We start from the raw sequence: 72089 nt of genomic DNA, 5'->3' as shown, positions 1-72089 counted from the left end.
CATTACTCACCGCTGCTGCAGACAGACTCAAATTAGCTGCTGTTAGCTGCCAGTGGCACGAATGTCTTCTGGTGACCGACCAGCCAGAGGTTACACAAACCACTTAAAAACTCAGGCCTGTGTTTTTCCATCCTCCGCCATTTAGGTGATGATGGTTTATCACAACAGCTTTGCACTTTTTGTGGTTTATGCAAATATTTTTCTCTCGGAACCTTAACCTGTCGTCTTGAAAAATTGGCCTACAGTGAGACCAGCGAGTGAGAGTGAAAAGGTCATGGAAGTATTTTGCACACTAGTAAGTGTTTATATCAAAGACAGTGAAACTATGTAGCCTCAACCGTCACCTCAAAACTGCACCAGACATTTAAATGTTCTTCACCCTCCTTCTGTTGTTCTGTCTTCTATTGATACAATATTTGATGTCTCAATGGCTTAAAGAATAGCATGTGTATTCATTATATAATCACTCAATATTTACAATCCAGCAGAGAAAATTAAAGTAGAACTCCGAGCTGGAGCATTGGCTGTTTTCTTTCTTGTAACAATGTATGTTTACACGTGTTGAAGCCTGCCAGAGACCAGCATGTATACTCCGTGAATAACTGATGCATGCATAGCTCATTCACGGTGATTTGTTGTGTGTAAACAGCAGGATCTACAGTATACACAACCAACAAAGGCTCAAGAAAGACGATATAATCGTCAGTGTGGAGTGAAAGCGACAGAGAGCAGTAAATGTACTTTCTTTATTTTCAAAAAGTTTTTCCTTTAGTGCTGGGCAACAATAACATTTTTTAATCGCGATTAATTGCATTGTTATGCACAAAATCAGCAGCATGAATCATTGGAATAGAGACTCGCTGTTTGAGTTTCCAGAATCCATTACTGTTTACTAAATAGGACATTAACAGGAGGGAGTTCACGGCAGCGCATCCCAGCGAAACTAGATGAAGGCCTATCAGGTAAAATTATGTATGCTTTTAATTTTAACTTAAGTTAAATAGGCTACAGCTGTGTAGCGCACAGAAGAAGTTGCCATGGTTACAATCCATAGAGCGCCTGCCGTTTACTCGCGGAGCGCCGTCTCCTCCCACACGCTACATCCAGCATAGTCTGCCGAAGCCTCCCTCAACTGCTTTAATGTGCGATAAAACAATTGTTAGCGTTAATTAATTAATGCGTTAATGTGCGATAACGCGTTAACTTGCCCAGCCCTTTTTTTTTTTTAATATCACTCTAAGAAACAGTGAGCAAACAAATAATCCATGTTTTCTGGCTGTATGACATATGTTGCATATGTTGACATGCTAAAATATGTTAACATAAAAACACAAAAATACTTTAATATGTCATACAGATCATTTAAATTTTTGTTTTCAGAGGTTTAGGGATGTCAGAGTCTGAAATGTATCTCTATCCAAATATACCCTTGATAAATTACTATAGTGATGTATTGGGCAACTTGGGGGATGTCTAAAGCTGATGATACACGGAGCAACTTTTAGAGCAATGGTGCTGGGCAATATTGCCGTCAATGGTAATGAGTAAAGATTACTACCGTAATCCCCTTCCTCCGCCACTACCCCACTCCACCCCGCCGCTATCCGTTCAAAACATTGTCCGACTTGCCACCAGCAAGATTGCCCAGCGACATTGCTCAAAAAGTTGTCCCGTGTATCATCAGCTTAAGAATAAGTTTATAAAATGTTGGTAAAATGCATCTTGTAAAATTATGACTTTTTGTCAAAATCTAGATTTTTCTCCTCAAGATTAAAAATACAGGCAGAATTATAAGGCTGAAATGAAATAATATTTAGACCTCATCCTTAAAATCTCCCTCTTTTTCTCGTGACAGTGGCCCTATCACCATGTTGTAAATAACAACTCAATAGAGCTGAATAGAATTTCAGTTTGCCTTGAAATCTTAACAACAACAACAAGAAGTCTCTCTTTAAACTTTAAACAGTCCTCAGTGAGCTGAAGCATTTTCTGTCTCAATGGAAAGTGTTCATAGTTCAGTTTCTCTCTGGGCACCTTTTCACGTGGAGCTCAGATGTCTGCAGTGAGCCATCAAATGGACATTTCTCAGAGAACATAATTCTGTCAAACCTGGCATCCTGCTCCATGAGGCACCTCGTGTAACGTCGCGAAGCTCCTCGGAAAAAATAAGGGGGTCCAATTTTCTGTCTTTGAGGATTTCTGACACACAATAATCTCACCCCAAGACAAAGTGGGCAGCTGATGGATGTTTGTGGAGCCATCCAGACACCACAAATCATCCCTGAACTTCTAATAAACACAAGGTGAGCCCGACAGATCGTCTTTCTCAGATTTGTACACGTTTTCTATATAACCTCAGCATGTGAATAAGAGATGAAGCCTCTTCTGTGGTAGCTGCTGAAAGGCATTCTGGGAAATGCATTTCATTCCAAACTACAAAGAAAACTGGTCCTTTGAAAAAGCTCCTGGAGTGTATTACCTTTCCTAAACATCAGCATGTATGCTAACTGCAAGCTAAATGGATCCACTGGTTCAAAACACTTATCATGCTTGATTAGGATGCTACCATTAGCTGTGCTTTCAGGTGGATGCATCGGTTACCATGCTAATACGTATATGGTGGCACCGTCGGCCAAACTACAGGACGTGACCCAAAAATGTGATCTCTGGTGCGTATCAAGCATTAGAGCCTCACTGTTTTGCTAGCATAGCAGACCTATTATATTTTTAAAAGGTATTACTTGTCAGGAATGTGTGTGGTGAAGCAGGTCGGAGGACCCGAACAGAGGAGATACGGTTCAACGGGGGTTTATTGAGGCGAAACAAACAAAAGGCGAGCACACTTACTGACAGAGTGGCTGGTAACAGATAAGAAAGATAATCCCAGCAGAAATCAAAATCCATAGAAACCGGGTGACAAGACGAGAACGATGAGCAGCGCAGGCTACACAGGACAACACACACCAAGACACTGTAATGACCGGACAAAGACTAAACAGAAATACCAGGTATATATACACAAGGACTAACGAGCAGGGCGGGAGTAACACAGGTGACAGACATGAGACTAACGAGACACAGGCAGGGAGAGAGCAGAGGGGATAACAGAAAGACAGGCAGGCAGAGGGATACTGGAGGGAACAGACATGACACAGGTTACTGAACACATAACAGATCAGAGGAATAAATATAAACGAATCAAGACACAAGCAGACACATCCCCACCAAACTAACACAGACTGAAGCTAAGTAAAACACTGAACTGGGAACTAAGGCATCAAGAAGACGGACATAAGTTAACCCCAAAACCCAATAGACTATATAACTGATACTGGACACAGGACAGAACCCAAAACACTAAGACATGAACCGAGACACAGAACGAGGAGCTAAGACACAGAATACAGAGCAGACTAAACTAAAATAATGTAGACGAGGAACAAGAAGTAAATACTAAAACATAACCAAGGCACAGGACTGGGAACAAAGACCTAAAACCAAGAGCCAAGATAAAAGACAAGACATAAACTACTAAGGACAAGGAACGAGAGAAAATCATGTCTGTGATTGGTAATCTGCTGCTAACACCGCCTCTTTTATGTGAACGTGCTCACGGCTGGTTTGGGAAACTTTGGGTTGACTTATCGAGTTGATAACCAGCTTCGTGGTACCGCATATCCCGATTGCGATTGTTAGAGTTAGTTAAGCCAGATAACGAAAACATATCCGGGGTATGTTGAACTCGCTTCGTGGTACAGGCCCCTGGTGAGCTCACTTCTTTCTAACTCCACATCAACACATTTCCAGTTTCAACCACGTAGTCTTTAGAAACAAACGACGCCGACATCACTTGAGGACATTTATAAGACTTCCTACAGCTCTCTCTGAGACTGTACAGGCTTTGGATAATATTACAAACCAACACCTGGATACATAATTCAGTGTAAAATCAGTGGCGTTCTGACCTACTCTGTCTGGGCTCTCAGGTCCAAACTCAGGCCCCATAAATATGTCCTTTCATTTAACAAAAAAAAGCTCGGTCATTTCCTGTAACAGCTTCTCACTGTAGTTTTTAACAAACGTTACACAAACAGGAGGAAATAGCGAATTTCTTGGGGACTATTTTTAGCGGTGGATGAATCCACTTGTGGTGCTCTAGTGAGTATTTGGGGCCGCATTGACAACAATGGAGCTCCATGGCTCAGAGGAAGAGGAGATATCAGGCAGTGATACACACACACGACTTGTTAGTGAATACATTCACTGTTGGTTTTACTCTTTTCACGAGATTGGTTGACAATAAGGAAGACATAGAATATGACTTACCTTTCAGTGGAAAAATGCAGGAAACAACATGCCAAATAATTCTTGCAGTGTCTGAGTGATCACTCGATCCTTCCCCTGATTTGCTGCTCTTTAGTTGATCTCATGCTGTGTCAACAGGGACGAGGGCCTTTATGGCCACAGATTATCCTTCAAACATAAGATAAAAACAAAGATTTTATGAATTCTCTTTGATCTCCTGTTTGACATACAGCAGCACTTACACAGTAAATCCACCTGATAAACGTCACTCTGTAAATTCAAATGAGGAGTTCCTGCTTTCCTTTACTGTCCACATCATCTACAAGAGATTTACTTGAGACAGCTGACTGGAGGGTTGACCTTGTGGATGTAGCTGAGCCCCACAGTATTACTGCTGATGGACAAAAAGCATGTATATTCAGAGAGTAAGATTTTCAAGGAGGAGAATAATCTTTCTACACAGCAAACAATTTTTTGTTTCCCTTTCGTGGCTCCAGTGGTCATGCAGCTCACTCAGCACATCGATGACCTGATCGTTTTTCAGTTTAAGTTAAGGAAAAGAAAAACAGGGCAGTGATGTAGTTTCTCTTCAACGGCAGCTCTGTTTTCCAGCTGTTCCAGCCACGGTGTGTGTCAGTAACGTTAAATGACTGGCCCGCAGACGTTCAGCTTCCTTTCTCATTTACCGAGACATGCTGTTGTTTTGATGTGAGCTATAGTAGCAAGAAAGCCAATCCTCTGCTTTTAACAGCCAAAGCGGGAAACGTATCTCAACCAACTGTGTGGTTCCACTGACCAAAGGGTCTGTTTTAGTTCTACTGCGCATGCGCGGAAGAGGTGATGCATGCGTAACCGGTCGGGAAAACGTTTTTTAAACCTTATTGCTGATTCTATTCATGTAGTTTTTATGTCCTGGTGACCGGCAGTGAAAGTGCAGTCCTGGCTCTCTCTGTCTGGAGTTGGTGTGCTGGCTCTTGGACCTTCTCGTCCTCTCTGCATGTTAGCCACAACATAGCTAATGTTACTTACATTACTCGCCATGTCGTTGTTAGCTCTATATCATGGTTTTTGTCATGGTGTTGGAGTTCTCCAGAATTGCTTTATCAGATCAGGAGAAAAGTTGAGTGAGTTCCTTTAGATAAGAAGGAGATGTGTAAACCAGGTGATTTGAACTGAAAATGAGCTCTGCATATCAACATCACTGCATTATAGTTTCACTGTCTGCGTTTCTCCGTGCCAGAGTAACTGTAGTAGGCTACATTTCCTTCACTATTGCACTTTAATAAAGGGTTGAGATTTTACTATTTCCATGTTTCAAATGTATTTCTTTTGCATGTTTTCCCTTTTCAGAGAGAAATATTTAACATTAGAGCAATGTTGGTCCCTCTGTAGGTGGGTCCAGACTGAAATATGTATTGCCATGAAAGTACATTCATGGTCCCCAGAGGATGATTCCTACCGACTCTGGTGAATCCCTGACTTTTCTGTAGCACAACCTACAGGTCAACGTGTTCACTTATCCAGCAAAATCTACCAGATTTTGGCAAAATGTCTGTCTGTAACTCTACAAAAACGGTGGTGTTTCAGCGACACACTTCTCATGTGAGCAGCCGAGGGCAACACTATGAGTGTTTTCCCCTCCCTCCCTATGACGACCAGCTTTTCACACCAGCGACCCACACAGCTTTCTCTTTATTTAAGTTAAACGTTTCAACATTCCTCAGAATTTAAAGACAGATAAGCGGTATGAAAACCTTCCAGCTGTGTTTTCCTCTGCCGTTGTTGCTGCAGCGGTCTGTATGACGGCGGAAGCAGAGGGCTCTGTGAGCGGGCGGCTGGCCGGCCTCACATGCTCCTCACACGCTCCTCACAAGTTTTTCTAAAAAACATTTCCCTGCTCTTGATATGAGGCCAGTTTATTAATCCGAAGTCCTGGAAATTCAGAAACTCAAGTAAAAGCTGTAGTCAATTAGGCCCACAAAGGTCAGTGCTGCTTAAAGTTACTGTGCGGCCGTTACTTGTGATGGAGTATTGTTGCCGTGTATGATGTTGATACTTAACTAAGAGTTTTAAATCCTTCTTCCTCCTCTGCTAAGCCTCCTAATAATATAAACAAAACATGTGTCTGCTTAGTAATGCCATTAGCAGAAGGCACTGTTTCAATTACAGTTTTTAAAAGGTTACACATATAAAAAGGTAATTGGTCTTAGAGCATGTTTGTTCAAATGAGGAGCTAATTTCCACAATGCAGTGTGTTTATCTGAGAACAATCATTGCCTGAGGTTCTTCATTCAGTATCCACCTTTATGTCACATTTAACCAGACATACATTTACAGTGAGTAAGAATGGTCAGGACGTAAAGTTGCCTGAAATAATAAAATAAAACTGCTACAAATATATCTCATGTGGAAACTGACAAAACTAATTGTTTAATTTGATGTTTACGCAACCACAGCACTGATTACGTCTTATGCAATTTGTAAGAAATTCATGTAGCTCAGTCCGTAAGGATTAGGCTGGTTCGAATCCAGCTCGGAGCAGAGTTGCGGAGCGTGGACTGGTAGCTGGAGACGTGCCAGTTCACCTCCTGGGCACTGCCGAAGAAGTCTTTGAGCAAGCTCCTGAACCCCCAAGCGCCACACTGTGTGGCGGCCACCTCACTCTGACATCTCTCCGTGTGTTGCTATGGGTCCTGTTTGTGCATGTGTGTGTCTTTCGGACCTGTGTGTAAATACTATCATAATAATAAAAGAGTGAAAACATAGAGTTTCCCCTTGCAGGATTAATAAAGTATCTTCTTAATGAAGTAAATCTGTTAAATGCCTTCCGGTGCGAAAATATGCCATAAATTTGACCAATTACATACAAGCTGTCTCATTTCTGAGCTGACCTCATTTAAACATCAACACAAAAAATACTTTAGAACAAAATCTGATAACTGGTCCTGACTCTGAGTGTAACTGTGTGACTCTGTAGGACCTGAAAGATTGAGGCCGAACCCTTTCCCCATTAGAAAAAATATATTCTACTGTAAATTTGCTAGTAAATCACATGTAAATATTTTGTGCATCCCTGGACTGTAATTTAACAGCCATATATATGTCATGTTGGCTGCCGATAATTCAGACACTGAGAATAGGAAACAGAAAATGCAGAAATGCAGGCTGGAAGATCTAGTTTTTCGTATTTATTAATGAAAATATGAACAAAAACTTAAATTCAGAGTGAAGGTCGGTCCAAATGGAAGTAGTAATAATTCAAACAAAAGGCATAAATCCACAACAAAAAATTATGCAAAATCCACGAGAAGTACAAAGAGTCTGTCAGGGAAAGAGACGAAGGCGCTGACAAGAACACAAGGAGTGAGTGACGAGCTGACAAAGACAGAGGGACACATGAGGGCTATAAATCACAGAGAGGGCAGGATGATTGGACACAGGTGAGACACAATAGGACAGGTGCAAACAATCAACCAAGGAAAACACAAAGACAGGAAGAATGATTTTGAACTAAAAAAAACTAAACTAAAACACTACTGTACTTTTATATTTTTCTATTCTTCATCTTATTGCCAGTTTTTATAGTTATGATTTTTGACCTGCAGTGCTTTATCTTCCACATGTTTTCTACCTACTACTATGTTTATTGTTATGCACAAAAATACCAAAGTAAATTTCCATAAGGCTGATTCTGATTCTAATCAGAACAGTAAAACAGTAAAAACTACTTCAGTTGCCACAAACATATTTTAGGAAAACAAATAAAACATACTTTTTATATTATTTATATTAAGTTCATTAATGTGTGTCCTGAGCATGTGCTGTTTGCTGAATATACTATGTGAATGCATCCATCTTCTGCCTTGTACTACCTTCTATTTAAGCATGTGAATCATTATTGCTGACGATGGTCCTCTGACAGAAACATTCACGTTTACTCCACCTTCTATTTCCCACTGTGCTGCTAGTTGTATGAAATAAACTGATCCCTTTTGTCATCTAAAGAGTGCAGACAATTTGTTCACATAATGGGACAACAATAAAATGTGATTTACTGCTTTAGCTTTGTCTGGTTATCACTACCTAAAGGACCAGATCAGTTCCGCTTGGCTTTTAAATGACTCTCTGGGCAAAGAGCTGTGTAAGAGCAGTCACGATTAATGGCAGCATTTATCTTTTAAAACCGGCTCTTGGAAACCAGAAGCTAATATTGTGTCACTTTGGCATAACCTTTGGTGGTCCTGGTTATTAAATTGTCCTCTGATTTCAGGCCTGTCTGCAGCCGTTCAGCTTGTATCGGGGATGAAACCCCACATGACAACTTAAATTCAGAGATTTTCTCCACCTTTTCTGTTGGGGCATTAGATGACACTGAACTAGCCGAGTTTGTGGCATTCACTTTTCCCTTGTCCATTTGTTTTCACACTCACATGTACGCTGGTGACACGTGACTGAAAATAAACGCCGCCGCCTGCTTCTCATTATTCTAATTGGTTATTTAGTAAGTCTATGGCAGCTGCCTACATATAAACCCACGCTGGGCTCAGGATGAATATGAACGCCAGCTCTTACGCTAATAAGAATCTGGTTCTAACTGGGGCTCTCCAGCAGTTTCCGTTGTCTGGCAGCAACCGAGATTTTGAAGAATAGGAGAGATAATCTGTCCTGAAGTAATGTCATAAACACAGTTCTGCCTTTTACCGACGCACAGGATCTGATGTAACGGTCCTGTTTAAAAAGGCTGAAGAGGTAGTAAGAGAGAGTTATTTTTACTGTTCACTCTGGAGGGCAGGTTGTGCTTTTCAAAATGAGGGAAGTTTGGCAGTCCAATATCGCAAATTCTTTCTTTCATTTCTTATATTTAACCAGATTAATGTCTCATTTAGATTCAAAAATCAGCAGGAGGCACACACAAACGTGCATGCATTTTCTGCAGTTGCAAAAACCGAAACTAAAAAGAACAATCACACTCGCTGCTAACTGCTTCCCATTTCTAATTCTGACTGGACTTGACAAGGTTTTGACCACAAATGGGCTTTCTCGGGAAGTGAATATAGGTTAAAACCTTTTTAAAAAGCCACATCGCTGAGAAGGCTTTTTTATTATTATTTATGCAGTATGTACTAGTCTTATTTAACGTACAGTAACCTTGTTTTTTTATTTATTTACTGTAAGAATGGTACTTTCTTGTCTGACACTTGTTTATGCTACTTTGTACACTTATCTATCTCTGCTCTTGTCTTTGCTGTTGCAAACCGCAATTTCCCCACTGTGGGACAAATAAAGGTTTTCTTATCTTATCTTACAAACTATTAGGACAATAAAAACAATACAGACAACTGGGGAGGATTTTTTGGCCCAGATCCAAGGTCTTTTAATGTCGATTCCGATCAGAGACCGAATTGCTTATTAAACATGTTAATGACTATTAGATTGGACACAGCTTAAGGCTTCCTTCTGTGTCACGTCTTTGCCACAGCAGACGCCGGAGCCATTTATATTTGTGCATTGGTGTCTGCAACGCTCTGCAAGAAGTTTCTTCTTCTTCTTCTTCTTCTTTGTTGGTGTAAGCTACTACAAACAATGGTGTCTGAAACTGAGTGGATCATGTTGGAGTTTGACCTGATCGATGTTGAACAGCAGTTACTTTTAGTAAAATTACTAAAAACACAGAAACGAGACAAAGCATCGGAGGAGATGATGTACGACACTAGACCCTGGTTGAGTAAGTAGGAAATGCGACACTACCAAGCTAACCAATCACAGTTCTTGTCTGCGTTACCGCAATGTTTCTTTTAAGGGCGGTGCACGTCAGGCTGCAGTGTAGATTGGATGCAGACGTATAACATGGTCTTTATTTTTCATCAGCTACTTGATCCAAATACCTGAAGGTGTTGATCAAAACAAGTTCACACGCTTATATGATATGAATTAAAGGTTAAGTGGGAAAACGCAACTCGTGAAGGCTCCTCAGGGATTTCTGAGCCTAAAGCCTTAATACTGGGTTGGTGTTAGGCACCAAAACTACTTGGTTAATGTTAGGAGGAAAAAAAGGCAACCAAAAAAGCGTTCCTCCCTGAAGGCAAACTTCTTCCAATATGTGAAACTGGCGTGACGCTATTCTCTAGAGAGAAGACATCTCACTCTGTTGGATTTGTTGAAACTAAAAAAAAAAAAGAAAAGTCTACTCTGGTCGTAAAGTGAGAGGAGTTTCTGGCGAGTACAGACACACAAACCAGACAACAGACAAGTTTAATTCTGATCTGTCATCAAGTTACTCACTCGATGACAGCCGCCGGCGCTGTTATTCATTTTAATTGCAGATAGCGACAGTTTACTGAGAACCTGAATGTTTTGGACTCAGCTCTTTGCTAATGAGAGAGAGAGAGAGGGGCTGATGCTCACAAAGTAGAGCTGCTTTTTAAACGTTTCTGAGAAGCTGAGGTGAACAAAACACAGAGTTCAGTGAAAAAAGGATTAGCATTTGATTAGCGATTTTCACCAATACTGATCCATTCAAATGCGGCCGGTATCTCCCCCAATACCAGTCCTTACAATTGGCACATCTCTACAGAAAACATAAGCAGGCCAAGAAAACTGTCACGTACCACACACAAGAGCTTGACGTGACCCGGAGTAATAACCTCTGACAATTTTAAACATATTTTTTGTCCATGTGCAGGTAAACAAACAAAATCAGAAACCAAGTCGTCCTTCCTTTATGTGGAGGAAGATGACTTGCTGCAGGCTACCTGCACGTTCATCCTTCATAAACCGAGCCACGTCCAGGCAGACTGTAGCTCACTGCTGCCTGCAGGTACTCACGTATTCACAGCATTTTTTCACAGCACTGGACTGTAAAATTGTACATATGCAAACTGCAAACATGTGTTAATCATTAAATCTCTCAACAGTTGATGTGTGTGTGAATTCACTCCAGCTGAGAGTCTGAGTTGATTAAGACACAGCTATAATTTACTGTAATGTTGACTAATGTCTTTTTGTTAGATTCGTTTTTGGATATCAGAAGGTTCGTCTGATGACTCCTGTAGCCTGACAAGTTGCCATAACTGCCATATTGACATGTTATATTTACAGATAATGTTTATTTAGCCAAACTCACTTTCCTGTTCCCACACAAACACACTTTTGTCCTTTTTAATTTATCAGTTGGCCTATCTTTGTCCTCTTTTGCATTGGAAAATGGATCCATTTATTACAAGAAACACATTGAAATCATGTTTGAACTACAACAAAAGTGGCAGGGCGGCCAATATTCTCGTCAGCTACAGTTTAAAGAACCTTTGTTATTGATGTAGCCACGTAGCTAACACAACATTATCCTTTTAATTGTAGAATTGAATAGTGGTGGTATCATAAAAGACAATGTGGGAGACTTATTTTCTTTGTTATGATGATAGAAGCTTTGTGTCTGTTTAAAAAAATTATTAAATGAATTACTGCTATGATTCTAGCAGATTACAATACAATATGTGGATGATGAACATTATGTGCACAAGATAGTGTATTTTTGTGACAAGAGTTAGCTTCAGCTAAGTAGCTAGCTGCAAGCTTAATGTTCAGTGCGTTTAGCCACAAGTGTTTTCATTAAGATTTTTAGCATTAGGAAAATGTTGCATGTGGAAACTAGGTACAAATAAATGATTAAATGTGTGCCAAGACACACTCACACATGCAAAAAGGAGGTTGAATAAAATGAATGAAAACTTCCACCAGTCAGTTGGTAAATAATGATGAAATATAAAACTTTTAAATGTTTATTTTGCTTTGTGTAGTGTTGCTTCATACAAAAAGCATTTTATACTGTTTTCATAAATACAGTATGAACAATATCTGGTAATCCTTTAAAGGAGACCTATTGTACTGCATTTCCAGTCCTGTACTGTAGTTCTGTGGCTCCTGTGTGGCAGCTTTGCATGATTCAAAGTAAAAAAAACCAATCTTGAGCCCGTAATGTTGCACACCGTTTTGAGGAAACATGTCGCTCAATCAGAAAACGTTGCAAACCAGTGCTAAACGTTTTGAGATTGAACTCACCCCAGGCTGTCGTTGCCGCTGAGCGGTACAGAGCCTGTGCAGAGCAAATGACCATATATGGAAAACCGGTTCCGACCATATATGGAGCCGTTGGTAGAAAAAGCAGTTCAAACCAGAGCTTTCAGAACAGGAGGAAATCTGAGGTTTTTGCTAACAGGGATTTCTTTTAAATACTTTTACCTCATTATTTGAAGCTTTGGGTATGTGTAACACAAACATCCAATATTGTGACATTGTAGGTAAGTCAAAAAATGTGGAAAAGCTTAACACCAGGTGTTGATTTGGAGAATGTCTGGACAATCTTCCTAGAGGGCTTTAAAGGAGACCTCACAGATTTTTAGATGTAAAGTTCAGTTCACTGTACATGAAATGTGTATTTAGAAAGTAAATCTCAATAAACTACAAAAGTAAAATATTCCAGGTTTAGTCATCAAAAAAGTATAGTGTTGAAATAAAAGTACAAAGAGACCGCAGTAAATGTGTAATTTTCATGTTCATTGTAACAGTCTCACCTCACTTCTCTGACCACTGAGCTCAGTCAGTCAAAAACCAAACCTGGAAATACCTCCTGAGAAGCCCTCACATTAACACCATACCTGTCCTTGTGTAACATGGAGGAGGAAGATGACTTCCAGCAGGCTGCTGATCTCTCTGCACACCATAATTCCATTCATTGTCTGACCTTTCACCCTTTTCCACAGCCACTGGAGGTTTAGATCCTGTTGTAGATGGTCCTCTCTTTATGGCTCCAGTCTTAAATCACCGCTAAGCTTTCTGCCTCACTGTTTGCTGCAATCAGTGAACAGTCTCGCAGAGGGCGACGTCTCCCCTTTTATAAACGTGTACTCTTCCCTGCTCTCGTTGTACATCCATCGAGAGACTGGTTATCTACCTATCTTCCTTGAGCTTCCTTGAGTGCTGGCTTCCCTGCAGCAGCTGCTCGTACAGCTTTTCCGCTGTACTCGTTCCCCGCTGAGAGAAGCTTAGACAGATTATAGGCTATAAAGTGAGATTTTTACAGTAAACAAATCTTGCTGTTTTTGAGTAAAATCTCTGAAGATCAAGCGGGATGGTTTTTAACAGATTTTTTTTTATATAGCAGTCTTGATACATTTATAAACCTTTATAAATCACATCAACATGATTGACCTTACATATGTAATGTAGGTTAAGTTAAACACATGCTTAACGTTGTGAAACGGTAATAAAAGATTGTGGTTTGGGTTTAAGTATGTTACGTACTAAGTCACTTACTTTAGTTAACTTTAAACTTTAAACTATCCATCTTCTCTGTCTAAATGTGCACCTGGTGGTCCTCAAACGAGTGTCCTCTGTTCTTCAGATGTAAATAAACTCATGACCTGAGGAGTTGGCCCTTCTGTGTTGAGCCATGAGTTTGTGTAGTGGTTGTTTAGTCTCCCCAATATACAGGTCTGTGGATTCCTCATACACTAGATTGCTTTTCCTGTGTTTGGGTGTGCGGTCCAGTATCTGTCTTAGCGTGTTCTTGGGTTTTAAAAACACAGGGATGTTGTGTTTGTTGAAAATCCTCCTGAGTTGCTCTGATATTCCAGACATGTATGCAATCCCAATGATGTTGTGTTTGACCTTCTTCTCCTCATCCCCTGTAGTTTTGGTCTTCTTTCTGGATTTTCTGGCTGTTTTCACAATCCAAATGCAGCCCAATACAACAGTTGTCACGCTGTGTGTCTGCCTTGTTTAGTTCTCAGTCCTGTTATTTGTAGTCCCTTCTGTATCTGTTATTTAGTCTGTGTTTTGGTTCCATGTCTTAGTTCCCTGTCCGGTGTTAATGTCTTAGTATTTACTCCTGGTCGGTGTACTTCAGTGTTTGCTATTTTGATCTGTTCAGTATCTGTCTTAGAGTTGTTGAGTTTTGGGTTCGGTCCTGTCTGTGATCCTTTGTCCAGTATCTGTTATATAATCTGTCTTGGTATTTCCCTTATTTGCTGTCCTGTTCCATGTTTAGTGTCCTGTTTCCCAGTCGGTTCTGTATCTGTTCCCTAGTCCATTCTGTCAGTTGTCATGTTTCCAGTTTTGAGGTTCAGTTCCTGGTCATGTGTTCTCTGTTAGCTCCTGCATCTTAGCTCCTGCATCTTAGCTCCTAGTTCTGTGTCTCGGTTCATGTCTTAGTGTTTACTTTTGGTCTGTGTACTTCTGTGTTATTTTGCCCTTGTCTGCTCTGTGTTCTCTTTCATCCCAGAATCAGTCTCTGTTTTCATTTTTGGTTGTAGTTCTTGGTGATCTGTCTGCTTGTCTCTTTATTAGTTTATTTTTATTCCTCTGATCTGTTATGTGTTCAGTAACCTGTGTCATGTCTGTTCCCTCCAGTATCCCTCTGCCTGGCTGTCTCTCTGTTCTCTGCTCTCTCTCTGTCTGCCTGTGTCTCGTTATGTCTGTCACCTGTGTTGCTCCCGCCCTGCTCGTTAGTCCCTGTGTGTATACATACCTGGTGTTTCTGTTTAGTCTTTGTCCGGTCATTGTCGCGTGGATATGCTCTGTCTCATGTTGTCGTGTTTAGCCCACCCTGCTCGTCTTGTCACACTGTTTCCTTTGATTTTGGATTTCTGTTTGGATCACCTTGTTTTTGGACTCTGTTAATCAGCCACTCTGCCATTAAGTGTGCTCGCCTTTTGTTTGTTGGTTTAATAAATCTCCTGAACTGAACCTGCCAGCCGCGTGTCCTGCACCTTCTCCACACCACAAACCCTGACAAGAGTCCTGTATAGTGTTATACCAACAGGTTTTCCTTTTGATTTGCCATACCATTTATATCAATGAAGGTAGGCTAAAAAGCAGAAACATCTCCTTGTATAACTCAAAACAAACCATAGCCTCCAAAATGATCATCCAGCTAATCAGCACCTCTCTAAAACAACACAAACTGAACAATGTAACCTTTGTGAACAGAAAATTTATTGAAGGACTGTTAGTCTTATAACATAAATATACATTACACATCTTTTATTGTACATTTTTATTTCATATTTATGATTCTTGACTTCCAGTACTTATTTTTTCTTTTCTCTTCGTTTATTGTGACTGTGCACCAAAATACCAAAGCGACACAGCAAAAATCCTGTTTTTGATTCTAGCTAGCTGTACCTAATAAAGTGGTAAATGAGTGCATATATTGTTTGCCTACTCAGCAGAGCACGAAGATCTTTGGCTAAAAAATGCGTTACTCCAATTTGGGAGATTTTCGTTATGAATGCATCAGATTAATTGATTGCAGGACTTGTAATTTTGTCTCCTGTGATATTAGTACTTTAACATATTATTTGAGTACTTCTTCCACCAGAGTTTGTATACAGCATGATGTGGAAGTGTACTGGAAAGAAAACATTGTGATGTGATGAGTTGTTGACCCCAGATTGTGTCTGAATAAGCTGGCTTAAGAGAAAAGAGATCAGCGGGACGACGATCAAGCAGACTTTCCATGACTCTTCATGATGAGATGAGCGTTTCCTGCCGGGGTCAGAGCAGTGACCAGACGAGACAGCTTCCACGCATGTCATGAATGTTTGTGCTCACGACATCGAAGCTGGTCTCCGGCCAAAGTAAAGATCTTTCCGTGTGAGGTTTATTGCAGCTTTGATAGATGTTTTCACTTTTCTATCACCGCACACAACAATGGAAACTTTGTTGTTTTGAAGTAAAGACGTGTTAATGTGGTGGAATTGAGGCCGACATGGAAAGAAAATGTCCAAATCAGCCAAGTATGTGAACACATACAAGGAATTTGATTCTGATCTTAATTTGCACGCAGCTTCAAGAACAATTTGCAGAAAGACAGAAACAACATACAGCTAAAAGCAATAACAACAAAGCTGAACAAAGGTAGGTAAAAAAATAAAAATAGAACTATTATAGATATGAGTAGGTGGGGGAAAAACAACAATGACAAACAACATACAACTGCTTCTGTACATTGTACAGCGCAAAGGAATACACATTAAATTGGATATTTGTAGGTAAGATGTGTTTGGAAGATTTTAGTTTTCAAATGAATTGGATCTTAAGAATGCATTTCCAAACACATTAAGTCCACTACATCGGATTATTGTCTGAAATGTATTTCAGGGAACTATTTAAACAGGAAAATCTGTAAAATCTTAAGGATTATGACCTGAAAGGCAAACTCTTTGTCTTTGACGTGTGTGTATTTAGCTCGATGCAGAGCTGGCCATCTTAACTGAGGGTAAAGGATTTCATATTTGAGATGTTTTAACGTAGAACATTCAATACAGTAATTTCATTAAACTCAAATGTATAGAGGAATATGCTCAATCTAGGGGAAAAAATCAACTAAAATAAAGGTTTTAAAACTTGATTTTGACACAGGTTGATCTGAATTCCATCTAACAAGATTTCATGCCGGCTGTTACTTCAGTGTCAGACTGATGCGACCCTCCTGCTCCTGGTTCTTCCACTTCCACATCACATTCATCCAGATCTTCAGCCATTGCTCTTCAGCCCTTCACCCCCCACACCAGTGTCTGGACTCCATTGGGGTGGATCTTCCTGCACAGCTCATGGCATTAAAATAATGAAGCCACGATGGGGTCTAATTGCCAGACTCTTCTCATATTTCTTCAACTTTCCTCTTAATTTAATTACTCTTAAGCTTCTTTTTCAATTAAAGTCTCTCCTGATTGAAATATCTTTGTTCTTCTGCTCCAACAGCTGCAGCCTGTAGACTGAAATAATTCCCCTGCAGCTTTATGTAATTTGATGCATGTACTTATTATATAATAATTTCCAGTACAGTTACTTCACTACATAAATCATTAGTCACTGTCCATCCATCCAGCCTGAGTGTATCACTCCAGCACACTGAACCACTTCTCCGATGTTTACGTCTTCTCCATCCTAAATCTCTTTTCTCTGGACGAGATCTTGACGGTTAATGTTACATCAACAAACTGCGTCTCTGCTTCCACATGTCAGATTCACTGTGCTCAGGAAACATGAAAGAAATTAACCTGTGTGCTGTTTTATGTAAGGACCATAGAAGAGCCGCTCCATGATCATAAATGTTTCACATAATCTCTATGAAGAGAGCAACTGTAGCGTACTTGACACGCTGTGACATGAACAGTAAAGTAATAAGACCCTTTGTTGTGGTTACAGTGTGTAAGACTCAGCCAAGTCTTCACTTTGACTCATTTTCAATGCATGCAGACTTTTCTGAATACAAAGTGGTTAACATACAGGAAACGTTGATAATTGGCTCTTTAGTTACTGGAGAGCTGCCAAAAATAACCAATAAATCCTGGGCTCGTCATGCTTTAATGGGAGTTATCACCATGACTGAAACACATGTTCAGTCAATCAGATTGATCCATATGTTGTATTACACCATGTAGAACAGACGGAGGATTTGTGTGACCAGAAATTGAGGAGTTTCACTAGTGCTGCAGACACACGGAGGCCTCGCAGATATGTTTCTTTGAGCTTAAGCTTAGTCCGAATTTAAACTTTATTCATCCCCGAAGGGAAGTTACGGCAGCAGCGTTCTACATAAAATAAAATCACAGTTACAAAACATAACACCCAGGGTCAAAACTATCTGCAAATACCTTTTTGTTTTTGTCACCTCAGAGTTGCCTCTTAATACTACCTCTTAGTTGACAAAGAAAACAAACTGAAGGGACGATCACATGCTGAGAATCAACAGTATTCTAGCTGATCTGCTGGCCGTCTCCCTGAGACGACGTCACAGCCGTCTGATTGAGAGTTTCTGTTGGCTGCTGGAGTTCAGCACTAAAGAGCCACTTGGGGGGTTTAAAGATACAGATTTACCCCTAAACATGGAGCCAACGTTACTGCCAGCTGGACGGATCATCACAGATCATTTCTTGGCCTCACAGGTTGGTTCTGTCTGTTACAGAATTGATAAACGATTTAGATTAGAAACACTGTGTTGCTAAATCGTCCAGGTGCTGTCTTGGTATTGTGATTAGACTAACTCCTTCTTTACAAACTAACATGCAGACAAGTGCTTGTCAAACCCTCAGTTTTGTGAAAACAAGATGATGTGTAAGGTTTTGCTTGTAGCGATGAACCTAAACAGAGAATCATCAGCTGAATCTGCAGCTCCTCTCGGCTTTATGAGGCTTTTTAGTGAGTTTCAGCTCATTGTTTATATGTTCGTCTGCAACTTTGCTGTTCTGGTTCCTCTCAGCGCTCTCATAATGCTGTTTTCAGAGAAAAGGCTGTAAAATGAAAAGCCACTGTACACGACCTGCTCAGCACCAAACAGCTGACAGACACTGTTAGAAAGTAGCTGGTGAACATAGCGGAGCATTTGGCAGCTAAAGAGTCAGATATCTCCCTCAGGAGCTGGTGGAGACCAAACACAGAGCTAACAGAGAGAGAATTTTGGACTCACATTCATCAGGTGACACAAACACAACACCACATGAATGTTGCTCTGTAACGGCTGGATGTGTTAATAAGCAACTGTTTGCTAACAAGTTCATCATATTCAGAGATAAATGTAAATGTTTGCTGCTGCAAACAAGTTCAAAACAATATTCAATACAGTTTAAAGGTTACATAACATTTTGAAATGCTTTTTACTTTTCCCTTTACTACAAAATAAATAAATTCTTCCTTCACTGTCAGTGGGAACAAAGTGTATGAATGAAAAGCAGAACTGAGACAGCCAGTCATCCTCCCTCTGATTAAACACATACACAGATATGTGTGCGTGTGCGTCTACCTGTACACACTCACACTGAAGCGTTCAGGCTTGTGTAACAAGTTTCTGGGCTTTGAGCTCATCCTCTCCAGGGGCCGCTTTATGGAGCTCTGCCTTTTGAATGCGGCTCAGTAAAATCCACATTCAAACTGCAAAGTAGGCTGTAAAAAAGCAGCTCGGTTTACAGACAACATCAGCTCGTTTCCATATTGTTGTGTGCATGAAAGGAGCTTTCAGCGTGCATGTGATACTCGAAAGTACGATTATCACCTTTTAATCTCCTGAAACATTTCTTGAGATGTAAGTGCAGATCCGTGACATTTTATTATTCAACATGAAACCTTAACCCACTTTTTCATAGTCTCCAAATGTCAAGCTGACTGTATCGACCCCGCCTCTGAGTTTGACGGCGACAGAGCAAAATATACACTCAGCATCCAGTCGGCCTGCTTGTGTGAAACCTCCACTGATTCCATATTTCCCTCATTAGTGTGCAGCGTGCGGGCCAGGTCCATCTGCCTCCCATTAACAGTGGCAGCCAGAGAGGCTCGACTCTCACACAGACTCAACTTACGCAGCCCATGTGAAAGCCTCCATAAAAAGTTTCCCCGTCGTTACCTTTGTGTCAGGGAAAGATGTCGTTTGGAAAAGTTCATACCAGGATTCTTTGCCTGAGCAAGTCTGCCACCTACTGGTAGAGCTGGGAACAGCAGCGAGGTCAGAGCCTTGGTCAGTGCTCATCACAGGGTTAAAAAAACAACTGAATTATCAGTCAGTTTTTAAAAAAAAAAGTGACAATAAAACATGTTAAGATTTAGAGAAGAGACTGTGAACTAGTTCAAATAAAGAAAAAGAAATCAATAACACATTTTAAAAGTATCCAAACTAGTTTAAAATATATTAAGAAAGGAGAGATCTCAGTAGATATTACTGCTCTGATCTGAGCTGTTTTCTTTGTTTTTGCTTTGATTTGGGGCTTGATAATTCTTTGGGACTGCAGTTCATATAATTTGTGGGGTTTGCGGGGACGTAAACAGGAAGTATAACATTTCCACAGAGTCAGTTTGTTAGCTGTGGGCTACAACTTCAGCCCCATATTTAAGATTAAACTTGTTTACCATTAAAAGTATGACGAATTAGCTATTAGCGGTTCCTGTTTGCAGTGTGCCGATGATTGTCCAAACATCACTTTGATACTGAAGAAAACATAAAAACATGACGATACTCAGGCAAGTTCTGTAGGGAAAAGGAAAGGGGCAGGGACTTCTTCTTCTTATATTATTTTTGTGGGTTACAGTCTGTTCAATCATCATCTAATCACTATTTTAGCACTTTCACAACAAAAATAGGTCCGTTACTTAATAGATAATGCTCAGTAAAAGTGTCTACAGGTGACATAATTCACCCTCTGGTGGCCATATTGGAGGTCAACTGGTTGCTGTCACACAGCCAGAACCAAGACACATTATATGTCCCTTATGTTTCTATTAAATCCAGATTAACAACTCATGAACAAAAACGTCTACAGCAATGCAAGCAGCTCTGCAAGGCTCCTACTTAGCTTTGAGCTAACGTTGGCATGCTAACAATGAGATTGCTAACATGCTGATGCTAAGCAGGTATAATGTTCACCATCTTAGCATGCTAACATTTACTAATAAGCACTAAACACAAAGTACAGCTGAGGCTAATGGGGTTGTTATTTATTAGTTTAGCTGGTATGGCTACAGGTATGTTAGCTACAGGTGCTAATTAAAGAATTTTCTGATGGTCTGGTTAAACAAAAAGGATCATACTCTTTAAAAAAAGGTCTCTGTAGGGATCGTTTCCACAATGTAGTCAGATAATAGCAATCTGAGCCTGGCGGTGACCCCAGATTACGTTGCAGTCCGGTTTCACTTCTGCTGGCTGCAGCGCTCTCACTCATACTGGACCAATTCCTTGAAGTTGTTGTCCCCATTAGTCACTTAGACACAAAAACAAACAAAACAAAAATGGGATCCAGGTTGGAAAATACAGATTTAATATGAAAAGTCCCGTTAAACCAAAGTCTGTTAAACTGCCCCTGACTTATTACCTCAAATGTATACTCAATTTGACAATTAAAATGACTCATGTTTTTATAGTTAATTCATTTAAAAAGGTACTGAAATACAAATTTGCCTTACTGGAATGAAGAGCCTTCACATTCACACAGGTGTTTTCAGTTACTCTGATTAGACGTCTGCTCAGGTTGAAGGTGGAAAGAGCTCTGATGGTATGTGACCAAACTCCAAATACCAATGACAATAATAGAGGTGTAAATTTTCCTGCGCTAACAGGTGCACCAAAACTTATAATAGAGTGAAGATGTCAACACATACATCACCCACAGAGTCCGGAGGAAAGGTCTCATGAGGCAAAACCATTGGCAGTGTAGGAGGTTTAACAAAAGAAAGTGGATTCACTGGCACATTCCAGACTCTCTAATATATTAAAAAGTAATCAATAAAGGGATTATTTAAGGTGGACTGAATAAATAACATGAAATTAATATATTCTCGTCAACATTCCCTTGTTTTCAGTGTGATTTGGCATGGATTAAGGAGAGATTAATGTGAATTTGAATGTTATTTGAACGATAATGAGGGTCTAATGACATTGTATACATTCTCATTCATTTCTACCATGCAATGAGAAAAAATTGAAATCATATCTCCCCATTTTTCTTTCACTTATTCTCCTCTGATTGGGGACTGAAAGTCCTCAGAGGAGGATGTGAGTTTTAGTTTTTGAGAGTGTTGTCAGATTTTTATCCAATAGAAACAAGCTTTCTGGTCCAGAATCGGCTGCTGATTAAACCCAGCTGCACGTTCTAATGACTCATCTCCTTTGTCCAAAGCGCTGTCTTGAAATATGGTAGCTCCAGCGTTGTGTAATTGTGACATTCTTGCATTGTTTGATGTCCATGAGACTGAGCTGAGTGGTCTGCAGTGCATGTGTTGACTGACCGTACATGTGGTGCAGCTCTGCAGCGCTGACAGATGATGCATTGAAGGGCAAGTGTTTGGAGTTAGGAGCACTTGGGAGGAAATATTTTGCCTCTGCAGTTGTGTTTATGTTCTGACAGGGTCTGGTACACTCTTAGGGCTGAGCGATGATGCTGGTCCAGCATGGTGGCTTTGATGTGTGTTTTCTGTGGGATCTGCTCCATCCAAAATAATCCGAACTCGCCTCTTCCTTTACAGAGAAAGTGAGAGTTTCACACTTTTGTTTTTTTGGCTTGGCACACTGAACGCAGTAGAAGTTTGTGTTTGGACTTCATGGCACAAATTCCAAGAAGTGGAACCAGTTTTATTGCGAGGAATGTGACTCGGTGGGTTGTTGGATTAACATTTGATTGGACTGATGATAATTGCTTCATATTTTGTATCAAAACACTTGACCTGAAGAAGGTCGATGTGAGAAATGTGTAGATTTCCATCGCTGTCCATTGATTCTTAACACTTCCTATTAAGTTTTGTGGTTTTAGTAGCTTAGGCCAAATTATTTATCTGTTTATGAAATATCCTAACTGACTTTCTGAACCAAATAGCAGCCCTCACAGTTAGCTTTTCAGTGTTTCAGAGTTGATGTCCAACATGACTTCTTAATGCCACGAGATGGTGTAACACATAACACATCTGTGCCTTATTGTCATTAGCAACATTGTGCAACACCATTAAACAGCTGGTTTTCAACCCATCCACCACTAGTGTTTGTTGATGCAAAGCAGGCCCTTCATTACCAAACACATCTAAACTAAATTAATTATGGGCCATTTTAGCAAACTGTTAGTTTAACATTAAACTTTTGTTGGCTTTAAAACTAACCTTCCTCTGGGGGAGCAGCTGTAGGGTTACGTCGTTTGTGTTGCTGGGATGTAGCAACATACGGACGCTGAAGGGTAACTTTAGCGTAAAATAATTACCGTTTGTCACGCTGTCTGAAAGCGTCCGTTATGACGCACTGAGATGAGAACGCGTTGGAAAAGCTGTTGCTCTCAAACATTGTCCACTTAATCAGCTGAATCAGTATTCTGGTGAAGGGACAGATCCATGCTGACTTCCACGACTCGTGCTGATTCGAGCTCCTGAGAAAAGGTGACCTGCTGGGTGTTGTGCACCATGAGTGGAGGTCAGCTCTAATGAGACAGAACATCTGAAGCCATAAAAAGCTGGAGGGCAGATAAATGACGGCGGCGGTATCAATCAACACACCTGCTACTCACGTTCACACGTGGGTCAGATATTCTCGGCTCACCTCACTGTTCCTCTTAGCTGGAAAGATCAAGCTGTTCATCATCACAGGATCTTTTGAAGTTATGGTGCTTTATCATGTTTATGCCTCTAGCACATTATCTGTTAAGCAGCATATCTGGTTTAGTATGCAGATTTTTGGGAGGTCTTCAAGTGCTGCTCATGCTCTGGCTTGTGTTTCATTTCATCATGGTCACAGTCTGCTTAAAGCGACTCTGAGGTTAAAGGGTATTTTTAAACCTGGATCTTGTTTTCCAATGTTTTTGTGTCTATGTGACTAATTGGGAAGAGATTTTTTGAAATTGGTCCAGTTTTGAGCGAGGGGAAACAGGGCTGCGAAGTAATCCTCGTGGGCAATTGCGCCCCATCAAAGTAGATCCACTAAAGTGCTTGTTTTTGCCACTGACAGGCTCAGATGGTTATTTTAAGTGTCTGACAACATTGTGGAAAGACTCTTTGTCCCTACAGAGACAGACCCTTTTTTATAGAGGAAGATCCTAACCAGAAAGAGTTATAGCTATATCGCTCTCTTCAACAAAGCCACCAGACTCTATTGATAAAAACAGTAACTTTACCTTGTTAAGTTACGTAATGTTATTTTAACCCAAACCATGATCTTTGCCTAAACCTAACCACGTACTTTTGGTGCCTAAACCTAGCCAAAATAGCGGCGTTTTGCAACGTTAACCACTACTTTTATTTTGAAAGTCTAACCGGACGTTGCGTATTTATTGTTGCTAACTTTAGCATCCAAAAACGATGCAAAAGGGTACCCAGGGTGATAAAGAGCGATGCCAAGGGGTATTGAACCAAGAATCTGTATGTGACGAGTGGGGAGTGAGAATGTGTTGGTAAGAGGTTGATGAGAGTGAAACAAAACCATGTGGTAAAAGAGGCTAAAAGGCTCTATAGAGCTGCAGAGCTGGTGTTGATTCTCAGTGGGTTCAGCACCACAACAGACCATATGACACAGTACTTGTCATTTAAATTTAATGCCAACATAAAAACATCACTAATCGGAGTTATAAGCCATCTCATTTTCCAGCTCTCATTCAGCTGTTTGTACCTGGTTAATTCAAAACCTCTTTTAGCTCAGCATTTATTTATTTTTTACCATCAAGCTGGGAATACCATACCAACATATTCTAACAGCCAGAATATAAACATGTCAGTTTAGAGACGTTACAACCATTAAAATGACTACAACAATTGCATTTAAAAAACAAACAATCATGTCACACAATGCGTGTAAACACAGTCAACTGCAGCCGAACAAGCGTTTGTTGGACCTTATTTACAGGCTGATGAGGAGCAGGAGGAGCAGTGCAGGAGGTAATATGGTCAGCAGGACGTTTTGGCTGTTGTGCGACGCAGCGTTGAGGCCATAAAGGTAGTTTTGGCTGCACAGACTGCAGTCTTCACCGCAGAAGGAGCAGGTGGACATGTCACTCCTCCACTCTGATTTATACGTCCTCACAGTCCTCCGCCCTGGAAGAGTGGGTAAAAGGTCATAGGTCAAAGCGTCAACATGAATATACCTACATTTTCATCTTGTTTGTTCAGTTCTTAGTTTCTACAATTTAAAATCCAAGGGTGTAAAATTTTAGCATTTCCGATTGTGTAGCTTGTAATAATAATAATAATAATTATAAACTCTTACTTGGTTCATAATAATCATAGATGAGAACAGCTGCTTCCTGCACTTTGGCGACCTTATACTCCATGAACAGAGGAATCAGTAGACACATCTCCTCTGTCGTCACCTGGAAACACATTTACATTTGACCTTTTAGTCTTTCACTTCAGACACAGTACAGTGTGTCTGCGAAACAGATGTTTCAGTGAAGCTTACAGAGTCCAGGTAGAGGATGACTCTCCCTGGAAGCATCTCCACTTTCTTTATGACCTCGTTGGTCTGGATGCCGTCTGTCGGCACGCTGAAGCCGCTCAGCAGACCCACCTCCATGATGGCCATGCCCGTCACATTCAGACCCAGACCCTCCGACAGACTGCGAGCAGCGACAATAATGTGAAAATGTTAGAAAACTATACATTTTATAGAGTGAGACAATGAATTATCTTTGTCATACATGTGCAGAAAGACTGAGATTCTGAAAATAATAACTTTGTTTGTATAGTACTTTTCAAAACCAAGTTACAAAGTGTGTACAGTAGAAACAAACAAAATCCAGATTTGCAAATATAAATGTAATACAATATAAAAATACAAAAGTACTACTTTATAACACACTATTTGTTTTAAAGGTTTTTTTTCTTTTTTATTCTATTTAAGCTATTATTAAATTATACTATTATATATATTATTATTAATACCATAAGCATATGTACAAACAAAAATTGTATGAACTTACCGTAATTTCAATATACAAAATTTCTTCATATGGAAACTTTTTAAAAATGAAGTCAAAAATTTATCCAAAGCGACTGACAATTGCTGTATGTATTAGAGGTCGCACGCCTCTGGAGGCAATTAGGGGTTAAGTGTCTTGCTCAGGGACACATTGGTGGATTTGTCACAGTGGATTCGAACCCGAGTCTCTCACACCAAAGGCATGTGTCTTATCCACTGTACCATCACCATCCCAAGTATACTTTAATTATATTACATTTAAATGAACAGAAATAGTTTTGTAATGTATTATTGATCATTATTAATTAAATAAATGTTAATATATAATATAAATACTAACTTTTCTTTTTCTTAACTTTACTTACTAATTCTTTATTTAATAAATGATTGAAAATTTAGTAAAGAACAAATTTCTTATACAACATAGTTTGAAGTGGACTCTTACTCATATCAGCATATTATTTTGTAAATGGATAACAACAGTTTCAGTTTTGTTTCTATGCAATATTGTTCTGAAATTCACATCTGGTGTTTTTATTGTTTATCCCCTGATTATGTTTCACCGTCTGTAAACAGGCGTAGTGAAAGTTTGACAGCTATCATACACATGCTGTTGATTGTTATGTTGCCGATACAGTTGCATCACGCCGGCGTTATGCGAACAAACAGCCGACCTGCTCACCTGGTGCAGATGTACACATGTGCTGAGTTTATTTCTTTGTCAAACAGCTCGATGTACAGATGAAACGCCTCTTGTTCGCCGGCGTCTCGTCTCCTCCTCATCAGCTCCTCGCCTCTGACGTTGTAAAACACGTTCAGCTGAGGTAGAAGAAGAGGTGGCGAGATTGGTTTCAACATGGGGCCCAGACCAAGTGTGCTCATTCCAAGATTATTCCACTAAAACTGGATTAAATTATCTGGTTGTTACAAGAAAATCCTGTGAGAGGTCACTGTGGGGTAGAGAGTGGCCGTTTTTCCAGGTGCAAATGTGATGCATTATTCCCAAGACACATGTGGCGCGTGGAAGAAACAAAAGAGCACAGAATGGATTTACACAAGCCATAAGGAAGATTGAGGAAAAAAGGAGCGAGCACATGGTGAACTGAAATAACTAACAGAATAAAAAATAAATTTAAACCCCAATCTTAGAAAGAATTATATTAAAGTCCTCAGGCTGCAAATAAAAGCAAGCAGATGTCGGGGGTTGCGGTTTGTGTTGTGATAAACTTGAATTTGAACATGACATCATATAATTGCAATATAACAAGAAACTTTTTATTGTCTCGTACAGCAGTGGGCAGCCATTGTGCAGCGCCCAGGGAGCAGTTAGGGGTTCAGGGCCACCTTTGACAATGATCCGTGCTGCAACCCTCCGGTTCCCAAGTCCCCACGGACTGAGCTAAAGGGCAACAACCCAAAGAAACATGCGATGGCTGGGAATTGAACCCTGGTCAACTTTTTGGAAGGCAGCTATGCTCACCACTATACCACCATTGCTGAGGACAGAAAGGCTATATATTTTCTATGCATTTACCTCAATGCTACTGAACTATCAGATATACACAGAAAATACAGAAAATGCAGCAGGTTTGAAAAAGCACAGTGAGGTAAAGACACGTCTCTGGCCTGCTGAACTACTTTTCTTAATGTCTATAAAAAGAAGTTTCTCATAGTAGTGATATACTGTGTTGATAGTTTAAACATTTCTGTCGTTTTACCTGAAACAGTGCGAGTCCACGACCTTTTGCAGTCACCCGGAGGTTCAGCTCCTTCTCCGGTTCAATCTGAAACAAGGTGAGACAAAGTTGCACTCTAACTGCAGATCAGTGAGCTGACTGGGAACAAGTCAAGCAACAACTGCACAACATCGTCTGGCTGAGTACAGGAGGAGGAGAGGTTTCTGCTTCCTGTCTGAAACCACTGTCATAATCTTTGAGCCATGGCGTCCAGAGTATAAACCCTTCTGAATTTAGTTTCTTATAGCGCCGTTATCAGGGCACCCTGTCAGATTTAGCTCATCAGAATGTTCTTTGATATTGGGACTAAAAATGTTTCAACACATCTGCCTCATCTCTCTGTGACCTGAGCTCTCATTGGTTATTGATCAACAGATGCTGAGTCATAACTGCCAGATAATCTCTCTGCTTTTGTCCCTGATAAACGTGTGTGGTATCAGTGTACCTTCTGGCTCTGGTGAAGCAGGTAGTTGTCCTTGCGGATGTGGAAGGAGGCGATGGTGGTCGAGGCGCTGGTGTTTACTGTGACAGTGAGGTCAAAGTCGTGAGAATTGCCAAGAGCTGCGAAGGTGGACAAAGCCTGCAGAGCCACGACTGTGTCCTGAGAGAGGAAACGAGATTCAGAGTCATATGCTGCATATCTGTTCCAAAATATTCAGTTACAGTCGCTGATGGACTTCTGCTTTGATATCCGCTGCTGGTTTCCTGTTTACAGCTGTGTATGTGAGCTGTTGTGTGAGTGTTATTTGTGCACATTTATATACATCTGTTTTTGTTAGAGAAATAGAGAGATTTTGGGCTGACAAAGCCTGAGGAAAAACCTTTAGCGTATGTGGAGCTACTGACGCAGTATTTAGATCTTTTGTTTTCCTTGTAGCATCTGTCATGCATGTTTGTGCATGCGTGCTAAGGGGTTAATCCGCCGTTAGTCACCACATGCTCAGACGGCCAATGTCTCCTCGGGGTTTGTGACACAAACCACAGTTTTCTGTTAAAGTGACACACATGGGAATTTCTCCTGTGACAATCCAGTTTCACCAGTTTCCTGTCTCAAAAACTCTTCAGTCCTTTAAAGGTAAATGACCTTTTTGTTTTTTGTTTTGATGTTTGTATCGTGTGTGTTCTAATAGCACGCTCACAAGGATGCACAGGGCAAAGTGAAGCCAACATTTCAGCGTAGGGTGTTAACAGTTGTTAGGCTTTCAAGGGTAAGGCTGGAAACATTTTTGTATTTTAATTGCAAACAAATCCGTGAAAAGACTAAGACCAACATTGTGTAAGTGTGTCTCTCAGTACTGTCTTACTTCTGAAACAGCTGCTCACTGTATCTTTTAACAAACATTACTCAAACAGCAGGAAATAGTGAATTTGTTAGGGACTATTTTCAGCGGCGGATGAATCCACATTTTCAGCATATTAGTTGATAAAATATAGAATATCACCAGACTTATCCTTTAAGAGTAAAGAATGTTACTATTCTACTGGCCACCTTGAAAACAACATATTGTGATTACAACCTTTTTTCATTTGTTACTTGAATAAGTTAAGATGAACTTTGTGCCCCTTTCGGGCTGATGAAATACTTTACATATTATTAATCTTGACATCTACACACTTTGTAGTAACTCACCTGGGTGCTTCCGAATCCTCCGTTGTGGTTTCGCTGTAGGCTGAGCCACTTCATGAGGCCGAGGCCCTCTGCAATCAGACCCAGTTTGTGTTGAGAGAGAAGCACGTAGGACGCCATCTCAATGTCCGCAGAGCGAGGCTGCCACGACGACGACAGGCCACCGTCTGGGGAAGACCACATCGGGACACCATCTACTCACAGAGGGGAATCAGAGAACAGGCATCACTAAAAAGTACAATTTAATTGGCCATTTCTTCAATGAATTCAAGACATATAGAAAGAAAGTGCATCAGACTCACAGATAACTTGCCCAATGTTGTCCTAGCATTTCTGGCTACCTAACTTACTGGGTAACTTCCAAGGCCAAAAAACACATCGCTAACTAACTGCATGGGTTTTTAAAGCTACACGTTTTATACGAATAGAAAGCAACTAGACATTCACTGTGCAGTATCTCCTCACTATGTGGAGAAGTTAACTTTAGCAGCTATATGTCCTGTTCTTTGCTGGATTTGGGGATTTTCCACTCCAACACTCCCAGCCAACGTTACCAGAGATAGATTCACGTTTGCCAAACTCACCTGGTAGTCTTAACTAAAGCTTAAAATTGTCTGAAAACTGCCTAAACAGACCAAAATGACCTTTTGCATGGAACCTGTTAGCTTTAGCCTCAGACTTTTAGCATGACATCATGTTTGTAGCCCTCGAGTGAATCTTTCAGACCCTTTTGTCAGATTCTAGTTTTAAAACTTGTCAGCTGGAAACATTAAGGCTGGGATAAGCAATGCTGGAGAAACTAGTAAGATATTTTGAAAGTATCCAAAAAATTCCACCCACCTCCTGCTAGCACTCCCTCGAAAACCATTCACCCAAAACACATTTTCACGCGCAGGTGCCCAGGCAGAGTGCATGCAGGTAGGACTGGCTGTGCTTTTACAGTCCAAAGCCACGGATAATTTTTGTCAGAGCATTTAAAGAGAATTTTAAAGGAAAATCGGCCACTGCTGTCATTGTAAAGACACACAAACACAGACACAGTTGTCATCATACCTATCTTCTGAGCCCGTCCAATCAGCTTGCTGAGCGCCATGTTAGCGGTGGAGCTGTCGGCCAGAGCCAGGGCGTAGGTGAGCAGGCTGAGGCTGTAGTTACTGGAGACACCGAGAGCCAGATGGGTCTCCAGGAACATCAGGGCTGCAGACACCTGGCTCCATACTGCGCCTGACAGACAGGGAGCAGGGAAGCAAGCATGTCCACAGTCACTTCAGCTCAATGGCATTTATGAGATCAAATCCCAAAGATGCGGCGTGATGAGGCAACATCTGAAGATGAAAAAACCCCATCTGTGGCCACATTAATTTCTCCAGCTTTCACTCTTTATGTTTTTACAGACTGCTCATTAAGAACAAACTTTATTGATCCCTGTAGGGAAAACAACAAGCAGAGGGAGTTTATTTATACATAAGAGCAAAATCAAGTCAGACTATAGCACTTTTCCTTACATGTGTTTGGAGAGTGCAAATGTAAGTATTTGTCTTTTGTAAAGAGAAGTGGGCGTCACTTGTTACGCAAACCCCCATCTGTGTGAGCTGCAGTGCATTCTGGGTGAACAAATTGTGTCTCCTTTGGGATGGTTTTTCTCGAATTTTTGATGATTAATAAACTTGATATATGTTTATATATTATTGTTTTTATTCCAATTCTGATTCATTTCTCGTGTGCATTACTTTCATAGTGTTGTATTGTATGGATTTGCATTGTCTGTCTGTCATCTGTAAAGCTATTAGAACTGCACAAATCTGTTTGAAAGGTGCTACAGTGTACAAATAAAGCTCGATTGATTTATTGACTCTCACCCTGATGTCATTGTCTTCCAGCAGCGCGATCAGGACGTAGGCTGTGAGAGACACAGGGCCGTCCAGGCCTCCCTGGAGCTCTGTGTGGATGACCCGGCCGGGCTCCATGAATCTCCCATCAGCCTCCTGCTGGGCTCCTAACCAGGCCGCTGCTCTGTGCAGCACCTGGGCGTCGATGCTGATGAACAGCCGAGCCTGCAGGAAACACCTCAGCACGAACGCAGAGAGCCTGCAGATACAGAGTTTCTTTCATCAGTGTTTCCTGAGAAGCGTCGTGTTCCTGAGGTTTTCTGTTTTAAGGTACTTTAAAAGCGTACCAGGTGCTTCCAGATGAGTCCTGGTCTCCAAAGGCACTGAAGGAGCCGTCTTCTCTCTGATAGGACAGCTCTCGCTCATAACCTGGTGAGAAACACACAGGAGATAATACAGCAGTCAGGTCATCTTCTGAACGTTAAATTTGAACATGGAGAAAAATAACCCCAAAAATAAACAAATAAAAGTCCTAGAATTTGATTATTTTACTTAATCCAAGCAAAACCAGTTTTATAGAATCAAACATCGTGTTCCTAATGCTGATGTTGAGATACAAAGTATAAACACACAAGTTTCTATAGAAACCCAAGGGACACATCATGAAGAAAAAGTGACGTTATTGGCAGAAAAACATGTATGCAAGATGGATATTTCTTGCATTTTGTAGTGAGAGCTGGTTATACAAAATGACATATTCATATGTCATTGACAGCCTGAAGTCCATCTGAATCAGTTGTTGCTGCGGTGTTGATACGTTGCTAAAGTCAGAAAAGAATTAACACAGTTGGAAATTGAGAATGCTTTTCTTTGGTGTCACTTGATGATGGTACCAGAAATGACAATGTTTGAATAGTTTAACTTTTGTAAAAACAAAAACGTTTGCCTTCAGAATAACTTATATAGTAGTCTGCTGTTACTAACTGTTAACGCCCCCTTCACAACAACGCCTGACGCCAAATATTAGTTGGGTTGTGTTCAAGTAGAATTTTGAATGACCAACTATATTTATATTGATACTTTTCTTCCAAGCCTGTTTTCAACCAACTCGCACAGTTAAGAACGCCCGCTAGCTAACTGATAAAATCTGTGAGTGACAGCCATCAAAACTGACAAGCACCAGCAAGAAATGAGATGCTTCTTTTGTCCACCTGTCTGAAATCAAGGACTCATGTCTCAAAGTTTAACAGTAACTAAGGGGGGCTTGTCAGAAGGGTGCCGAGTGCCCAGGCAGATAACAGGTTTTGGACCTAAGAAGAGACACTTAACATGGCAAGATGAATTTTACAAATTTAAATTAATTAAATAGAACCATGAAGGGTACAAACTTATGAATAGTGCATGCAATGTCCAAAACAGTAGTTCCAAATAGAAGTATTCCAACAAGGAAGGCGCATAAAAACTCTACAGACAAACGAAAAGCAATTATCCAAATGGAAAGTCTGGTGACAATCAAAATCCAAACTTCACAGGGAACAAACATAAAAACGAGAGTTGCAGGCAGACACACTAGGCAAGAACCACAAATGACTGACAAAGACCAGGAAGGATTACGGACAATATACACTAACACAATCAGGCAGGGTGATTAACTACAGGTGAGACACATCAGGTAATTAAATGGAAGACAGGAAGCACAGGAATCAGGAAAATACGAGAACCCCAAACTGTGCCAGGGCTCAACATGCCCCTTTCTACAGCTCAGAGAAGCTGGTTAGGAGCTATGAATGAGTTATTGTGACATAATCCACGTCCTTGGTTTACCTGTCATCATGTAGGCCGTGGCTCTGTCTGCTGTGTCCTGGTCCACCCGTCCCGTGGCGCTCAGATACCGAAGGATGTAAATGTTCGGGGCAAAGTTGATCATGTTCTGTTCCCCGCAACCGTGAGGCATCTGGATCAGGGAGTCCAGGCCGCTGATGGACGGGCCGAGGATGTCACCTTCACAGTCATGGAAACAAAGACTAATCAGACGTGATGAGTAACGACGGGGAGATGAGTCATGTTTACCGTTTACAATCCTGAACATCACATCACATCAGGCAGAGCAGAAGAGCTGTGCATGAAGGGATATTTCACTGTCGCAGCAGATTAGTCATACAAATATTCTGATCTGACCTTGATGCTTTGGAGGCAGAAATCATCCCATTGGATTAATTAAACCTCAGTGGCCGGAGTCACAGTAATGGTAGACGAGTAAAAAGAGCAACGCAACTGCTCTGTCAAACCCAAGCAGGTCAAGTGTGATGATCTCAGATTCAACCTCAAGTCTTTGTACTTCTTCATTTATGCAAATAAAACCCAAGATCTTATCAAGCTGTGGATGTCTTCTGGCTAATTCTGCCACCGTTTTAAGTTTGCTGTTTCCTGTTTTATTTTATAGTTTTTCTTTCACTTCTGTCCTCGTCTGGCTTTGTTTCCTGTCTGTGTGTCAGCACACTGTTAGATCGCTCTTACAGGTGCTGCAGCGCTCACTGCTGACCACGCCCATCAGAGATGCCGGGTTTGGTTAAAGGGGAAACACACTTGAAAGTTTGAACAAAGGAGGGCAGTGAAGCGCTTTTTCACAGCCTGGTAATTTCCTGGTGTTTAATCAGCTGTTCATTTGTTTAGTTTTGTCTTCGGTGTCTTTTACCAACTATTTTCTGAGCTGTACTCAGGCAAAATAACTTTCTGATGCGTCAGGACATCTGTGTGAAAATCAGTTTAAACGACTGTCTCCTTGAATCTTTTGGGGGGTGAGAAATTGTTAAAACCTGAGCCTGGATGTCTGAATGCTAAATATTTGGAACAATGTCTGCAGCCTTGCTAAGTCATTTTTCTCTCATTAGAAAAGTCCTTGGCATATTTGTCATGACATTTCGGAGGCTTATCAAAATGTCAAGTAAAATGTCTACACATCTGGTGAAGCTACATTGCCCCTGCAGATTGCTGTTTGGTAAAAAGGTTTCTCCAGTTATCAATGCACACTGATTTTTAGATTTTTTATAAATGTCTTAATACTTGAAAACAGATGTCATGTAGTTTTTCCAACATCTTTTTACATCATTATGTCCATAAGGTAACTGCTGTCATCTGATTGGATGTGTTTTGAAATGTCTCCTGCAAACTTTGAAGCTCAAGGCCAAGTTTATCTCTGAGTTCGGTGAGAGAACTCACATCTACTGTGTGTGAAGTCATGTTTCCACATGACGAACTACAACCAGCTGCTTCATTACAAGTTTCCTCCTCGCTGCTGACACGGCACTTAACCTTTGACATCACTACAATGCTGATTCTCACCGTTGTTATAAACATCTTGTATGATCAACACCTGAGTGCACAGGAACGTATGACCTCAGCGGGCTGCAGCTTGTGTTGCACGTGTGTTTCATGTTGAACGTCTGCACCTTGTTACATGGAAATGCAACACTCTGTTTGAACATGTGTGTTTTCCACAAAGTATAAATAATCTCCCTCTGCTTATTATAATCCATGTTGTCTAACACACACGAGTCTAATGTTTAAAACATGCTGGAGTCCATATGTGTGACAGACGGGATGTCAGGATAGTAAACTAAATATACACCAATCAGCCATAACATTATGACCCCTGACAGGTGAAGTGAATAACTCTGATTATCTCGTTACCATGGCACTTGTCAGTGGGTGGGATATATTAGGTGAACATTGTGTGCTCATAGTTTATGTGTTAGAAGCAGGAAATTGGAAAGCGTGAGAATTTGAGTGACTTTGACAAGAGCCAAACTGTGATGTCTAGACCACTGGGTCAGAGCATCTCCAAAATGGTCTGCAGGGGTCAGAAACTATCAGAAGAGGTCCAAGGAAAGAAAAGCGGTGAACCAGCGACATGGTCGTGGACGGCCAAGGCTGGATGGCCGGGTGCGTCGCTTACGTGGGGAATGTGATGCCCTGTGGGGTCATGTGTGGTCAATCTCTATCCCTTGCAGTTGAAGCGACTGACTGCAGTAACTCTGGACACCTGGGCTAATTGCTCTGTAGAGTATTCGTAACGCCTTATTGTCATTCTTAGGGATGATGCGGCTGGGCTGAGGTCACAGACCTCCCTGCACAGGTTCCACCTTTGCCTTGGTTTCTAGACATGCTGTTTTAGTTGTAGTTATTGTTTCTTGCACATTACAACACCCTTGCACACATTTTCCATGCATCCATCATTCTGCCCTGACATGACTGAAACTACTGAAGTTTCGTACCACTTACTTCATCACTTTTACTTTGAAATAAAGTCCGAATTTGGCTTATTTTGAGTTAAATAAATATATCTTGTTAAACGTTTACAGTGGTGTGTTTTCCTTATGTTGTGGCCTTCTGAGCCAGGTCATAACAGGAACACATGGCACCAGGACGCACTATGGGAAGGCAAGAGAGAGGCTTTGGGCAACGTTCTGCTGGGAAACCTTGGGTCCGGCCATTCATGTGGATGTTTCTTTGACGCACCACCTACCTAAGCATTGTTACAGACTATGTACACTCTTTCATGGACACGGTATTCTCTGAAGGCAGTGGCCACAGAACGAGAATGGTTCAGGAATGGTTTTAGGAACACAACAACAAGTTCAAGGTGTTGACAAATCTCCCAGATCTATGTCCAATGGAGCATCTGTGGGATGTGCTGGACAAACAAGTCTGATCCATGGAGGCCCCACCTTGCAACTTCCAGGACTTAAAGGATCTGCTGCCAGAAACCTCAGCAAACCTTCAGAGGTCGCAGAGTCCATGCCTCCACAGATCAGGGCTGTTTTGGCAGCAATAGGGGGACCTATACAGTATTAGTCTGGTGGTCATAATGTTATGGCTGATCTGTGTATGTATTAACTGCAAGTGGTTGTATTTTATTTTTGCCATTGATTCTAAAATAATGAAAAATTCCATGACCCACAAATTAAATCTACCTTGATCTAAAAATCCTTGGCATGAGGCGCCATGTTACCAAATCTTATTATTTTAATTTACTTAACATGAAGTAATTGAGCACCCATGATTGCAAGATTTAGTACATATTAAAGATAATCTCAGGTTTTCACTGGTTTTATTTATTTCATATACTTTTATCTATTGTATACTTTTAGCCATGCTATCCATGCAGCTCTCTCGATGTCAGTGTGGGTTGGTCAGTCGGTCCAGCACTTTGGTCCAGACTGAAATATCTCAACAACTATTTGATTAATTGCCATGGACTTTGATATTCATGTTCTGCTCTAGATGAACTTTAATAACTTAAAGATCTTCTGACTTTTCCTTTAGTGCCATCATCAGGTCAAAGTAGCAATTTGGCCTGAGGAACTAAAAAATTCCCAACAGCAGTACTTTGTGTTTAGTGCTAATTAGCAAATGTTAGAATGCTAACAAGCTCTAGACTGAGATTGGGGGTATGGAAAATATTATATTATTACTTAAGCTGCTAGACATTGGCATGTTAGCTTTGCCATTGCATTGAAAGCCTCTTTGTCCATCAGCATAACATAATTGTGATTGGCCACGGTGAAAATATTTTTCTTGTACCCCCCGCCCCGTGTACACGCGGGCGCACAAACCTGCAGCTTTTGATCAGCACCATGGACAGCACCCAAAGTGCCAAAGGCAAATCTTACAGCCTGCCCTCGACTCAAACCATCTGCTGTCTCCAACTATCATACAACCGAAACAGCTTCAGCCAGCCTGCAGTAACAAATCAACACAAAGTAGCTGATACAGTAAGTCAAACACAGAACAAATAGCAATCACGAAAAGCAGTACTTATGCCTACACAGTATGAATGAATGAATGGATGGCGGAATTTGATCACAATCCATTTGGCCATTGTCGCTGTCCCTCGTGTCGTGGCCCCCAGTGCAATTACACCGACTGCACTGTCAGTACTTACGCCACTTTCTTTGTCTTTGTTTTTAAATTAGAAATGCCTAGGTACAAAAATGTTTATGGCATAGATTGCAGGTATTTCCCATGCAGATGACAATAGGTTTGGGCTATTTTTTGGCCAGTTACAGTGGTCCAACCAAAATGTCTAACTCTTTCATCTGTACACGATTTTCATTTGTATTTAGTTTAAAACAAAAAAATGTGACAGGTACATGTCATACAAGGGGCAGTCTTTTAGTGACTCTGTGGATAAATAAGCTGAACCAGATTATGTGTTGTGTTTATACAGTAAATCCTAAATCCTTGTTAATTAGGAATCGACGGTACTCATTTTGTTCTGTTTTACCAGAATCAGCCTGAGACCTCAGGTGATCCCAGTCTGTTTTTTCTCGGTGTGTTTACATACCGACAGCCGTCACTGAAGCTCTCTCGCTGCCCTCCACAACATCTGCCGGGAAAGTGAACGTGACGTTTTGGGAACGCCTCGATTGTGAGGAAGAAACCTCAAACAGCATCGAGGAGGCGAACGACTGTTGGAGTCCTTCGGCCTACAGAATTAACAGCCATGAAAAAGACACACAAACAAACCTGGTGAGTAACATTTCTGGGAAAGGCAGAGCTGTACAACAAGATCAAGATTTCTTGGGTTACAGTGGAGAAGCAGATGAAGGTTGATTCCATTAGAAGCATTTCCTGTCTGTAATGCTTTGTGTTTGTTTTGGAGCTGCAGCAGGTTGACAGACGCTCTGAGAAACACAATCTGACAGGTTCAACTCTCACGTTCATGTTGAGTTGAGCAATACGCTGAACCTCTGACTTCTCACTTCACTAGTTCTTTCAGTTAAAAACCTGGGATTTAATGGAAATGGAAGTGGCTTCTGCTCGTGTCAATATGAAAAACAAATCCAGTGGTTCGGGACCCCCAGCTTAGGAAAGCAGAAACATATTTAGACTAAAGAAGTATGATGAGTTCTTTAAACATTAGGACTCTTTAGCACTCTTACTAACTCATGACCTCAGTTCATAGACATACTGTCCAGTAAGAGACCAGTGACGAGGGGTTATGAGCAGGTAACACTGCAAATACTATTTATATAAATGAGGCTTTCTCTAAATACATAGTTGCCTGTGTTATTTATTGGCTATGATGCTTTAATGAACTATTGACACTCGCTGTGTTGACTCTTGACCTCTACGAAGTCAGAAAGGTCAGTGACATGGTTTGACTGCAGTAAAACCTGAGAGGAAGTAATTGAGTAAATGCTTGTTGTTGCCCTTTTGTTGACCTCAATAAGGATTAAAGATTGGCACCATATAAGCATTTAATACATGGTTATAACGCTATAATACATACTGACATCTGCTTACGAATAAATTATAGTGCGTTATAAACCATTTAATAAATGTTTATCTACTGATTATAAATGCTTAATAGGAGGTGTCTATGTATAGTGTTACCAATATAACACATATCTTTACGGGTGCCATTTACTGTGTGACATCACCAAATTAACCTCTCATGCATCTAATTTTCATTGTGTTTAATTCTCCATTGCAAACCATTTACACCTGTAGGGTTACATACCATACACCTGAACCCTGTGGGACTTTCTCACCTTGACGAGCACCGTCGTGCGGACTAAGTCAGATGCCGCAGACGAAATAGCTCTCACAGAGATGGGGATGTCTCCAAGGACCAGCGGCTTGATGGGAAAGAGGACGGTCGTTCCGCTTTGACTCCCCACAGACACCCAACGAACATTTGGCATGAGGAGCTCCTCATTGTCCGCAAAGACAAATTCGAAGCTCTCACTCTGTGCAACAGTCACCGTGACCTGACAACAAAGACAGAAACAACCCACCCAGATCATATTAAAAAGATGCCTAGCAGTACAAAGAGTCTGGGAGGAAACGAAAGAAGCATGTTATTGTAACCAAATACCATACCAAATAACAGCTTCGCAGGGGTATGGAAGAGATTATGTGTTGAAGGATTTCAGGTATAATAGAACCTGAGTCATGTCTTCATCGGAGGTGACAGCCAAGTTGTATAAGATATTACAAACACTGATGCCTCATTAGATTACAGCAACCTGATGCTCACAACAACCAGTGAACCACATTAATTTCCCAAACAGTTACTTGTAATCCAGCACCTGCTGTATTCTTCTGTTGGTACACAGTGAGATATCACACTGGCAGACTTGATTTAAAGCAGATATATCTTGTCGCCTGAGCAGGACAATAACAACATCACAATTTGTTTAAAGTGACCTACATCACGATTTTTAACACCCTGGATAAACGTCTTTTAGTGGCAACCAAAGATCTGCTGCGGTTCAAAGTACAAATGTTTAAATTGCCAACTTTAGGTAACCTGACAGTTTAGAGAGTTCCTGTGAAATTAAAAATGAGTGAGCAAACCTACATTTAGAGTTATGCTAGGAAGAGCCTGTGTGCTTTCAATCAAATCTTTTAAAGTTACTTATGTAAGTGGACAAAGACACTAAAGTTGCACAGGACTTTCATTAAAAGTTGGCTTTGGGATGCAAATTTGTGTCATTGACCAATATCATTTTGACAGTGCTGATGCTGATGTTATTTAATTCTGCTCTGCTGGATTTTAAACTGCTCCACAGTAGTTTGCAGTCAATGACTTGATACAAACACTACTCTTGATCAACAGTCAAGTTAGTGGCCGAGGTACGTAGCTTTCTAAACACCAGAGCCAACTTACTAGTACTAGTAGGTTAGTAATTAGCTCGCCAGCCACAGTAGGTCACCAATAAGCCCTCTAAGTTATCAAGTCAATATACATTACATTTCTCAAGGAAAAGTGAAGAATTGCGGTGCCATGTTGTGATGTGACCAGAGCTTAAGGAGTAGTTTGAGAAGTTTTATGGACATTTTTCATCACGAAAACATTGGGGTTGTAGGCTTCTGGGATCCTGTATATTTGCTACATAGACAATTTTAGGTGAGTGAGAGCTGATGCACAGTCATCCAATCTTTGGCATCGGCCAATGCCTGCACTCAAGAGGCTGATTTAAATAAAAAATGTCTGCAGACACATCTGTAGCCAGCCTTGTTAGTGTCGTCAGTGAGTGCTGTAAAACAGTGGGAAACGTGCCAATGCTGGATGTAACTTTACCTAAGAGAAAATGAAAAGTTCATTATATTTAAATGGCAAATCTTTATAACATTAAATACAATATCATAGTGAAAGATCAAATGCATGAGGAGCAGAATAAAATAAAATAAAAGACTCAGATAAAATTAGGATATTCTTTCCGCTGAAGGGGCGTTTTTAGAAGATACTTGAAAGAAGATAGCCTAATATCCTCAGGCGGGTTGTTTCAGAGCCTATGTCCCCTTTAGTTTTCAGCCTGGACTCAGGAAGGGACCAGAGAACCCTGCCTGAGGATCTCAAGCTTCACAAAGGCCTATGAGGAATCAAAAGGTCCAAAAGGAAATCTGGAGCCAGGTCACGGAGATCCTTAAAAGTAATTAAGATTTTAAAATCAATTCTAAAACAAACAAGGAGCCAACGGAAAGAGGCTAAATCAGGTGATGTGATGGTACATCTTGGTTCTGGTTAACACAATGTCTGTACAATTAGTTTGCTTCTGGTCTAAATGAAAAAAATGGTATCATTAGTTAGGAATTGTAACGGCAGCAGGTAGATTTAATGTGGAATTTCACTTTAAGGCTTCCCAAACACTAACTCTGACTGTGCAGGTTGAGGAATGCGAGCCGCTACTTGTAAAAGGTCAAAACAAAGAGACATACTGGCTGCTGATTGGCCCAGGCTAGGGCTGCATCATACTCTGATATTATTCATTAAAATCTAGCTTATTTTGAGGCTGTCATCCGGCCCAGCTGTGTAAGAGGAATCAGACTGACCTTCAGGTCCTGTTGGAGGTTGTTGAACAGAATGACCTCTAGCAGCAACTCCTCTCCTCGGATAACGTAGGCCGGCAGATTCAAGGACAAGAAGAAATCCTGGAACACCGTGAGCTGCAGGAACATCATGGAAATCAACATGGAAACTTGATAGTGTCTCATCAGGCGTAAATATCACCAACAGGACAAAATGCACCCAAACTAACAGCTGAAAGTAGTAATAATAGCCATACAATAATTCATACATTAACTTTTGTGTAATACAAGAAGTTAAAGGGGTAAAAAAAAAAACTTTAACTAAAGGAGAGAAGAGTAAAAGAATACTGAAAAATTGACTGATCAGAAAATGATTCAAATTTCAAAGCAATAAATACTTAATAATTGGGTCTGGGGAATTTTCTTAAGCTGACTATTATTTTGTCTTTTTCACTCAAGTGATATAAATACCTCTGCAGGCCTCTCTACGATGCCCAGGCCCAGGTTCTTTGACATAACGAAGGCAGTGGCTGACCAGGTTGTGATGCTGTCTGGTACAGTCAGAGTTATCTCTTTTGTGTCTGAATTACTGAGGAAAAAACATAAGAAAAATGATTTTTAATATTAAACAAAAAAATTGATAAAGAAATAAAAACTACTGTATTGCAGTGTCCTCCACGTGACGTGCACCAGGCCAAGAGTGTCATGAGATATGTTGCAGACTTCATGTTGTAAAGCTTTATTTATAGCATTTAGCTTCAGTTTCTGTATAGCTTTTTTAACAGCCACTTACATGCATTAATATTTAATATATATTAATATAAAAGTTCCCTCACTATGTTGTATGATGCCAGCTTTAGATATTACTGTAGATGCTGTTATTGTTTGAATAAATCCTGTTCTTTTTCATGAAAATAAACCTCATTGTTTGTTTATTGAGCTATAAAAGTATTAGTGCAACTAAAGTAAATTAATAGTAGTAAATATATGGACCTGAGGAAGGGTAGGTTTAGGGGCGGGGTTACTTGATTGTTTATCTTCTTTGTACATACACTTATATGCGGACATTCAAATCTTCCTTCCTATTACTGACATGAACATGTTAGTGCCTTTCACCCAAAATCTCTGCCATCAGCCTCCACCTGTTTGTCTGATGTATTTCAACTTCACCTAAAACTCAAGAGAAGACGGAAGTTATTCCACAATAGTATGTTTCTGAAAGTTCACCTTGTGTTGGTGTCCATCCATATCCAGGTCTCTGGAAAGTTCCAGCGCTCTCGTGGCTCCATATGTGTACTGTCTGTCTGGAAAATGGGAACTATCCCTTCTCCTGTTATTTAGAAGATGAGTGCCAGTTATATTAGCAGTGCATAGTCACAAAAATGTAAAAAAAAACACAAACAAAAGTGACTGTCAAGGCAAGCTTTTTGATTAACGTTGATTTATATAAATATAAATCAAACATACGAAACGCAAGCTTCATCGGATGTTCCTTCATGTGTAAACTGGCATCAGTCAACACCACAAGATCACATGTCTGCACAAACACATGAAAGACACAAAAATACACATTTCATAGTTGGCTGGAAAATCATAAAATATTAAAATCTTCTACAGCTTCTATGGCCGCTGGCTACATTTAAGTCATTTACATCTAACTAAGTTATTATAGTTAAACCTAGGGTTCACATGATAATGGGAAAGCTAATGTAGTTGTCTACATTTGTCATTTTGGAGCTTTTCCATCCAATTTTGCTCTGAGAGGGTGCTCCTAAACACAAATAGTTTTTCAATAGATAGATAGGAAGGTAGGTTGGTTGTGATGTGTCTCTGGGGAGGGTAACCTTGAAGACGGAGTACGGATCGCCCATTCTCAACATCTCAGAGTAGGCGTCGGTCACACCATACTCCCTCATCTCCTTCAGCACCTGTGAAAACAACACCAGAAATCCTAAGAGCCTCTATTGTTGCAGCCCACAAAGATCAACAAAAAAGACAGGGACATAAGAAGAACAATTGTCTAAAACCTGCTTAATTCGGTGAGGTAACAGGTGAGCTATGGCCCAAAAGTAGACTGATCCTTGACTCATTAAACAAGGACTTCCTCTGTCTCAAATGCAATACATGTTACCTCCAGATACCAATGCATTTGAGTATACCATCCTGCTGCTCAGATTTTGGCCAGTTAAAGATGACCTTGCAGAGAAAGAGCATAGACACTACTGGGATAGCTGAGGGATAAATACTGTGGACCAAGAGGGATTCTTCAGATTTGTGGGTTCATTGTGTTCTCACTTTGTGTGCTGATGCTATGATCTCCCTGGCTGGGCTTCAATAAACAACACTTTGTAAGCTGTATAGAGTTTTGTGAGATCTCCATCTAAGGGTCAACTCCGTCACCAGAATTTTCACAACTGGCCAATCTGGGATAAAACAGTTCATGGTTCTGGGTTGGGGGGTGGTGCGGATTAGGTTTCACAGAAGTACCTGCAGGTTGATGATAGCTGGAAAATGGTTCCTGTAGGAAAATATTAAACTGAGGAGGACCCTGGGGAGTTGTGGAAGCTTCTGGTATTCACGGATCACAAGACAGACTGTTGTAAAAGCACTTTTAATGACAATCGACTGTCTTTAGAAAACAGGAAACATGTGACTCAAGGCTTTAAGATTTATCACTTTGACTGAGGGTCAGACTGGAGTTTATGGGCACTTGCCTCTAGTGGAATCTATCCATGCAGATAGTTTTGGTTTGATTTGTCCAGGACATATCTGTCTCTGAGATTTCTGCCTTCACGCCAATACAGTAGAGGTGAATGGAATTTAGTTTAAATAGGATTAAGAGTATAAAGCCACTCTAGCGGTTCTGGGAGGCTCAATGTTAACATAAGCATGCTAACATGCTCACAGTGATCATGCTAACATGCTGATTATTAGCAGTTGTAATGTCCATCATGGTCATGGTGTATTTTGTGAAGATGACTTAACGTTATTCTCACTGTCTCCTTGGTGATGTCATTTTGTGATCCCGCCCACTTTGTGGCCTTGTCGACCACCAGGATGCCGACCAGAGAACCCGGTTCAGCCACTTTGACTCTCAGTGTGACTTCGTCAGCTGGCATCCTCATAGTGTTGCTCCAGTTTAGAGACACCTGCCAATCAAAGGCCAGCGATCATTACACAGAATCATACACCTCAATGTACCACTGTACACCACACAACATCACATCTGGCAATATAGACATCAGGTCTTCCCCCCAAAAACTGGTTTAAATAGGTGGTGCACATTGACAAGTACTGAATTATTTTGCTTTTGGTTGAAAATACGGTCCAACCAGTGGTCAAACTGAAAGTCCAGATAGCCGTAAAAAACACACAATCACTCAAAAGCTTGATTTTATTTAACAGATGTACAGGAAAGCTGCAAAAGATGAGTTCCAGTGTGTTTAAACCTCCTGAAAGTGAGTTTTGTAGCCCACACACCTTCTGACTAACTATTGTCATCAGCTAAGCTTTGACTGACAGTTTCTGATGGGACGACTTCTTTTGCAGGTAAGTTAGTCACTACTAGTTACTATGTTTATTTCATAAAAAAAAACTTTCTGACGGTCAGTAATTCAGTTGAGGCTGCTCTTTCCAGGCAGGGGACTATTGTGACTGAAGAAATTCAAACTTAACCTCTAACTTCCCCTTTTTCCAAACATTACACGAGTTTCTGATTGGCTCGTGGTTTAGGCAAAGTAACAAGGTTGCTACAGAACAGAAAGCTAGTTAGCTAGCTAGCTAACTTGAATGTAATTAATTAATTTTATATATATATATATATATATATATAGACCAAATCTTTAAAACAACTGAAACAATAAATCACCTGGTTTTGCAAAGTTTGGTCGAAGGGTAGCTTTATCGCGTCGTTGACAATCTCTCCGTTGGGATGCACACAGTAGACGATGATGCAGGCAAGAGGAGCCCAGCTGATTTCTGGGACCAGAGTTAGATCACCAGAGCTTTTCCCAGCAGAAACCACCTGACCTCTGGATTTCACCTTCACACACAGAAAACAGATGTGAGTCCTTTAGTCTTTTATAATTAATTATTTTATAAATGGTACATTTAAAGCTGTGGCAGACAAACTCCAGAACAAGCTGGAAGATTAATTTGACTAAAGTTGGATATTAACAAACCTAGCACTAGTTCTATTCCACAAAAAGTATGTCCACAAAGAGCTGCACAAAATTTAAACAGATGCAGTGTAAAAACACAAACATTTAGGAGGAAGACAGCAAACATTACAAACAAATATCAGGTAAAATTAAATAATAAAATAAAAACTTTGAGAACATAGCAACATGGAACATCTATAAAATAAAAAAACTACAAATCTAGTCTAGATATTGTGAAAATTCAAGTTTATTAAGAAGTTATTCACTCTAAAGCTTCTGAAGACTGAATACATTGTAAATCAATTAAATGTAATATAATAAATATTTTAAATCAGAACATGGTGCTTACCAAGTAGTGAATATTATCCACTGGAAAATTCCTCTCAATGTGCAACAGGAGGGGTGAACCAACCTGAAGGAAGAGAAGATTATGCTGTTTGATGATTATTTTATGTGTGCTAAGGGCAAACAGTACAGGAGGGGCAGTGTAAGTACATCAGTGAAATAAATGTACATCCCGTTTTTACTACTCTGCCAACAGTATTTCCACAGTGCTGCCAGAACAATGCGACACAGATGTAATCTCGTATTAAGTTCCTCATCTTTACCTCTGGGGGTTTGGTGGGTTTCTCAATCTGCAGGTAGGAGTTACTGGAGGATGTGTAGCTTCTATAGAGTTGTAGACTCTTGTGGCTGTCCTCAAAAGAAGCCTGAAATCAAACAAACAAACAAACAACAACAAAAAAGTAAAAATATGTGCAAGAGTCGAGTTTTATCTCATAGTGCTAAATACATCTTGCCGTACATCTTTTTTGCAGGTGATGAAAAAATCTCAATTTGTCTGTGGACATGGTTAATGGTCATCTTTTTCACTTCCCACCTAGGTCAGGTTCAGATCTTCTGATATTTTAAATTTGCCATAATGCTCTAACACAATAACGACCACGAAATGATCCGTAGCGGGACTAGAGGACAACAACTCCACAGAACTTTTAAAAAAGCTGCACACATTCAGTTGACCTTATAATGGGTTACAATAAGCAAAGGACTGAAAATGAATGGTCAATGAATAATCACAGTCAACCAAAAAAACAAAAACACTTTGATTTGCCCCAGTTGGCTCCGGAAATATGTAAAGATGGCTTTTTGTTTCACTTCTATGCAGATGATAAACTTCAGGTTTTGGTCTTCCTGATTCCTGATTCCTGCGGTAGTTATTATTCGAGAGAGTCGCTTGGACATTACCACTGTAAGTTTTAACAAGTTTAAAAGTAAACTCTTCCTGCCAAGTGAAGTGATGTGCGATTAGGTCTAAAACCTGTTTCCTGTACAGACTGACTATGCAGCCGTGATAAAGTTTTAAGGTTTTGAAACTTTGATGTATAATCTTACATCAATTGTAAGTCTTTCAGTTTCATTCATGAGCTGGATGTGAAGAGGTATGACTCCATCTGCAGGAACACGAAACTCCATTTCTTTAGGAGGCATCTCCTCTGGACCTGACATGTTTGATTGACGATGTATTCTTTGTTCCACATAATCCATTTTCCAACTCCACTGACTTTGCTTTTGCTGTATCACTGACACTTGAACGGCCTTTTGCTGATCCTCCAGTGACAGCGGCTGATCGTTGTATGTAGATATTTTCAGCTACAAGACAAGAAAATTATTGACAGAAAGCTTTTAATTTTTTATCCTTTTCTGTAGAAATACAGAGAACAATATGTAAAAATCTATTGTGTAAGAGGCCCTTGTCCTCCAGTGTCAGTACGTAAAAGTTAAGCCCTAAGTAGCCACGCAACTACATCAACTATTTTTTTTTCTCCTTTTTCCCGTGAGAATGGGATAATTTTCTCGGGATCTTGAGATAACAAACCATAGCTGCATACAGGGGTCGGCTGGTGCGTTTCTTAACAATAATTTCAAAGTACTTTTCTGTGTGGCTGGTTAGCTCAGTTGGTAGACTCCTGTTTTCAATAACTTGTTTTTTTCTTCTTTTGTGTTTTTTATTATCCTCTTCAACAAAGTCGTTATGAAGAGATTTAGGGGAATCCAATCACACATTTCCAGACTATTTCAAAGGTTCTGAAATAGTCAGGAAATGTGTAATTTTAAATGGATTCCCCTGAATGAGAAGCGCAGGAATTTCCTCTGCCTGGGAATGATAGGGAAATGAAAGGTCCGTAGGTTGATGGATGTGGACCAATCGCCGGGATGCACATAGCCCAGCATGTGCTTTATCGTGAGCATGTAAAACAGTCCCTTCATAAGAACAAATAAATAAACAGTTGATTGTTAGTAAGGATCAAACCCACATCTCAAAGAATATGAGTTCTGTGCTCTACCAACTGAGCTAACCAGTGACACTGACAGTAACACTGAAATTACAATTAAACCACTGTGTTAAACTACTGTTTTGTCATCTCTTTATCATGTTAAAGCAACATTCATTACCTCAAGAAAATGATCCTGTTACCACTGGAAATGGAGTAAAAAAAATATTCAGATCGATGGCCGCTTTGGCCTTCCGTACATTATCCATAATTGTATATTTATTATAAGTAAATCAATTTAATAAGAGAAGCAAAAGTAGAAAATAAAAATTAAATAAAAAGACAGCTTTTCTTACCCTGGCAGTGAAGTTCAGAGATGGCCTTAATATTTGGGGATAGTCCTCAAAAGAAACTTTATATCTGTGCTTTGCCAAGAACACCTTTGTGTTACTGTTATATGTAAGACCTGAAATATGAGAAGCACTCACAGTTATTTTGATTACCCATTAACATTTTATTAATCAGTTAACGGTTCCAATATATTCTCTGTAAATTGTCTTTCTCAACGTGAAGGTCTAAAGGCTTGGTCACACGGAATAAACACCCTAGAGAACACATTTTCTAGATGACTGACATTGAGGACCAACATAACGTGCGAATTTTACAACCTTTTTTTTTTACAATGTTTTCTACTTGTCAAACATCATGTGACTTAGGTCATGTGACTTATGTAACGTACTTAAGGTCCAGCATGCCCGTCGCTGTACTGGTACTTGCCAATGCTCCTACATTTTGTCTACTTTGAAAAACGGTCCTACATTTCAATTTGGGACACTTGATAGTTGACCTGTTTTGTTGTTTAGGTATGAGGACGTGTTGGTGATATAATAGATTGAATAAAAGCTTTCTCCATTTTTGACTCTAGTCTCCATTTCCCTAAAGACCAGTATTGTCAAGACTGGGTCAGCGGTGCAAATGTGCGGATCAAAATTCACTGAAGTTTAACTAGATATGAAAAATTAGAACAGAATTACATCATTATCCCTGTGACAGGGATACAGTTGTGGTTGGATGTTTATTTATGAATTGGCTGGTCTAAAAGGAGTCACATTTAAATATATTGAAGCTAAAATTGACTAAAATATTCACATTGTAGGACCTCAGTGTCCTCGCTTCCGAGGGAAACACGCAAAGTGCCATACATAAGTGTGGCCAGGAGGTGTGAGGTGAAAACTGATTACCTGTGAGGTGGTCAGTCACATTAACCATGATCATTAGAAACTCTTCATCCATGTATCCGTCAAAGAAGACCATATGTAGAGCTCTCCTGCTCATCAGGTGGCGCTCAGGAAAGTCAAAAAAGATGTAGGCAGTGCCTTCAATCTAAATCAAGCAGCAGGGATGTCATTAAGTACATTGATTCATTATTGTTGGCTGATTTATTAGTTAGTGAGTCCAAAAAAATAAAATATACTGATTAATGTCCATTACAATTTACCAGTTATCAAGGAGATGTGTGTCCAAAAAACCTGAAGTATTTTATTTGCACTGATATAAAACAGGTCAAATACCAAATCCTCAAAAGTTTATATGCATTTTTGATCTAATCAGATCATCAGTCCAAATCAAAGTTAGGAGCTTTAAATAAAATTACACACCTCTCTATCTTCATTATAAGCCTCTTCGAGACCATGAAAATGATGGAGGAACGTTACATTCATGTGTCCCGTGACAGGTTTGCCGTAAATGTACCTGAGGATGAAAACATAATAGTTTTAAATAATTCTCTGGTTTTAATCACAAATGAGATTATTAATACACAAACATGTCAATAAAAGTGTTGGAACTGCACTTAATGAAACAAAGGTCCCCACTTTGCTGTGACGGAGCCCAACAGAGTGTCCTCATGATAAATGACATCCGGAGCGTCTATCACAACTTCAAACTTCGGCAGCACTGCAACCAGATATTTAATTATACAAAATGAGTGAACAGAAGGAAATTAATCAAATCAATATTTGGTGTGACTACTCTTTGCCCTCAAAACCGCATCAATTCTTCCTGGTGCACTTGCAAAAAGTCAGGGACTTTGTAGCAATATCACCAGGGATTACACATTTATATTAAAAGGCTGCTAATGATCATAAATTTAATATGTATGTTGAAACACAATAATCAACTCAAAAAAGAAACAGCTGTTTAGGAGGAATAAAACTGGGTGAGGAACAGACATATATACTATATGTAGGGTGATGGTGTTTTCTGGATAACTAGTTATGCTTCCCAGAGATGAAGAAGAAATTTAGATGTAACGCTTTTGTACAATTGCTCACCATTTATTGTACGGAAAAAGAAAATACTGAGTATACATACCGTAATGAGCCACGTTGAAAAACTTCTCACTTGAAATGCCCTGTAAAACACAGAGAGGATATATTTTTGTTTTCTGCTTTAACAGCCTCATGGGGCCACTTGCCTGACTGTTACTCTTGCTAAGGGACTGCGTGGAAATTACTCGGTTGGGGATCTTATTTTTAATATTATTAAAAAGCAAGGCTCTTCCCAGCATTATCAGTATTTTCTTTGGACTCTCCCTGAGGCCCATCAGACACATGGGTCTGTAATGCCCTTTTTCTAATTTGGTGGCTTATGAATTCAGACATAAAGTAAGTACGAATTAATATTCCTAAATTTATGATCTGTTAAATAACCACATAAAGTCAGAGTGAAAACCTGCGTTGATTCATGCATAAAATCATGAGGCATGCATTAGTTAAGCTTTACTTAAGTATATATTTTGTTGCATTTGTGTTACCCACAGTCCAAATTTCAAGTCTGCAGCTCTGGTAGAGAATTAGTCATCTGCTTTCCTTGCATGAGCTCCGTCTACACTGTAATTTAGCATGTCATTTGTTGTCAAACACTCTGAAAATGCCAATAAGGAATTTAATTTGGTCTTCGACTTTAAAATCCTGATAAATTAAGTTAAAGAATTTGGCAACAAAATATAATAGACACATATCCTTTATCCATCTGAGATGGGTTCCTATCCTTATTAAAGCACGGTCAGTTACACACTTAATGGACTGGATGAGATGTAGCAGACTTACACTGACTGTGGTGACGATGGTCCACTGACCCAGAGGTGGGTTTTCAGACAGCTGAAACTCTTGAGACACAATCCCAAGGACGCCGTCGACAGCCAGCCACTGTCTGAGCACGTTCCCCCTCGGATCCTGGATCAGGTAGAACATGTATAGAGAGAAATTAAATTTTGCTATATAATGTAGGACAGAGCTCGAGTCAAGCGATGTGTTCTGTCAGTGATTTTGAAAGTCATGTTGATCAGCAGACTGCTTAATACACCCTTCAAGCAGTAGATCTACTCATTCCAGTGGTAGTTTGTCAATAAATTAAAAAACATATACATTTGTATATATGCACATCTTACGATAAATAAAATCTGAACAAAACACTGTATAATTAAAAATAACTGTAAAAGAAATATAATAAATTACACTTTGGCAGTGATTTTGATTCATATCTGGTCTGTTATTTCTGGGTTCTCTCATACTATGAAGCTTCTTTTACAGTTTTTGTTTGGTTTTGTTTTTGTATTGTGTTGATTAATGTCCTGATTGCTGTTATCTTTTGTGTAAAGTACTGTAGATATGCACTTCTACATAAACCTGCTGTTAACTGAGAACAATGTGGGTTTTATTGACAGTTTCATTTTTGGATTACTTGTTCCTAAAGTGGATGTTTGAGTTGATTGATAATGAAGATGTTTGACTACTAATATGCTGAAATATAAATAAGCACTATATATAAATGGTATATTTGGAGACTTTATGTATACTGTATGTTGATGTCAGCCTCACTCTGATGATGATGTCCACTGGGCTCATGTAAGGTTTCCCGTCAGGGTGAATGGACACCGCTCTGATCTTCACCACCTGCCTGGGCCAATAGTTCAGTTTGTCTGTTTGAATGAAGGTGGAGAGGCCTTTGGTGTCAAAGTCCAGCTGCGTTGAGTTGGAGAAAACCTCGACGCCACTCACGTGGCCTTTCACCTCCAGGCTGTAAGGCTGCAAGTAGCTGGACTCGCTCTGATGGATCTGCAGGGGTAGAACATTTAGCTCTGTTTAAGTCTCTGGAGATTAATTAGATTTTGTATTTTATAATGGAAATCAAAGATGCCTAAAACCTCGGTAGAGATATATTCTTGAAGCTGCTCCAACCTGAGTGCAAAGTGTCTTAGTTGTCTGTAAATTAAGGGACGGAAGACTGAGAGCCGGGCTGTTGCCCAGATTTGAGGCTTTAATTGTGGATCTGCTCAACATCTGTCTGAATTTCACTCTGTTTCTGTTGAAAACTCTCAGTTTAAACTTCAAGGAAAAGCCTCTATTCTCTACTATAAAAACAGACAGTCAGTGTTCTGGTTTGATTAAAAAACAAGTATTCAACTGTAATAAATCTGCCTCAGTACATCTTTGGTACAACCAAATCTGAGTTATCCTTGACAAAAAAAAATTATTAATTTTCAGTAAACAAGACTAAGAATCAACCGCCATGCTAGCTGCTCTATGAGGCTGGACTGACATGCTCACAAGGACTGCAGGCCAAAGTGACCCAAATCTGATTTTTATTTTGCTTACATGTGACTCAGATCTGATATGTTTATATAAGTATGAACAGCCTGAGTCACATGTAATCTGATCTTTTCCAGTTCAGATTTAAGCCTCTTTCAGACGTGGTCCAAATCAGGTCAGATTTTTTGAAATGCTACCTTGGTCTGGACAGTCAGATCAGAGGTCATGCGAGAGTTCATGGCCTTCGTTATTTTTTGCTCAAAAATTCCCTTTCTTTCACCTGAAATAAATTTAAAAATAAAACTGTAGATGCTAACTTCTGTGGCCTCCATGTTTGTTTGTATCAAAGCATGCTGCTGATGACATTGTATTATTCTTTATTCTTCAGATGCTGGTCACTTGTAGGCCATGGCCAGTTCACACTGGAGTCTGATTAGGGTCACACTTAAGTAATGATATTAAGTGTCAATCAAAAGAAATTAGATTTAAGCAATAAATCTGAATTGAGCATTTAGGACTGCAGTGTGAACATAGTCAGACTAAGGCTGATGGGAATGTCATTAGTTTAGCAGGTATTTGGTTATAAACCAAGGTATTGTAATACGACCTGAAAAGTTAAGGGATCACCGATGTGATTACAATTCCTCCTGAGAGAACCATGAATGTGTCAATCCATTAGTGTTGGGAGAATTGTCAAACATTACAAATGTCAACCTTATAGTGATGCTAGTTGAAAAGTCAGGGGAGTTAGTAGTTAGGATTCATCCTCTGGGGGCCATGAATACAAGTACAAAATGTCATGACAATCCATTCAACAGTGGTTGAATCGAGTGACATCCCTAGAGCTACACTTAAAAACTTGAAAGCTTGATATATAAATATAAATATATAAAATGATATATGCCATACTTACAGGAGGCAAAGTCAGCAGCTTGGTTGAACCTTTAAAAACAGAAAGCATATCAGTAATGTTTAATGTTTAATTTCGCTGCAAGTAATTATAATCAGAAGACAGTCTTTTGCTGATCATGCACAAAAGATTTCACCTCCTTTAACTGTAGCTGAGTGTGAGGCCACGGTCTGGTTGCCATGAACAATGTGAACAGATACAGTGATCGACGAGTTGGTCAGGATGGTGACTGACACTGATGCTGGGACTCCAGGACGGAGGGATCTGGGAGTCAGCAGCAGGTACGAGGGCTGAGGGTCGGGGCTGAAAAACCAAATTGGTCAGGTTAAATACATTATACACAATAGATCTTCTGTGGTCAACAGCTTTAACCATTTGGAAACTACCAGCTATTTGTCCCCATTTCCAAGAAAAACGCCTAAATTAACATACCCAAAATGAATCACTAATAACTCCTCAAACATTAGGCCTAGATGCATAATTCTGGACTCCTTTGATAACCCAGAAGCTAAGGAATATGAATCAACTGTAAAATGAACGAAAATGGCAAAACTAAGTAAGCGGTTATAGCTGTATACTAAATATATATTGGTGCGTTTGTTGTTATTATAACTCCGTGAGTTTGGTGATTTGAGTGACATGAGTTACACAGCTGATCAGCTGGAGCAGAGCTTTCTTTAGAGTGGTCGGATTGCGGTGTGGGATGAGATGAGAGATATCTGGAAGGCAATAACTGCATGTACAGTGATTACAGACCGATTTATGTTGTGATATAAGTTCATGGTGTTTGATGTGTGTTTGGTATGGATAAAAATGGTCGGTCTGAGCTTCTAGCTGAGCCTCCTAGTTTCACTGTGGTGTGTAGCATGGATAGGGTGACAAAGTACTAGGGTCGTCCATGGATTTCCCCTTTGTATTTTGCGCTAAGCTTGATGTATCTTATTCCTCTTTGACACAGAGCTCCTAATAATCTTAACCAAAATCAAGACAAAAGGGGGAAATTCTCAATTTAGACTCGAGTGAATTTCGACTGATCAGTGCACAGATGTCCACTCTAAATCTCAAAGGTTAAAGAGTATGCCAAATCAGGTTCCAACTGTGCCAAATCTCTGTAAAATTTTAAGTGATTTACGTAGTTTTTTGATACAACACAACATGTTCTCACCCACCGACTCGTCACATATAGACGCATGGTCAAGACCCATCTGCGTCAGTTTGTAAGCCCTATAGCATCATAGTTCAACGCAGTGGGGGAAGCCCTGAAGCATCAGTTTTTGACGGTAAAGGTAGGCATATGATATTGGTGGATGGAGAGCCAGAACCCGGACTTTGAACCAGGAGGCCGGGGATCGTGTCCTGCATGAAACAAATACTCAACATTAAATATTTTTATTGAAGTTACGCGAGTTACATAAATTGCATAAGTCATGCAAGGGACATAAGTTAACTTACGTGTAAACTGACCTACTTAATTATTTTAACCCAAACCATGATCTTTTCCTAACCTTAACCAAGTACTTATTGTGCCTAAACCTAACCAAATTGCAAGATTTGATGACTCTAATAACATGTTGTTTCAAAATGGCGATGTTTCGAAACGCTAGCGTTTTATTTTTAAAGTCTAACTGGAGGTGGCATATTTATTGTTGCTAACTTTACCAGACGTTGCATATTTGTTGTTGCTAATTTGAACGCAGATCCTTAAATGTCAATAAATGACAGAAAAGGGGTACTCAGTGACGCCAAAAAATGACGCCAAAGGGCCTTGACCAAGCGCCAAGCCGCGTGAGAATGTGTTGAGTAATACATTTGAAATAATAAAAAAAAATACATTATGATGATTATGAGAGATTAAGTTTAATACGGTAAGTAGGTTGTGACTCCCATCAGGTGATAGTGTTGTTCTCTTAGTTCATATTTAACACTAAAATCTTTTAAATTATTTTACCTGTGATGACTTGTTTAAATTCAACAAAATTTGAGTGATATCTTGTCACTTTTACTACTTAAGATGTTATTTTTTTAAAAACGCACAACATAGACATTAGGTGAAATGTAAGCCTCCAATGAAAGAAACCTCAGGCAGGTAAGTAAGTACAGTAAGACACACCTTTTTTACAAAGTGCTGTATATATAATATCAAGCATAAACAAAAAAAACACAAGACAGAAGGTCATACACATACACCCACATACAAACATAAAGCACAAACAACCACTAATCTAATGGGAGGGTGATATCTTTCCACAGTCTGGGTGCAAATGAACTGTTGCCTCTGGTGCCTTACAAGTGATTAAAAGCATTTTAAAAACTTGAACTTAACTGGCCTCAACTGCAGCGAGGCTAAAATAGGAGTGATGTGTGATTTAGCACCAATCAAAAACCTAGCTGCTGCATTTTGTTCTAGCTGAAAACGTGCCAGAGCAGTCCCTTAAACTGTCCAGGTGACGTTCCCTGGATCTACCTGGATCTGTAAGTTTACCTGTGAGTGATGTTCTGGGCGACCGTGAGAAAGATGAGGCCAAAGAAGAATCCCCACACCTGGAGACGCTCCATTTGCGTGAATGAATATCACTTCACGGGGCTTCACTCAATGCTCGAAGCAGGTGATGTTGGTGGCAGCCTTCGTACCTGCAGACAGTGTCCCCACCTCCCTTCCTCCTCATACAGTATCACCTGTTGAACTGAGCCAGTGACAGTTTACCTGAATCCCCCCAGGGAGGCTTCATTTAGGAGCAGAGACTGGGTGTTTCCACTCTGACTCTGATATTAATACTGTTCTGTCATAGAAACTGTTATCCATCAGCCTCACAGCGATTACATGGAGCTGGAAAAGTGAAAAGTAGGTGGCCTCCCAAGGGGCTCCAAAACTCAAAGTGTGTCATTAAAACTGTCAGTTTGTCAGCAGGGATGTAATGAGTTAGCACGTAGCCCCAAGGCAAGATGGTCATAGCGGGCCCCTTCCTTTTACAGTCGAAGTAGCACAGTGTCAGTAGTAAATTAAAGAAGTGAAAGCTTGCAGCTTTAAAACAAGGAGCGACCGCGACACGCTCTGCACAGTTTAACTAAAGCCATTTTTCCATTACCAGTCCCAGCTCAATTTGCCTCGACTCAACTCGGTTTGGCAGTTCTCCGTTCTCCAGTACCCAGAGATAGTACCCCTCAATGTAGCTGGTTGTCATGAGCTACTCCTGCGGGTTGGAGTGCGGAGCTCAACTCCGAAAACTTTGAAGCTTATCTTTGTTCCGCCATCACTTTTGTAAAACTGTCAATATTCGAAATCTACACAGTTGATTTCTCACCTCAAAACTTCTCAGAAGTGGATTTAGTGATGAAATAACGTATGAAAATTGTAAAATATAAAACTTCCTGTTGCTGGCCTCTGTCAGGCGCACGCAATGAGGATGCAGTGAATAGTGACGATTCTCTCTGACCAATCAGCAGTCTGCCGTGTTTTCATATCACATTTTAACAATGTTACTTACCGTATTAAACAATTAGCTACTTGTGGGTTGATATGATCATGTACTGTCTATGCTTTTATTGTGTGTATTTTATGATATTAATGTTTTTGTTGTGAAGCACTTTGTGGCCCTATACCTGTGAAAGGTGCTATAGAAATAAACTTTTACTTACTTACTTACTTACTTACATTTCAGTATCGCCTCAGCTCTCTTGGAACCTTGACGGAGGTGATACGAAAAAAACTTTTTCACAATGGAAAACCAAAAAAGGCAAGGAGAGTTGAGGCGAGGTACCGTGCAGGGGAAAGGGGCTTAAATGAAACCAGACAACATTCTATAAAGAAGATGACTTAGGCAAAGACAGTGATAGATTAGCCTACGTGATCAAATCGGTGTTCAATCACCTCACTATCACCATAAGAAACTGAAACAAAACCTAACCAGTGACAGCACACCTTCACACATACGAAAACATGACTGGTGACAGCGCACAGTTGCAAAAGAAATGTAGAGGTTATTTAATTTTCTAAATATCACATAACACGCTTGCTTGCTGAAAAACTTTGCTTGCTGTGGCACACAGTGTTTCAGGCTGTAGAAGTTTGAATGTCTTTGGGGGCCACGTAACGTTACTCGTCCTCATCATCAAAGTGGATGGCACGATGCTGTTGCTATAGCCGTAGTTGTCCCCTTCGGCTCTTCTCAGAGATGGGGACTTGAGTTTGAGACTCAGAGTTGCACTTAAGTTGCAAACACAATGACTTCACTTGACTTGAGACTCGTCCTCAATAGACTTCGGACTTGACTCGGAATCTAGGTGCGGGACTTGTGAACAGTGTTTATTTTTAGGAAACATTTTTATATTTTTATTCCCCTCTATTGTAACCTTCCTCCGTAACTCAACTACGTCTCTAGTGTGTACGGCCACTCGTGAGAGAGGACAATGAACACAGGTGTCGTGCCAAAAAGTGATCGTCCGCCGAAAACTGATTGTCGTTCCTGGGAGGTCACGCATATTAAAGCTGTATCGCCCAGTCTCTTTAGGACTACAGCTGCTTTTATCTGGATCAAACAGACATAATGTGCTAGGTTCTTTACGTTTCTTTGTTGACTACCTAAATAGACCTTTAAATAAAATATAACCCCCACCCCTGCTTGTACATCCACAATACCTATTACGCGACCATAAAATCTCACTGATTGACCTAAAATTGGAAAGGAGGAGTTTTGATGTTTTAGACTGGGTTAGGGGAGTAGTTCTACAGCGGGTACTTCATAGTCCCCAAGGAGGACGGAGGGCTGCGCCCTATTTTGGATCTGCGGGTTCTAACCGGTCTCTGAGGAAATTCAGGTTCAAGATGCTCATCATCCCCGCCATCGTGACGCACATCCAATCCGAGGATTGGTTCGTCACGATAGATCTAAAGGACGCCTATTTCCACGTCTCCATCCGTCCTTCTCACAGGAAGTTCCTGAGGTAAGCCTTCAGGGGTGTGGCTTACCAGTATCGGGTTCTTCCATTCGGCCTGGCACTTTCCCCTCGCACATTCACCAAGTGTATGGATGCAGCACTGGCCCCGCTGAGGCTCCAGGGCGTCCGGATTTCAACTACATCGACGACTGGCTCATCCTAGCCCAGTCTCGAGAGTTGGCGTTTCGGCATCGAGATGTCGTTCTGGCTCATCTGCGGCGTTTAGGGCTGAGGCTCAACGCAAAGAAGAGTGTGCTGGCGCCCACCCAACGGACTACGTTCCTAGGGGTAGTATGGGATTCGACAACGATGCGGGCACAATTGTCTCCGGCACGTGTCGACACCATATTGGCTGCCGTGAAAGGGGTGTAGTTAGGCCACGCCATCACTATAAAACACTTTCAACGAGTGTTGGGTCTCCTGGCGGCTGCGTCCAGCGTAATACCATCTGGACTGGCACATGAGACCCCTGCAGTGGTGGCTAAGGACCAAGGGTTTTTCCCCGAGGGGAAATCCTCTCCGTCTGATTCGCACAAGTGTCTTCGTTCCCTATCAGTTTGGAAGGAAACTTGGTTCCTGTCCCAGGGGCCCGTGCTGGGAGGGTCTTGTCGCCGGCTGGTCATTTCGACAGACGCCTTCCTCACGGGCTGGGGCGCGGTCATGGACGGCCGCTTTCCAAGGGGATCCTGGCAGGTGCATCAATCCGAGTGGCATATCAACTGTCTCGAGATGTTGGCGGTGTTCCAGGCTCTAAGGAGTTTCCTGCCCGATCTCCAAGGCCACCACGTCCTGGTTCGTTCTGACAACACAGCGGTGGTGGCCTATCTGAATCACCAGGGCGGTCTGCGCTCGCGCCCTCTGTACAGACTGGCGCGTCAGATCCTCCTGTGGTCCCAGCAGAGGTTACTATTGCTCAGGGCGATGCATCTCCCGGGGATGCAGAATCAGGGAGCAGACCTGCTGTCGAGGCCCGGGGAATGGAGACTTCACCCCGAAGTGTTGGAGCTCTTGTGCGAAGAGTTCGGCCCCATAGACATCTCAAGAGACTACGCACTGCCCGCTATGGTTTTCTCTCGTTCCTCCAGCCCTGTTGGGTCTGGACGCCATGGTAGATTCGTGGCCGAGGCTACGTCTGTACACTTCTCCCCCAGTCGCTCTGCTCCCGGGGGCCCTGGAGTGGGTCCGCCAGGACAATGTCGGCCTACTGCTCGTAGCCCCGTTCTGGCCAACCCGGGTGTGGTTCTCGGACATCATGATCGCTCCTGGACGGCCCGCCATGGCGGGTCCCTCTGAGGAGAGACCTGCTGTCCCAGGCGCAGGGCCGGGTTCTTCACCCTTGCCCCGCTATATGGCGACTGTGGGTCTGGCCCCTGAGGGGGCACAGTACCTAGAGGCGGGTCTAACAGCCGGAGCAGTCGAGACCCTCCTGAGCTCCAGGGCCCCGTCCACACGGATCCTCCGTGGTGCCCGGAGGATGAGACCTGCGACTCGGTCCAAGGTTCCCTCTTGGGATCTGGCGGTGGTTCTTGGGGCGTTGCCTTCGAACCCCTGGAGTCAGCTGAGGCTAAGCACTTGACCCTCAAGATAGCCTTTCTCCTTGCTATCACCTCTCTGAGGAGGGTGGGGGATCTCCAAGCGCTTTCGGTTTCCCCGCAAGCCTGGAGTTTGCCCCGGGGAATATTAGGGCCATCCTGCACCCTCGTCCAGGATACATCCCTAAAGTGCCTTCTTGTGCGGCAGGGTCCACAGTGCTGCAGGTATTTCATCCTCCACCTCATGTGACGGCGGAGGACGGGAGACTTCATCTGCTCTGCCCTGTCAGAGCACTGAGTGTTACACTCTGAGGTCCTCCCGTTGGAGGAAGGCTGACCAGCTGCTAGTGTGTTTTGGGTCCCCCAGGGCTGGGCTCCCTGCATCCAAACATACTATTAGCAACTGGATTGTTCAGACTATTTCCCTGGCCTATCAGGTGCACGGTTTGCCTTCACTTGTGGCTGTGAGGGCTCATTCTACCAGAGGCATGGCGGCCTCTCGAGCCCTCCTTTCCGGGGCCTCTTTGCAGGATGTTTGTTTAGCGGCTGGCTGGGCCACTCCGCACACATTCATTCGGTTTTACAGTCTTGACCTGCCTTCGGCACCTGGCACTCGTGCGCTCTCCTCTTAGTCGTGCCACTTTATTGCACACTGGGGCAGGCGGGGTTTTCGGCACGGTTTAGTGGGTATCTCGTTCCCATAGTGTCGTAACCGACGCAGTTCGAGTTCCCTCGAAGGGGAACGTCTCGGGTTACGTATGTAACCCTGGTTCCCCGAGAAGGGGAACGAGACACTGCGTCGGCCTGCTGCACCTCTCTCCCCGCCTGAAGCGCCTGCTTCATAGTTTAAGCTAATGATGAGTGTGTACAGGTGTGCTTTATACTCCGGTTATTCCGTCACACCTTACCGTTCTAGCAACAAGCCAATAGGATTGGAGTGATTTCATTCACGTTCAGACCTGCTACGCCTAGAGGCATTCCTATAGTGTTGTAACCGACACATTGTCTCGTTCCCCTTCTCGGGGAACCAGGGTTACATACGTAACCTGAGACGTTTTCTCTGCCTTCAGATTAACCTGCTACCGTTTTCCCACTACTGCCTGCCAGCCAGCTCTCTCAGTCAAGTCACTCTCTGGTCATCAACCTCACCCCTGACCCTCTCACCAGCCAGCCACCCTTTCACCTTAACTTTGTTGTTATAAAAAACTTCCATTGTTACCAGTCTGTCTCGAGTCTGTGTTATTTGCAGATTATGTTTTATCAGATATAATAAAGAGAAGAGAAAGAAAAACAATCAGTAATAAAAATCTAAAATTGATCTAATGAGATTTTTGTTCTCTAAAGGCTTCAACTACTCGTGTAAATGTGCTGTTATTTAACGGCAGTGGAGTCTTTTCTCTGATGAGCTGATGTTGATATGGAAGTTGTTGATCAGTGGGGTCTGACAGAGGCAGAAGGGTCTCCATCGTTTTCATAGTTCACCACACCATCATCTTCATCTTCATCATTATTCACCTGTGAAACACAAACAAACCCTCACTCTGACACACTTTAACTGACAACTTTCACATCACTGACCCACATTTAACACAAGGAGATAAGAAATAACCTGACAGCACCTGAACACGCTACACTTTGCATGTCAGGCGTGGCAAAAAATTACATATTTTATGGGTTCTGCACATGGGTGTGGAAAGAAAGCTCACTAGAAGCACCTACAAAATTGGAAAATAAATTAGCCCCCGTGCCACGTTCAACCTACATGCATGAAATTTTTGGGGGACATGTATAATATCAAGACACACAAAAAAGCCTCAAGAAAAATTAAGTTGTTGTAACATCAGTATACATGCTCACATCTGCACCAAACTCTACATGCTTGATAACTGTCACAGATTTGATGAAGAAACCCCCAAATGCAAGACACTTGTTGAGTTGACTGAAGGAGCACAGGTTTTAATCCAGAAACACAAAAAGGCTTACATGCGCTTCGGGTGTAAATTGTCCAAACAGAGGATCAGGCAACACAGAGACATTCAGAACACTTATCACACGACAATGACCGGACAGAGACTGAACAGAAACAGCAAACATTTAACACCAGGAACTAACGAGCGCCTGCTCGTTAGTGTTAGTGTTACTCCCGCCTGGGAGTAACACAGGTGAGAGGGAAAAGAACACAGACCATATGAAAATAAGACGTAACAGATCAGAAAAATATAAATAACAAATTAATCCAGACACAAGCAGACAGATCACAAATAAACTACAACCAACAGGGAAAACAGACTAAAGCCAAAAATAATGCAAACACAGAGCTAGGAGTAAATACAAAGGCTTTAACTAAGACACAGAACTAAAATGCAGGACTAAACCTAAGATCAGAGACAGCACAGATGCTAAGTGAGCAAAACTGAACATGCAAATGAACCATGGAATAAACAAGATAAGATAGACAAGATAACACAACAGCACTGACAAACCCCACGACATACTAAGATAACAGATTAATACAGAATGATCATAATCAGATTAAATAATGAAACTGGCAGAGAACATAAACTGACACTTAGCCGACAGACAGAACCCAAGCATGCTGGTACGCAAACGAATAACTTTGCACCTCTATAACGAGAGACAGTTGCGTCGGAGAGGGACATGAGAGTCAAAAGTAACAAAGGAAAACTCCCGCACACTGTCTAACTTGCAAAAAATATATATATATTGACAAGAGGAAAAATCAAGACATTTTATAAATTTCATTCTTAGTTTACATTATTGAAGTATGAGATTTTTTTTAGACCTATTGTTTTTGGGTCATAAGTAGTATGTATTAATCTAGCGTTATGTTTATTTGCAGTTTCCTCTAAGTTCTTTGTCTATTGATATATAAGGCACCAATGAGATTTGCGAGTATGTCTATTTATGAGTGCATTTATGATATTGGTTTGATGTACATAAAGTGTACAGAAATCTACATTCATCTCATGGAAATATGAATGAATGTTTTGTAATGGCTGCCTTATTTTATTAGGAAGTAGGTGATTGGTGTAGAGAAATAAGTCACCTCCTATAAAAGATGGCTTCTCACTATGTAACACCATTTGCCTGATGAAGGTCTAGTACTGAAACGTTTTAGACAGTGTGCAGGAGTTTTCCTTTGTTACAGAAACTAATAACAAACATCAGACAGGAACAGAACTGAACAAGAACTAAGGCAGGCACCGATATATCAAAAGGACAGTTCAGACCAGAACAACATCATCGAACAAACAGAAGACAGAAAAACACAAACAAAGTCCACAAGACACAAACAGACAGGACTGAAACCCAAAACCCAACAGACTTTATAACAGATACCGAACTGAACAAATAACCAAAACTCACAGAGAACTAAACTGAGCAGCGCAGACAGGTAGAATGTGACAATAACGGTCTCGCCCCAAACACATCTAAATGCCAAAATTCTGTTACACTCTTAGCGCCACATACTGGCAACAGGAGGTAAGTTCTGTCTGATGCTCATCGTGCGATGTAAATCAATTTTCACAATGTGTTTCATACTTGACGTGGTGAGACCTAACGTATAGATACCGGGTGCTCTGTAGCGCAACATAGCGGACACAGGAAGTGACGTTTAAGTATTCGAAGCATGTGACAATTCAGAGCCACACCAGCATTATAACAAAACATTATAAACTCACTGTGTTTTCATCCATCTGTGTTTTTGTCCCTGAAAAGAAAAGAGAAAGAGTCGACTTTAGTTTCCACAGTGAAAATCCAGCTTTATCAAAACTTCCTGTTTCTGAGTTTCATCTGTGAATGTTCTCACCTTTAGTTCTTGTCCAGATGTTGACTGCCACAACAATTATTATGAGTGCTGCTAAACCCACAGACACAATGATGAACCTCCAGAACGATTCTGAAAACATTAGAAACAGTTATAAAAGAAACTTTATTTACAAATAATTACATTACAGTGTCTAAATGCTCCATGACATCAGAGCAAAGATGAACTGTTATTTTATTCTAGAAAAAGAGATTTCATTATTTTATGACAAAGGAAGTTTTCAATCACTTCCTATTTTTTTGTTTTATACTATGATGAAAGGCCAGTTTTGTCAGTCCAGAAAGTGACTTAATTAAAGAAGCTTTTGTTCTTATTTGTTTGACATAAAAATACCAACAAGAAAACTGTAGAACAAATTAATAAAAAAAAAAGTGAAATAAAAAGTGAAATAATGAAGTTCAGTATGTGGAGAGAAAGAGGCTGACAGGAAGACAGAGAGACTCTAGAGAAAGATGAGTTACTACCTTGAAGTTTTGTTGAAGTGTCATTGGTTGTTGTTGTAGCTGTAACTGATTTTGTTTTTTCAGTTGTTGTTGTGTTTTTGTTGTTGTTGTTGTTTGTGCGTCACCTGCACAAATAAAATAACACAAACTAAGAAACTGTTCAGTTATAAAATACCTCATGTTTACCATCTGCTGTCCCTAAATGAGAAAGAATGATGTCATCGCAAAAAGTCATCAAATAAACAAATGTTTTGGTAGTTTTAGTCATCTTGAACAGCTTAGCATATTCTCACCTGTTTTCTCAGCTGAGGACTGAGGGCTGAAGGTGAACAGCTGCACTTTTCCAGAGTAACCATCTGTCACTTCACACTTCAAGTTAGACTTTGATTTGTAACTAAAATGAGAATCCAGGAAAGACACAGCAATGTAGCAGTCACCCTGCCATGTCTTCATGTCTTTGTTATCTTTGTCCACATCTTTACCCTCATACAGCCACTTCACTGTGTGACTACAGAACTGTTCATATTTCAACACAGAGCACCACAATGTCACCTTATCAGTTTCCTTACGTTCAGTCACTGGTGAAGATGGAGATATTATGAGAGAAAGACAACAAGAGTAAAGTTAACTTCATCACTGTGATCATAATTATTGTAATGTTTCAGTATATTGTTCTAACAAGACAGTTTGAGCTGAAAACATTATGATGGAAATACTCACTGATAATAACAGACAGAAGAACATGAGAGTCTGGAGCTTGTTGTTGTCCTGATATGAACTGTAGACAGTCATAACGACCAACATCCTTGTCTGTGACCTTCTTTATAACCAGAGAACAGTTCTCTGTAACACTCAGTCTGTCTGATTTAGCTTTGGCGTTTTCGCCAATCTGCCCAAGTTTAACCAGTACTACTGCTGCTGTGTTTTTCTGAACCAGTGAAGATCCATGTAGTATATCCACATTGTTGCTGACCGTCTATCACATTTTCACAAGGCAAAGTGACTTCATCTCCAACTCTGACAGTGAAGCGAAGTTTTCCAGCTGCTGCTGTTGAGAAAATGATGAAAAAATAAAGTGAAATGAGAAAATGTCTGTTATGTTCATAGTTAGTGACGATTATTTCTTTATCCTTAGTTTCCAAGAGTTCACTAAACTCACCACATTAGAAACAACAGATTTGGTTTTCTTAGTTAAATCAAATGTAGCTAATAAAGAATCTTTAATAATATTGATCAAGTTATTTTTTACAATGTGCCTTCCATTTATATATGTGATATATGTATTCTTACCTGTAAACTGAAGCACCGCTGTAAGAAATAAAGAAATCCATTTGAACTCAACCATCATGATTCTCTGAGTCTCTCCTTCTTCTGTCTCTTGTTCTCGTGCTCAGAACTGTTTGAGTTTCTAAACTAGTGCTTTAGTAGAGAGACGCTGCAGCTACTTCCTGTGGTTAGGATGATGTCACTTAATCATTGAAATGTAGTTTTCTCTCATCCACAGTGACTGACAGAGACCCCAAATTCGTGATCGGCAATATGAGATGCAGCCGTCAGTAAAGACTTCAGAGGTCACAGCAGCCTGATGAAGATCCACCATCTACAAACAAATATGACAAAGTGCCTGATTAGAAGACAAAGGAATATGTTTCTGCATTGAGCCAATCTAACGCTGAAACAAACAAACTATATTAAGACACTTCACACTTTGTTCATTCAGGTCTATTTGTGACAATGACGTGTGTCACCTCCTGAAAAGAAGAAGAGGAAGTTGAAGGTGTGAAGATTGTTAGTTAAGATAAATGTTTGCAATGATGCAACTTGTTTTCTTCAGATAGTGTTTATTAGAAAACAGACAGGATCCATGGTGATGTTTGACAGCACACATGAACAGACAGGTGAAGAGTCAAACACTTCTCCCAGAGAGGAATTAAGAGAAATTAATCTTAGCAGAAGACGTCATCAATCAGGAAGACATTGTTCATGCGGACTCTATTTATAGCCCCGCCCCCTCTCTTCCTTTTTTCTTCTTCCAACACAGCCAGCTGATGGAGGGCGTTCATTTTTTCAGTTAAACCAATCAGAATTCGCCACAACTTCTGCGAGCCAAAGTCAGCTTTGTGATTCCACATCAAGGATTGGTCGAGCTGAGACCTCCCACTTCCTGGTTGCAGTTGATTGGTGCGGCTATGGTCTGAACCTTCCACTCCTGAGACTCCAATCAACACCAGCTGCAGCATAAATAGTTTTTGTGCCAACTGCCCACAGCTCATCACAGCTGTGAATCAGTGATCAGTTGCCTCGCTGCTATGTGGAGTTACATGGGCTGTTTGGTATGAGTGTGTTTTGTGCTTCGTTGTGTCTTGAGTGATGCCTGTTAGAGTAACAGCAGCTTCTGGTCACTACAGTGTGCTCGTGTAACTCATCTACCTTGTTAAAGTGAAGTGAGTGTTGGATTCATTTAGTTTTCAGACCTCAGTATCTGCTTAGGGGGCTTTCACACCTACCTAATTTGGTCCGGACATTTGGACTTTCGGATTTCTCAGTTTGGTCAGAACCAAAATTGCAGACCAAACAGACGAAATCTGGTCCGAACAAAAGAGGTAGTCTCGGTCCAGATCAGACTGAACCATGGTTCGGTTCGTTTCTGGTGTGAAAGCATTTTTTGGATGGTTCGGACTTTCAGACTATTTACAGGAAGTTTGGTGGTTGATGTGTAAACAGGAAACAAACAAAACTCTATCTACCCCTCAATCTACCTGCTAGCAGAGACTCAGACTCGAATTTGAGACTCGGACTCGAGTCCGACTTAAGTCGCACACACAGTGGCTTCAGACTCGACTTGAGACTCGTCCTCAAAAGACTTCAGGCTTGACTCGGACTCGAGGTGCGGGACTCGTGAACAGTGTTTATTTTTAGGAAACATCTGACGAGCTTGCTGTTATTCCCCTCCCTCCGTAACCTGCCAATGTCAACGAAACAAAGATGTTGTGCTGAAAAGTGATGCGCGCAGTATTTTAAAGCTGTATCGGCCAGTTTAGACATGTGTGCCGACTAAAACCTTCTGCACATACAACAATCAAAAACCCTGGTTCATAGCGAAACTCGGGCAGCTTCGTCAGACCAAGGAGGCCTTCAGAAGTGGGGACAGAGTCTTGTACAACCAGGCCAGGAACACAATGACTAAGAGGTGAAAGAGGTGCTATGCTGAAAAGCTAAATATAAGCTTTGCAGCTAATGACCCTGCGTCAGTGTGTCTCACCATCGTGCCTGGAAATCTGTGCGGACCAGCTGGCCCCCATCTTCACTCAGATCTTCAACAAATCACTGGAGCTGTGTGAAGTTCCCTCCTGCTTCAAACGCTCCACAGTCATCCCGGTCCCAAAAAAACCTCCATCTGTGGACTGAATGACTACAGACCCGTCGCCCTGACATCTGTAGTCATGAAGTCCTGTGAAAGACTGGTGTTGGCCCACCTGAAGGACATTACAGGCCCCCTGCTGGACCCCCTGCAGTTTGCCTACAGGGCTAACAGGTCAGTGGATGGTGCTGTCAACTTGGCTCTCCAGGGACATATGCAAGGATCCTGTTCGTGGACTTCAGCTCAGCGTTCAACACCATCATCCCAGACATCCTCAGCACCAAACTCACCCAGCTCACTGTGCCAGCCTCCACCTGTCAGTGGATCACAGAATTCCTGACTGACAGGAGTCAGCAGGTGAGGCTTCTCAAACATCACATCCAGCACCTGGACTATCAGCACTGGCGCCCCCCAGGGGTGTGTGCTCTCCCCACTGCTCTTTTGTCAAACTCCTGAAGTTCGCTGACGATACAACGGTCATCGGCCTCATCCGGGACGGTGATGAGTCGGCCTACAGACGGGAGGTTGATCAGCTGGCTCTCTGGTGCGGTCAGAACAACTTGGAGCTTAACACGCTCAAAACTGTGGAGATGACTGTGGACTCCCACTATGCCCCCCATCACCATACTCAACAGCCCTGTGTCTGCTGTGGAATCCTTCAGGTTTCTGGGTTCCACTATATCCCAGGTCCTGAAGTGGGAGCCCAACACGGACACCATCATCAAGAAGGCCCAACAGAGGACGTACTTCCTGCGCCAGCTCAGGAAGCTCAACCTGCCTAAGGAGCTGCTGATCCAGTTCTACACAGCCATCATCCAGTCTGTTCTCTGCACCTCCATCACTGTCTGGTTTGGAACTGCCATCAGAAAGGACAGGAGCAGACTACAACGGACAGTCAGGACTGCAGAAAAAATAATCTGTGCCAACCTGCCCTCCATTCAGGACACAACCTGTTCCAGCTCCTCCCCTCTGGTAGGCGCTACAGAGCACTGTACGCCAAAACCAACAGACTCAGAAGCAGTTTCTTCCCACAAGCCATCACTCTGATGAACAGCTGATTTCTGACTCACAGTGTCAGGAACAATTCCCGTGTAATAACCCAGTAACTCTGTCTCTAATCAGCACCTGTTTACTGGTTTCCACTTATTATTTATTTATTCACCATTCTGTATTTCAGTGCTGTTCTTACTATGTCATATTGTATATACTGTATACCAATACACCTACCTCAGGTCATAAGGTCATAGGTCTTATTTATTCCAGCATTCTTTGCACTATGCTCCATCACACTGTGTACATGTGTACATGTATGCTTGTATGTGTACCTGTATATCATATCCACCTTCAACATGTACATAATGAGAATAATAGTTTACTCTTGCATCCTTTGCACTCTGATCACTGCACTATTTGTCAATATGTCTATATTGTTTTGTTCATAGTGTGTATATTAGTGTTGTCTACTGTAGTTTGTCTGATTTTATTTTATTATTTTATTTTTGTGTTATGGTATTTTTGTATGAGTAAGCATATCATGAGCAATGTACAATCCTGAGTCAATTACGTGGCAATAAAGCTGATTCTGATTCTGAACTACAGCTGTTTTTATGTGGATCAAACAGACATAACGTGTAAATCAACATCACTTTATGTCCGTGGTGATAGCAAAGGTGAAAATTTGTGATACTTTACCATTTCTTTTAACAGAATAATCACAATTGTGGCCAAATAAGTGTTTGCAGTTTATAGCGTAACCAGGCCTGACATTTACGTGATTATAGGAGATAATAGAAGCCTGTTGTTGCCGATGGATTATGTGTTTCGAAGGCGAATGTCTTATATCTTATATTTGGAAAACAGACTGTTGCCCATAATTAACATGACTTACTGCTGAGTTATATATAAAATAAAGACATGATCTCTTTTGCAATTATCCTTATGACTCTACATTATTTTACATGCTGTGTACCAACCAATCCAGTCCTTTTTACCTGTTACAATACCTTGAAATAACCAATGAAACCAATGACATGCAGTATTTCACTTGCCAGAACGTGACTGCAGTGGTATCACTTTCTATGAAGGTCATCGTTATGACTTATGCATATATTTATGACACAATATAATGCGTCCATAAGACATTATAACAGTTCTTATAATCACTTACAAACATGCATTAGGCGCTATAGCAAAGTTCATCACGTATTATGACCTTTTGATTTAGTGTTTTTTAACTAATAGTAATACCAGTTTATATCACGGTGCGGCAAGAATCTCCGACCATGTTCCATAACACATTATAACCATCGACTCTGCCTCGTTATGAATACACTTTAGTCACCATTTACAATTAGTGATATAAAATGGAATAATAGCTTATCACTCAAGGGAAGACCTGTTGGCGACCAACATCATGTAAGAAGAGGCTCAGATGTTGTCACAGATGAATGGCGAGCCTATGGACGGGCCCCAACAGATGCAGTGGACGATTAAAGACAACCACTTCACAAAACATAGCCTATTAAAAGAGATTTTAAAGTAATTGAATGGGATTACTGTTTGGGCAGTAGGAATGAGAATCTCTTGGCACCTCACCATTCGATTTGATTACAGTTCAGAGAACCTCCGCTCCTCTGACACTAACCTGGGGCGACAGAGCTTTCACCATCGCAGCCCCCTCCCTATGGAACTCCTTATCCATACACATCGGAGATTGCACGACATGGACTCTTTAAAATCAAAACCCACCTTTTTAGACTAGCTTTTAACATCAAATAATGTTATACTGCACCTTCTGCTGTTTGTTATTTTGTTATTTATATGGTCAACCATTTGCTCTTATGCACCGAATATTTTTTTCTGCCATTTATATATTTTATATTATGCTATTTATGTTTTTAATCTGTTTTAAATGTACATAACTTCTCGTTTTGTTGTAAAGTGTCTTTGAGTATCCTGAAAAGTGCTTAAGAAATAAAATGTATTATTATTGCTAACATGAGAGGTTAGTTATGTGATTACAACTAGAATCATCAGAACTTTAGTAAGGAACACACAGCAGTTCTTTATCTACAAAAAACATCTATAAAAAGTAAATGTGCGAATGAAATAGATAAACACAAAGTAACAAAGTCACTAAAATGAGTTTGACAGAATATGAACAACAGACTCTTTTTCCTGCAGCCCACCATCATGTACAATCCAGCCTTTACACTACTGTGTAACCCAGCTGCTCCAGGAAAATCCTCCTTTGACTAACTTTTCCACTGTCAACTTATTTGCCTGGTTTTCTGTGTTTAGATTAACCTGCTACCGTTTTCCCACTACTGCCTGCCAGAGCGCTCTGTCAGGTCACTCTCTGGACATCAACCTCACCCCTGACCCTCTCACCAGCCAGCCATCCTTTCACCTTAACTTTCCAAGTTGTTCATAAAAAACTTTCATTGTTACCAGTCTGTCTCAAGTCTGTGTTATTTGCAGATTTTGTTTTTATCAGATATAATAAAGAGAAACAAAAAAATCAGTAATAAAATCTAAAAATTATCTTATGAGATTTTTGTTCTCTAAAGGCTTCAACTACTCGTGTAAATGTGCTGTTATTTAACTGCAGTGGAGTCTTTTCTCTGATGAGCTGATGTTGATATGGAAGTTGTTGATCAGTGGAGTCTGACAGAGGCAGAAGGGTCTCCATCGTTTTCATAGTTCACCACACCATCATCTTCATCATTATTCACCTGTGAAACACAAACAAACCCTCACTCTGACACACTTTAACTGACAACTTTCACATCACTGACCCACATTTAACACAAGGAGATAAGAAATAACCTGACAGCACCTGAAAGCACTAGACTCTGCATGTCAGGCGTGGCAAAAAATTACATATTTTATGGGTTGTGCACATGGGTGTGGGAAAAGAGCTCACTAGAAGGACCTACAAAACTGGAAAAGAAATTAGCCCCCGCGCCACGTTCAACCTACATGCAAGGAGTTCCATAGGGAGGGGGCTGCGATGGTGAAAGCTCTGTCGCTCCAGGTTAGTGTCAGAGGATCAGAGGTTGCAGGAGGCATTGGTGGTGGTGATGCCGCATAGATAAGATGCTTGCTTTTGGTGTGGGAGACCTGGGTTCGATTCCCACTGTGAGACGTCCCTGAGTAAGACACTTAACCCACTTAACCCTTCGAATAAATGTAAATGTAACTAAAATGCAGGACTAAACCTAAGATCAGAGACAGCACAGATGCTAAGTGAACAAAACTGAACATGCAAATGAACCATGGAATAAACAAAGCTAAACAGAAAACACAAGACATGGAACAAAAACAGAAAACATGGATCATCTGCTAAAGTCTAAATTAAACAGGACAGTAACAGGGAGTCTAATAACTAATAAGACAGACAAGATAACAACACTGACAAACCCCACATCAGACTAAGGAAACTGAAGAGAACAGATTAATACAGAATAAAATAACTTTGCAGCTCTATAACGGGGGACAGGAGAGTCAAAACTCCCGCACACTGTACACAAAGTATGAGATTGTTGTTTTTTGGACCTATTTTTTTGGGGTCATATGTCGCATGTATTTATCTAGCGTTATGTTTAATTACTCTTTGTCTATTGATATATAAGGCAGCAGTAAGATTTGCGAGTATGTCTATTTATGATATTGGATTGATGTACATTAAGTGTACAGAAATCTACATTCATCTCATGGAAATATGAATGAATGTTTTGTAATGGCTGCCTTATTTTATGAGGAAGTAGGTGATTGGTGTAGACAAATAAGTCACCTCCTATAAAAGATGGCTTCTCACTATGTAACACCATTTGCCTGATGAAGGTCTAGTACTGAAACGTGTCAATACATTTATTGCAAGTTAAACAGTGTGCGGGAGTTTTCCTTTGTTACGGAAACTAATAAACATCAGACAGGAACAGAACTGAACAAGAACTAAGGCAGGCACCGATATATCAAAAGGACAGATGGGACCAGAACAACATCGAACAAGCAGAATACAGAACAACATAGATCAACTCCACAAGACACAAACAGACAGGACCAGGGCCTGTATTTATCAAGCTTCTCAGAATTACTCATAAGAACACTGCTAAGAATTGACTTAAGAGTAAAAAATTCTTGGCTCCACGCTGAGCTTAAAAGTTAGTTATCAAGCATCATAGTCCTAATTTGAGTGAAGTGTAGAACTAAATCTTAAGTGTCAGTCTTAGTGCTGATTTACGACACTTTCCTGCGCCGCAAACAGGATTTTGGTTGATGTCGC

At 40.8% G+C, this 72089-nt stretch overlaps 1 protein-coding gene across 1 annotated transcript; it reads right to left on the bottom strand.

Moving 5' to 3' along the window:
* Positions 1 to 24337: 24337 nt before the first annotated feature.
* cd109 (CD109 molecule) lies at positions 24338 to 55237 on the bottom strand. The gene is made up of 34 exons (XM_038727745.1): positions 55164 to 55237; positions 52818 to 52984; positions 52685 to 52713; positions 51061 to 51297; positions 50290 to 50415; positions 49553 to 49592; positions 49054 to 49135; positions 48838 to 48931; positions 48421 to 48562; positions 47536 to 47645; positions 46299 to 46556; positions 45515 to 45616; positions 45256 to 45318; positions 44615 to 44788; positions 43743 to 43895; positions 42591 to 42674; positions 42214 to 42283; positions 41974 to 42076; positions 41218 to 41335; positions 40771 to 40884; positions 38484 to 38702; positions 37274 to 37415; positions 32752 to 32928; positions 31275 to 31356; positions 30969 to 31186; positions 30829 to 30840; positions 30152 to 30322; positions 29102 to 29292; positions 27917 to 28072; positions 27454 to 27519; positions 26418 to 26554; positions 25217 to 25373; positions 25025 to 25127; positions 24338 to 24852 (listed from the first exon to the last, which is right to left on the bottom strand). Exons 1-34 carry the CDS (start codon positions 55235 to 55237, stop codon positions 24659 to 24661), a joined length of 4365 nt encoding a protein of 1454 aa, XP_038583673.1. The 3' UTR covers positions 24338 to 24658.
* Positions 55238 to 72089: the final 16852 nt, after the last annotated feature.

This window comes from Micropterus salmoides, unplaced genomic scaffold (genome assembly GCF_014851395.1).
Source record: "Micropterus salmoides isolate LMB-PRFRI ecotype aquatic unplaced genomic scaffold, ASM1485139v1 Ms_hic_scaffold_18, whole genome shotgun sequence".
NCBI classification, from domain to species: domain Eukaryota; kingdom Metazoa; phylum Chordata; class Actinopteri; order Centrarchiformes; family Centrarchidae; genus Micropterus; species Micropterus salmoides.
Note: the sequence above shows the minus strand (reverse complement) of the source record. Positions and strands in the feature narration are given on the sequence as shown.

What these genes read in the sequence shown, in the direction of transcription:
- cd109 (XM_038727745.1), bottom strand. Translation starts at nt 55,237, where the DNA reads ATGGAGCGTCTCCAGGTGTGGGGATTCTTCTTTGGCCTCATCTTTCTC. An exon ending in GCCCAGAACATCACTCACAG is followed by an intron (nt 52,985 to 55,163) that starts GTAAACTTACAG and finishes TTGGTTTTTCAG; the next exon opens with CCCCGACCCTCAGCCCTCGT. An exon ending in TCCGATGAAGCTTGCGTTTC is followed by an intron (nt 42,077 to 42,213) that starts GTATGTTTGATT and finishes TCTAAATAACAG; the next exon opens with GAGAAGGGATAGTTCCCATT.